Below are 52,954 nucleotides of genomic sequence, written 5' to 3'. Positions count from 1 at the left end.
GATATTCCCACCCGACGGTCGGCCACAGATGCGCCGCTACCCCTGAGAACTAAGCTGGAACGCCTCGGAAAAGTTTGTCTCCCTTACCACACCCTTCAAACCGGAACACAGCAGCGCCTAACACTGCTGTTATTAGGTAGAAATACCTATGAGGCGACCATCCTAGTCCTTAGGAGTGACAAGCAACGCATCTATTATCGGTTTCAGGTAATTCCACTTTTCTTTATCCACTTTGTCGCAGATGTCCGTGGATGGCAGTACTACTTACCATCAGATGAACTGTTTGCTTGTTTGCTTGCTTGCTACTTCAATATTATAGAATGTGAGTTATTTATTATTATTATTATTTATTGTTTTAACCTTCTTTTTTTTCCTCTCGAGGGGGAAACCTTCAAAAGGTACCCGGTGCCTTGGGAGCAACACGGGGTTAGTTACCGCACTAAAACCCCCCCGGTGGCCGTCCTCGGCGCTGCGTAAAGGACTCCGAGATCTCCAAAGGAACGCGACCGGAGTCCTCTCAGCGCACTGCCCCGTCGGGCTCCGCCCAGGTGAGTTTGTATCACCACACCGTCTGGTGTATACGACGGAATGCGACCACACATACCGCCGTCCTTCCCGGGGTCGCTAGCCGGGCGGTTCGAGCTCCCACTCTTGCCGCCCGCAACCCCGAAAGCCCCTTTTAATCGCTTCTTACGACAGGCAGGGGATACCGTAGCCCTACTCTGGTCCCGGAACTACAGGGACAATTTATTGTTTAACCTAACGATTAGGCAAATGTGCTACCTGATGGAAAGAAGTCAACGCCGCCTATGGAAATTTGCAACACCAGAGAAGTCGCCAATGCATTGCCAATGCATGCAGGCTTTGAAGGAGAGAGACGGCATTTTTTAAGAGCACTTATATCGTATATTTTGTATACATATTTATGTACATTTAGGTAAATGTTGTACTAACACCGGAATAAATGGTATTTCTCTTCTTTCAAATATTCAAGGGTTTGTCTTAGTTTAATCAGTGTATAATAAGCAATAACAAACAAGTATGGCAACTCAGGTAATGGAAAGCGGTTAGCGCAGCGCAGACAATTACAGGTCACCTCGAACGAAAACATTTTCCGTCAGAGATTGATTACGGGTGCGTAACCACCCCTGAGGGCATGTTGTGCTGTTTCTAATTACACTGGTTCGTATTGCCTTTCAATTCGTAAGATTTCATGTTTAGCTGTTGACAGTATTTATGAAATTTAAGTGGCTATCTGTAAATTCAAAATGTTCAATAACAGAATGCTTCTATAAAAAAGGGCATACATTTAATAGAAAATAAACAAAAATCACATGCAAATGGCAATTTTTTTAAAGGGTTTTCGAACTTCTCGAAGATTTTTAATGACTTTAAAAAATATGTTCAAAGATTGTGCACTTATAAATTCGTGATAAATGTATTAATAGTACCTATACAGTGTGACCCAAGATGGGGGTGGAAAAAATAAGGACAACATTAAGATGAAAGAGCTTAAAGCAATAAATGAGAATTATTTTGAATAGGATAATTCTAATTAATTAAATTTAATTCGAAGCGGAAACTATACAATGATGCGCGCAGGTGGCATCGCGCGAGGATTCTTGTTTCCATATAAACTAGCATTTCCCCCGCGAATCTGCGTGGGAATTGGACGCCTATTGAAATGGTGGCGGCAACAAAAAGTTTATATCTTAAACATTCATCTACAGGCACTGAATATATTAGCGAATGAAAACGTCTTCTCAGACTCGTGAAGCTGAATACTAGAACTATATTATTTACCGCTTCTTCTAGGGTGCTGAACCCTTATTATATAAAAAAATATGCGAAAGATTAAATATAATCTTTTTTGCGAATTATAGTATTGTACGAAGCAATATACTTAAGGGTTTTAAGATGATGAAATATCTGCCAATTTTTTAAACTGATATGGAGCTGTTTCCTACAATAGATATCACTGTAAGGTCAGTAAATTGGTTTATTTTAAGAAGGCATGTATACCTGCTGCAAATAGAACTGTTCTATATGGAGTTCATCCCTGATGTTCATGTGATGCAATGACCTTACTATCAGGTGGGTTGGAGGCTCTTTTCCAGGTCGCAATATCTCAATTAATTACTAAATAACCTAATTTGTTTACTATATGTAGAGTATCAATTTAAATAGTTTTAGTTAACCACATAGGCCAGATATCGAGACTAATCTGTTAGCAGAATAACTCGTATAGAGAAATTCCATACATACGGCTCAACCGATGCATCTGAGGAATTTTTATTACCCATATTACTTGGAATTTCATGTCCTTTACTAAACCTATCATCGTACGTTAAGAACATTAAGTCATTATGTTATCGAGTTTGTAAAGATTATTAAACTGGTTGCCAAGTCGACTGTTGAAATAGTTCATTAAAACTTTTACTAGCAGAACTCCTTACAAAGTTATCAAGTGTTAGCAAGTTAGAGTTAAGAATACTGCTTCGTTTGAATGCGTGAAATAAATTTCAATTGTGGAAAACCTAACGGACACTAAATGGGCCACTTCAGTGCTCAGTTCAATATTTTATGCAAAAGTAATAAAGTAATGTAAAGAAAAAACCAGTTTAATTTGTGCATGCTTGGAATATTTTGAGAGAACCGCGGTCGATGCCCGCCGCGCGCGCGTCCCTGCGCAGGCTAATGCTACACATATTATGCGAGTAACACTTAATTATTCATTACATACAACCTTATCAGCTTATCTGATAGAACATGGATGCTTTTACGAGATTTGTCTTTCGGTACTCTCAACAGGTGCTTGGACAAAACATCTTATTTGGTATTATAGTAAACAGTTATCATATTGTTAACCACCTAATTATGCTTCAAAGAACTTTTAGACAATCGATTTCATATACCTTCCATTAAAATTTTCGTGTCAAAAGCGATGGAAATCCGAAGAAAATTCATAAAGAATCAATTCTACCTCTACACCGGCAGCGATTAGGTCGGTATCGAAAGCTCACCTACCTACTCTGATTCATTCGTAGCTTTTTGTCTCAAGGGAATGCGAGTCGTCAGACTTTGGTCTGGCTGTAGGACCAACAGCGCGGGGGGCCCGTACCTCGCCCTTTTGTTTTTATACCCGTGCAAGAATGCAAAACAATTATAATTCCCTCAGGGATAAGTCGCCGCGCGCTCGGGAATCGAGCGCACGTAATCGCAAACGATTCTCGTTCTTCTCGTATCTTATTCGAATTGCGGTTTGGAAAAATTTATGCTTAATTGGATTAAGCTGGATCTGTACGGGGAGCGCGCAGCAATATCTTGTTTAGTGGATGAGGGTCGGTTTTAGTGAAACAGGGAGTGGTCGAAGCGGCAGACGGCTGAGAGGGACGCGGCGGGCGAACACTCAGAGGCACCGACTCTGGCCAATCCATTTACGTTAATTACGCTGAGATGGGGATAAATCGGCGTCCAGCCGTCCACCGCCGAGTTACGAGCGAACCGACTATAAAATAAATTATACCCACTTCGTTCGCCTCCACTCAGTTTTTTGTTGCCTTCCACGACGAAAAAAAGACAAAAGCAAAACCTCGAGAGGACGAAATACGAGGCAAAGACAAAGCTTAAATTTATCTACTGATAATATAGACGTAGGGCGGCGGGCACGGCAGACGCGCAGTTGCCGGGTGGCCGCCAAATTATACAGGCGGGCATTCCTGCGTCCGAGCAAAAACATGATATATCGCCGCCTTGTGACGAAATATTTGAAATTTGGAGACCCGACACACTCTAAATGGAATTTACTTGAAATATTATCTCTGACATTCCTGGTGAACGACTTTATAAGAGCGCGTATGAAACATGCAACGAAATACCTATCTACCTTAAGAAATTCCAATATTTTATTGGCATTAAGAACTAAAAAATATTTGCAATAGTACGAGTATAGTATTAACTATGTTTATTTTCAGGAATAAAATCTTCCCATCCCATCTACCTAAAATATTTTATAATAAAGCCCAAAAGTAAATAAGTTTCAATTTATGTAATGTAGAGTCAACACATTGTCTTAAAACATTATACAATATTAATTAGGGTACTCATACTGAATTATGAAGGCAAAACGAGTAACTCCAAATATAGGGAAAAGACAAAAGCTAATAAATATAGAATTCCAGCTACACATTAAGGCAACATAACGTAAAAAGTAGAGAAATATATGCTTTTTCAATTTGGTTTTCAATCAGCTGAAACAAATTACAGAGAACTGAAAAATGTGTAATAGGTATATTTTGCTGGATAAGAAACTACCTAAGACCCTTATGGGTATAAGTCGTACGTCCATTCATCTAGGTAGTATATGATGTAGAGATGTTCTTACGATGGGTCTATGTGATTCATATGTATACAAATATTTTGTTCAATTTAACTTTGATATATAAAATGAGTTCATTTTAGTTTTAAGACCCACGTTGATGCATTCAGTCTTTAATTTTAAAACAACTATAATATACATTGCTTATGTTTATTATGTTTATGTTAATTTATACGATCAAGAAACATGCAGTCAACTATTTTGTCTTTTTTCCATTTATTTGAAATAAGTTCACTGATTTTGTGGGTATTTTATGCCACAATAGAGACCTTTGGCTAAGCTATTTTCAATCCAAAAAATATTCTGAATATCAGAAACATTGATGGGAATATAAGATATATGGTCAATTGGTCATCGCCACCCGCTGACATCGTCACTGACTCCAAATAAGATATAAGTCCTACATTGACTTGTGTCTTGAATAGGAAAGAGATAATCACTAGTTCCACACGCCTTTCAAACCAAAACACATTTCTTAACACTTTTAGTAGTAATAGATGTGGCGTGGTGGTAAATTAATATTATTTTTGTAAAATAGATACTTATCAAATGCACAATTACGTAGTGATTCCTATCTGAGGATAGTTTGTAGGAAATGAAGGCGGCTGTTCGCCTTTGCTTACCCTAGAAGGTTATAGACTTGAATACCTAATATGACTTGTAAATGATGATGATTACATTTTCATTCACTTTTATTCGTTACGAAATAGGACAATAGTATTGCATCTAGTCGTATAATGTATTCTGATAGTTACTTTAAAACAAATTATATTTTTTAAGGAATTTAAAAGGTAAAGATATCTGCTAACCGATATATATTCATATTTTTTCTTCGTCCATCATAAATAAACGATATGTAATTATAATTTAATAATATTGCGACAAGCCAGTATAATTTTAACAATTATAAAACATTTTTTTTTATGATGTGGAATTCTTTTCTTAAACCCAATTTGATTTGTACGTGTAAAAACAGCTGCAAATAAGCCTATTCATAAAATATTTTTTCGTCCTTAAACTTCCTTAATATTTATTTGTGTAATAAGAAAAAAGGTATTTAAACGCACGACAGTGCGTTGGACAAATTTTAGCCGTTCCAATCAAACGCACTATGTGTACAATAAAGTGATTTGGCTGTCTATATATGGTATTTAAATATTTAGTTCCACCCTATTTGTGGGTTATATTTAAGTAAGAAAATGAGTATTACAAATTTAAGAGGGAAATGAATTATAAGCAATTTTGTTTAATTAAATCTTTTATTATATCATTATCGTTTCAATAAAATAATAATTACACGAGTATATACACAGATAGATTATGTACAATTTTCGAGGCCACTACTATATGTACATTGGGTCCACGATTTAACACTAAGTCCGCACCAGGCTGGAAATGCCTTCGTCATCGGCAACCACAGCCTACCACCATCATATCTTGATAGTTTTTAAGCACCACATTGTTCACTTCATCCATATACAACATCGATATGGAAGACAGTTGCGTGGGAACACAACACGCTTTAGGCACTGCCGCGGGATTCACTGAGTTTACTAAAGTCTGCACAATTGCATGGTTCGTACCATTGAGATGGTCTGCGAGGGGAAAAGGGCAGTCACCTTGACAATAGTACGCGTCATAACCGTGAGGAGCGACGATCCAATCGCTCCAGCCGACATCAGCGAAGTCGACGAACAGAGGTCGGCGCTGGCAAATTTCTCGCGCCTCCTTGCGACGATGATGCGCTCTGTGACCTTTCCTCGTTGTCGCCCGCTTGTTACGTGTCAATAAGGTCTCACCACGTTCTCGGGCGGCTCTGGCCCGCGAATCTTCGCTGTACAGCATAAGCAACGGTTGCGCCGCATGCCATTCCTCATCATTTTCTGTCACACGTCTTCGCACTCTAACATGTGGTAGGCGTGCATCGGAGCTATTGGCACCTTCCTCTAAGACTCGGACCAGGAGTCCATGATTATTTTTTGGTTCTTGCAGCCACCTACGGGCCGCACCTAATGCGTCAGCGGACACCGTATTCTCGGCGGGTCGTAATGGCACAGAATCGAGTAACCTCAATATGGGCTCGGTGCGTCCTCGTCGACCGGGCTGAACTACGTCGTACAGAAGCAGTCTCTGGAAACCCGTGGCTCCCTTGGAGCGTTGGAACGTTATGTCGGCTCCTCGGGCGATTTCGTCGCCGGGTATGCCGCTTATATTGAAGAAGAGTCGGAAGCGGTGTTCTCCGGGAAAGCGATCATCGAGTTCGGTGGGTGTGTGGTGGAAGGAGCGGGCCGTGTTGGCCGCAGCCGCGGGGAAGGCGGCCCGCGCGTCGTACAGCACTCGCATGGCGCGGGGCACGGGCGGCGGCGGCCGGGAGCGCGGCGGGGGCCGGCGCGGCAGGCCCAGCAGCGCCAGCAGCTGTTTCTCGGCGGCGACGCGCGTGGCCTCGTCCAGCCCCGCGGCCGCACAGAGCGCCACCAACGCGCACACCACCGCGCACGCGCACGCCCCACGCATAATTCTCCTCGACCCACCTGTAACCATGGAAAAAATACGTTAAAAATGAAACTTCTTTTAGCTACTAGTATAATAATACACGTTGGGATCTTTGGACTTTAACAACCTTTGGAACCAACGGGATTGTATTTCCAGAATAATAAGTACGATTCAAATTACCAGTTATTCAACAAAGGTTAACATTGTGTGAGACCGGTAGTCGGTTTATCTTGCCATTTCTAATAAATGCAACGTAATATAATGTACGCGTGGGCCATTAATGCAAATGCATATTGTATAATCATGTTTAATGACTATAACGGCCATTTATACCAGGATAATAAAAAAGCATTACTACTTTGATTGAGTTAATCATTTTATCATTATATATAAACAATAAAATCTCGTTTTACCATATAGTGTTATAATTGTGGCGCTTGAGTACAACAATATATCAAATGGGTACATAACAATATAATTGTTAATCGTTAAATCATCACGACGCCTAATACAGAGCTTACTGATTGTCTCTCGAACTTAACAAGAATGTTGATGCCGTTGAAATACGGATTTCACAGAAAATAAGTAGAATGTAAAATACATTTTAAAGACATCTTAATTAATTAGAATGAAAAAATATGGAATTACAAAACATTACTAATAAAATTAAAATATAATTTATTATCTTACATTCCTACTAATAATACTTTTGGGACTTGCATTGTAATTTCTTGGTAATATTTGTCACTCTCGAATAAGCTCTAACACAACATTCAGAAATATGCATTCAGCTTGGGTATGTACAGAAATATTAAGATTCTTCACATAATCGTTATAAACTGATACCACTGGAGATAAAAATAGTATTTATGTCAATCACCGCCGTATACTTAATGTTACTAAATAATGTAATAAACGCTAAGTGCCTTGATGGTATAGGAAATTTTTAATATGCTATATAAATATATATTTGTACTATTAAAGGGACTGTCCCCTTAAATTATTTTTTTATAATACGAATATTTATATTCAGAATTTTTAAGTATTAAGATATTAATACCTATTAGACATCCCCAATAATCTATATAACAGCTCTACTTGAAATTGATCACGGATTTGAGGCTCCAAGAATTAAATTTAGCACCTAATGTACGAGTAATTAAGTATATGCATTAGTCTGCGGTTTAGATCAAAATTAGATCATTGGTGTTGCCGCAGTAAACCACAAGAAACAATAAGATCTAAATTTAAATTAGATAAATATAATAAATACTAAGGAAAAAAAGTACTTTTTAATACCCTGGTGTACTAGTACATAGTCAGTAACAATTAAGTTCGTAAACAGAATATGTAACTCAGACATTAGCCTCAAACACACATACAATCACACAACTTGTCATCAATCATTATTTAAACTTTAAAATATTGTGATATAAAGTAGAAAAGTGGTCGGTGATGGTAAGTGGTCGTTGCCACCCATGAACATCTGTAAGCAACGTGTCACTCATGCGATGCGTCGTCACTCTTCAACACTAAGATGCCTCATATATAGAGTGTCGTTGTTATTGTTTAGAACTTGTTAAACATTAAAAATATAATTGCTACGCGAACAAAATACTCGTAAAATAGACAAGTGCATTTAGGCGTGACTAAAAAGTAACTTATACCTAGATATAAGGTATTGTATCTATGTAAATCCTTAGATAGAGCACCATATCAGACACCAACTTCAGGTAAAACGTTATTCAATTTGGAGATAGAATCACTTGTCCACAGGCGGCACTGACCACAAATCCGATTAAATTCTGTCCCTTATGATACATGTATTGCATAAAAAGTATATTTTTATTAACCAATAACATATTCTTGTTTATTCGTCTCTACATACAAATACGTTATTTGTATTCATCTATCAATTCGTATTCATAGTATATCTACGTATAATAATATGCAAATTATATTATTTTATTTACAAAATATAAGGCTAGAGCTCAAAAAGCGAATGACATAAGCATTTTAATAATTAATTACTAAGCCCTAATTTGTTACTTAACAGTTAGCTAAACTTTATAAAAAACAAAGTTTTCAAAAATTATAAAATAGTCGTTAAGGTTCCTAATCAGTTAACAGAGTAACTTTTTGTAATCAAATTTGATTTATAGTTGCCGCAAGTTAGAGATACAAGCATAAAAAACTAAGTCATTAAGCTTTATATGTATTACAGAGCCTTGACCTAAATACATGGACCTAATTTCAAATTACAGATCACTTTAATGCTCGCTTGAAATTCAAACTTATACGAGTTCTAAATGGATACAAAGTTCCAACTTGTATGTATATGATATTGAACAAGATATATGAAAGTGGAATACTTTGCACGGGTAAACATACATTACGTTTCGAATCGAACACAAACACTCACAATCAACCGCACATTTAACTAAAAGTACTTTCCAAATGCCTTAAGTAAAAGACATCAACGAGATGCGTTTGACGTTGCTCCCATGACAGCAGTTACGTCTCTATCTTGTAACCTATCAACTACGAGTGCTACAAATACTGTTTACGTTCAGGAAAAGATTACTACTTGTCCTGACTGAAATTGCCTGCTTTCAAACGGATGATGGATACTTGAAAAACATTCCGTCCCAATTACGAGTTAGGTAGAGTCGGTAGAGTATTTGTTGTTATTACACTCGCAATGTTTTGATCGCTCTAGCACGGACGACCGGATCATGGCGTACGTATTTCAAAAATAATGCGGTCAAACCAGCCGCAGGCGCACGACCGCTCGACTCTCTCACTCACCCGAAATTTTAACGCATCCAACGTCGATAGTTACACAAAATCCGCAATCCGTGATATCTCCGCGAGTACGAAGCGCACAGAGTCAACGCTTCGGGAATAAATGGAATCGCACTCGTTCACGATCGAACCGATGGCACATAACAACAGAGCGGGCCGGTAACATCACTGGCGCGTGTTTGCGCGCGGGAGCGATAGCGCGCGCGGCGTGCGTGTGCGGCGAGTGCGGCGAGTGCGGCGTGCGGAGCGGCGGGGGCGCGCATGACGTGCTCGCGGCGCTGCGCTCGCGGCCGGAATGAGCGCCGGCTCCAGACGCGGCGGCGTCGCTGCGGGCGTGCCGGCCCCGCCCCGCCCCGCCCTGCGCCCTCCTGCCGCACCCACACCCACCACCGACCAGCCCTTCCTACCCCTCACACGATTTCCCTCCGGTTGCACCACCCGAAAATCTCTAACCGCACTGCTCTATATCTCTACACTGTTTATTCTCTATTTCATACTACTTATATGCCAGATGCTAATTTTTTTCGTTTAAAGTTATGGTAATACCTAACTTCCGAGGTACAAGTAACTAAACGTATACAAACAATGACCATTTTCATGTAAGAATAAACCGCTATGTACTTACTCTACATATTGTTTAGAATTTTTATTTTAATGATTAAGGTGAATCTTCAAAATGAAATATTTATAAAGTAAAAAAATATTGAATATGCAACATTTTTTTTGTATGATACAAGTGCTCTACATTGTTTTTTTTTATAATTACGACGACTCTATATTCTATAAGTTACCATTTTGATGAGCTATGAAACGTTGTTAGCGGTTAATAAAACAATTTTTAAATAAGGGAATGCGGTATTTATCTATTATGTGAAAAATAAAAGCAAATGAAGTGAAATACTAAACGAAATATAAGAGCATATGAGAGAAAATAAAAAAATAAATTTGCTTAATGGCTAGATACATTTAGAGCCTTATAGATTCCAAAAAAATATATATATAAAATCAATAAGAAATACATAAACCACCGCTATCATTTCAACCAACTAGAGTAACCTACTGTATCTATCAATAAAATTTGTCGAAATATAATTCATTTTATCACATCGGTGATATTTCTCTTTCTTTGCACTTCAATCGTCAATGAAATATTAGATAACTTAAAATTGTTTGTTTTATTATAATGTTTATAATACAAAGTACTATATATTTTCGGAAATCTGCTGCCTGCTTAAGATGGCTTTAAAATTTACCATTACCAAGTCAACGTTTCTATGTTGATTATGTAATGATGTAATTTGATAGATTGTATGTTATTTTTGGTAAAATTATGACATAATATGCATATTAAATAATAAATAATAGCTTTCAATAATATTATAGAGCAGAAACATATTACAACATATTTGAAAACCTTTTGAAGAGTATGTGGAAAAAATATTTAACGTTACATTTTCTTTTAATTGATTTCTAAAAAGGAGCACTAAGTATATGTATTATAACAAAAATCTAAAGCAATATCTAAAATAAAAAAAATGCGCAATAGTATTTTTTTTAATTAACCTTAACGTTTGAAATTTTGACCTTAACGTTTGAATAATTTTTGTACTTGAAAAATGATGGTAAAAAAATAATTTGCATCTAAAATATTAATGCAGCAAAATCTTTTTTATAGTGGTAAGGTTTTTTACATTAAATTAAATAAAAACACATATTTGCACTTAGGGTAATTATGCTTTTTGCCTATTGGAGTATGAAAAGAAAATATTCTTACCGTTCGTATTTAAAAAAATATACAGCTAGCCACTGTTAGATGATCCACCGCACAATTTCTAAGTTTTATAACTTTTTACGCTTGTTTAAATTTTTATAAGTCCTCTAAAAATGGAACATAAATAATAAATGTCAATTTTCTTGAACGCACTTGTGACGCACCTGTCTCAAGAACTACTGAACGCACTTTAAGAAAATATTTCGGTCGTGTTTCTACTAGCTAGACAATACGGCCCCACGTAAAAATCATCTCGATCAAAAGGAGTGGGGGCAGGGTGTCGTACGGTGGAATAATAAGTTGATTTTCAATCCTCGTCGCCTCCGACTACTGTCCTTTTCTATTTTCCTCGCCTCAGATTTTCTCTCTATTGTTCCTCCCCACTCCACCGGTTCATTGAAGCTCGTATGACGTAGGTATTATATTTATTTGTTCGTACGTTTATTATTTGCATAATAATAAAGAGAACGCGCGAGTATATTTATTATCATAGATAGATAGATAGATTAGCATAGAAGAATAAGTTTTTTCAATTGATATAAAATATCATAATAAAATTATTTATAGGTAATTAGAAATTAAATAAAATATCTGAACCCAAACAATATATTACGTTAGTTATAAGATAATGAGTAATTACTACATTTCCACAGATTATTTTTATTTTAATGGAATTACCTATTTTTAAACATTCTTATAAAAAATAATTTATAAATTTCTAGCTTTATATAAGGATGCTATTTAAATAGATTTATTAGATTTTTGGTAAAGTTGTTAAATGCTTATTTAGTGAATTAAATCTATATTACTGTTATTTTTATTCTTCATTTTAACACATATTGAGAAGATATATCTCATGAAAGGTAAATCTATATCTTGGACTGTATTAAACTGTCTTTATCGAAATTTATTTCAGTAAGTAAACCGCTGTACATATTTAAACTATCTACCATAGTTTAAATATGTTTAAGTACATAGTATACCTATAAATTTAGTATAACTTATTTGACGTCCGAAAAAAGTAAAAAAATGCACTCGGCATTACCGTTATATAAATAAATAGCAATAGTACCTAGAAGTTAGCTTTTGTTTATATTGATAAAAAGTCTTTGTTTTATTCAACTATTACGAAATGCCCAACTTTTTAAATTCTATTAAGAATACAAAGTAGCTAAATCTATTCACAGGGTCGCCTTTTGTGATACATGTGTTTTGTTATCCAAATCCAGAAGTTACCGTGTGACTTACTGTAAACAAACATATTCAAGGAACTAGTTAGTTAAAGGTAGCGGCCATTAACACTAAAATTTAAATCTACATAATACTGTTACTTGTCGGCATTTTTGTTTTCGTACCACAAAAGTATTAGTCATACGTCCATTCCGTCAATGCTTAAGATAAAGGGGTCTTAAAGCCATCTTTTTCGGAAACATAGCTCTTAATACCCTTGTAGTTACTCTTTTCACGTACGACAGATAAGTGCAGTAGCGATTTGTTATCATATCCCTCACCTGTGCTCATCAGATCAAAAGTTTTGACAATAGAGAGATGAATAAAATAAATACCACAGAGAAAAATGTTACCTACATACGCATCGAGCGCTCGCACGATGAGTGTATCCGTTAACAATGATTGAAAGTTTCGATCAGGTGCTACGAGATTTTATTTTGATTACATCGGACGCACGTGCCAGAAACAGCTGTGCGTTAAAAATGTGCCGTGTTTCTACTGGTAGAGAAAAGTGCCGGATAGAAATGAATTCTATCTTACCTCTTAAAACTTAAAAATAACGTAGAATTTAACATTTTCTTTCTCTAAATTGGTAGAAATTTAAAATTACATACGTAGAGAACATAGTTTTGAGAATCCAGTAGAAATTTGGAAACTATAGTCGTTCCATGCTCTCCACTTGTTGATTATTTTTCTTTAGTTTATTAATGTCATCACGTATCACATTTAACATTTACATCACATTTGACCAAATTTTGATATCTACAAAATAACTATTCTCACTCTCAACTTGATTTTTGAGAATGATTGAATAAAGCCCTCTTAAAATCTGGGCTCTACACAATCACTAGAATTTTAAATAAAGTTGTTACTAGTTTACAGATGTTACTAAAATGATATAAGTAGGGGCACAATATTTATTTGAACGTATTATATGAAACTTTATATTAAAACAGTAGGTACAGTAATAACTACGACACTTCTACTCTATTAAATACAATATTATGAAAATTAATAATATCTAACTAAATAAAACACAAATTAATCGTAATAATTGCACAATTATGAAGGGTTATGTTTTTTATCAAAGTAAATAGGGAGTCTAAAATATATTTTTTTCATGTAAGAAAAATATTGGCATTATGGCAAATTAAGCAATGGAGTTATTAAATATCGTTCTAAAAATCCTAAAAAGTCCTTAAATTAAGTAACAAACATACCTAATTTTTAAATATGGTTATCACATTTTATAATATTGCTTTCTTAACGTATAAAGTATATTTTATCAATATATATGCAGATTATTAGGTAATCACACATCAGAATAATAACGTAATGTAACATAATTAAGTAAAATAAAAAAGTATCACTTCGTACATGACTATTTTAGATAACCATTCAATCACTTAATATTCATGAGTTCTTTGTAGTCGTTGTAAATGGTGATTTTCATTTAATTATAATGAAGACGGGTCTGAACACAATATTGATTACTTAGTATTAATAACTCGAATAGGTTGAATAAATTATTATACGAGTTATATATATAACTTTAAACGACCAATTCTTTTATATATGGCCTCTTAGCCTGTAGTTATACGTTTAAGTCAACGTGGTTACTTTATTTTTATTTTTATTTTAGAAAAAAATATACCCTCAGCTTGCTTTGACGGTAATGCAAAGCATTGTGGAGGACTTTCATGTACATAATATAAAGCGTAGGTACATAATTATGTTACATAATACTCTCAAGGGTATGTGAACAATTTCAACTACGTTTCAACAATGTTTCGAGAAGAAAATCCACATTGAGCAATTGGGATAATACGTGATAGTATGTCGATGGTGAATTATGTTTTTTACATAGGTATTATCAAAAATAATTTAGTTCATTTATTTTATCTACTTTTTGGCATGTAGAATAGACCCATAGGTTTAGTACACAGTATTGTATTAACAATAAAATTGATTAATTATTAAACTACTCATTATTGTCGTGTAGAGGGCAGCTTTGTAACAATTTATCCTAGTAAGTCAAAAGTAAGTGAGTAGTAAGTAAAATATCTCAGTATAACAATCTATGTTATAGACAACATATTCTGGTATTCAATATTTATATTTTACCATGCCATTTAATATACTATCATATGAAACATTTGAAGTCTTCAATATGTGTAGCCAGTAGCAGTTGACTACATATATTTTACTGACTCTAACAATGACATCGTTGCGAGTAAGTTTATTTACTACATATTACTATATCTGCGCCAGTATTCATTATGATAATAATCATAATATTAACTTATCCATATGCTCAGGTTATTATTATTTCTTTTGACACGGCAGTACCTTTAGGTATGACAAAAAATATTCTTTAATTTCATAAACAATTTGTAACTGTTTTTTAACGAATTCCTACTTGTACTTAATTGATTTATTGCGTAGCCAATATATTTGTTATTAACGAACCTTTAACCATTCAAAATATCTTACATCAATCGATGCATTATTAGAGATTTAATGGAGTTTCGCTTTGGGTATTCTAAATTTAGTCTTCATCATTTTAAGTGGTCCTCTAATGCGACACCTAGATGTCTTATACCTACAAGAAATATATAACTCTACATAAATTAAGGAATTACTGAGACGTCAAATTCTGTGTTGAAAACATAGTGCATAATGACTACTTGGTTTTATAAAGGTTGATCTGTCCAGTTTTGTTCCAGAAAACACACCTCAATTCAAACAAAATATATAGCCCTAATAAGTAGAAGTGTGCTGAATGCTATTATAATTAAACTTATCAAGTACTAAAACATAATTAAATTAACAGCAACCATCTAAATATTAGATGTAATCATTAAAGCATAGATATCAAAAATAGTCACTTACAAGGGAAATATGCAAAGGCACTAGTAAAGTACAGTATGTTTACTTTCAACACCTATAAAACTATATGCAAGTGTAATAAACCCTATTTTACATTTGAGCTCATAAATTGCCTCAATCTTACAACGCTTCAAAATTATCCCAATATTGTATCCGGCTCAAAAGACAAATTGCATATATGTACAGTACACAAAAAAGTCATATCAACTTGTCATGAAACTGCATCCGTCAAATTGAAATTTCTGAGATGGCTTATCGTTCTTATAGCCGGCTACCGGAGCCGTTACGCGCCAATAACAAACTGTTGTTCTTGTTTTTTTATACTTTTTTTGGCGCGTGTCTCTCGCGATCCGTTATACGCGAGGTGCTGGCAGCGAAAGTTAGAAGTCGCTCGGAATTTTATACCAGTTTTTCTTGAGGATACAATTCTGTTGGGCACGTATACACAATGTGTGCTTACTTACTTAATGTTACATACATTATCCTCGGTGAATAAACAAAATAATTGCTATGCGATAGGTATGTAGCAGCAGGTGCAATGTAATGTGAGCTAATTTGCCTATTACGTACAAGTGTCTTCTGTTTACTTACATTTACGTATTCTGAACGACGTCTGGTTCTAAAGAATCTTATTACAGGAAAACAAATTCCAATTAGCTACGAGTATGTATGCCTAAAATGATGTCAGTGAAGCGAGTAGGTATTAGCACTCAGGCGCGTATTCATAAACTGGGAGTTGCGCGGATAAATCACAATACAAACTATGGCAGAGCTCCTCGGAGCCATGCCGTCTGACACCCACGGCCGCCGCGTCCTGCTACATTGACTCACCAATTCACGTCTCATGTACGTAATTAGCCCATTAGCACGCACGCACCACTCAAATGCTCAATTAGATCAACGACCGTCGGGAATAGCGGAGCACATTACGTCCCCCCGGTCCGACTCAATGAAACTCAGGATAACGTACAAGTACTTGTAATTGACATATTTCATATTGTCTAGTTTCGTAAAACATCACCGAATACTGTTTATTTCACCCGTATTCATACATCTTATTCGTATTCATACTTGAATGGTAAGATCATAAATGGTAGAGTAAGAGAGTATACATATTCATTCGCGTATTTATTTAGTTACACGCTCTACTTGTATACATTATAGGTCAAGTGTTAATGTGTCATTATTAATACTCGTAGTTGATAAGTTGAAAATACGATAGCAAACTGTTTTATGACCGAAGAGACAGTGTGCCGGGAATTTCTGCACTCTACATTACATACATATGTAATAGCATGCATAACATGAAATAAGTAAAATAAAAAAAAATATGTCACCTGTACATACATTCTTTTAATTAACTTTATAATTGGTCATTAGAATTTGTATGAGTTCTGACATAGGTACATACACAAATCTATATTTTTGGATACCTACATTGTAGTTCGTTTAACAAGATACGCTCTAAGAATGACATTTGATACTTACTACATATCAAATTATTCCTATTATGGTAAATCACGGTACGATTATTATGCAAAAACCTAGCTTATGTTAGTTAATTTACAAAACTATCTCTTCTACGCAATGATTACATTCGTTTTATTATAACTTACAACTGTCATATCTGTACTATTTAATAAAAATATTTACAATAACGTTACTCTACTCGACTCTAGCTGCTAACTATTGTCTACACAAAGATCACCTGGATAAGACCTAACAAATCTAGTATTTTCCAGCAATATATTGTAAAAAAGTCTGTAGATATGTCTTCTTAAGTCTTTTGTCTTACAAGCAAAGAGATTTATTATTTGATACTGATCGATATTTGATGATTGTACTTAATAGAAAAGTAATATAGTTATTAAAACTTGATAATATAATAAGTTGTGATGTATTTGCCTTATAGTAGCATTGCGGCGTAGCTACGTTCTGTACCCTTAGTATGAGTTTTTACAAAAATGTCTGTTTTTGTATTTGTTTACATATTTGCCCATACATTTTCAGTCAACCCCTAGCGGACCTTATCAGACCTGATTGGAAATGTATGGGAAATATGTAAACAAATACAAAAACAGTAATTTTCGTAAAAACGTAAAAACTCATACTAAGGGTAGGTACTGGTTTGATAGGTGCCTTATGGTAGAATCCATTTTTAAAGACGTTCTATATTAATCTTCATTGACAGTGCCCACACCTACGTGAAGCATTATCAATCGAACTCCAGATCTATATTTACTAGAGATGTGATGGTGGCAGTATCATTATATCTATATGTTCCACTTCAAAATAAATGCCTACTCATGAAACATTCTGACAAAGCATAAAAATAAATTTAAACTTGTGTGACAGTAGCCTTAATGTTAGCTACATAGTTGGTTCCGACTCATGTTGGATACAAAATCGTTTACTATAAATTCACAAATAGTTTTAACAGCGTCAAATGTTTGTCTAGTGCGAAGAAATTTCGTCGCTTTTGTTAACAGTTATAGTTTGATACGCTATTTTAATCTAGGAACTGTTCAAATTGCACACACAAACTTCTTGCAATCGAATTTCCACCAATTAGTATACAATTTCTCTTCCTTATAACAAGGTGGAAGAAAGATGAGTCATGTCTTTACGCAGTCGGTGCAAAGTCCAATTCAGTGCGCTTGCATTAAGTGCATGTAAAGGTTCCGATTGCAGAAGCCTACAAATGCGCTGATTGTAATCATAATGCGATTGTGTGAACTCGGCGTGTCAAATTGAAGGTCGTGAACGCATTCCGGAAGATCTAGTACGAGGTATCTGGTAATTTATCTCAGTGCTCAGTTCAATTCGTTGTTGCACTTTGTCATCTACTCGTACAGAAAATTTGTTGTTTTTATGTCTGTCAATTTGTTTTAGCTAAGGTTAAGTCAAAGCTAATCTTATGAACAGCTCAATCAATGTACAGCAATGCTTACATAATATGTACCTTTGCCGATTTTGTAATATCGTAATATACCTAATTACAAGCATCGTATTTGTGAAGATTGTCACAGGTAAGCTTTGCGTGCGGAACTGTACCGCCTTTGAACGAAATCTTTTTAAGTTAGTTACGATAAGTAAGGCGTTTCAATTTAGTCCTTTGTTAAATCCATATATTAAGCAGGTTTCCAATTTTCGTGTCCTTTATTCTTGGTGTTAGTTACAGGATTAAGTTATCTATGGTGCTATAATGCGAGAGTGATCACTTAAGATAATTTAATTGCAGATCAACCGATAAGATCATGTGTCCCTTCTGCCTGCTTATAGAGGATATCCACAAGACCCTAATCATCTTTTCACATTATGTTACTGTCCATGAGAACTATGACAGACTTATTGTAGCAGAATTCAAATTGTTGTATTCTTGTTTAAATAATGTGGTAGGGTAATATCCTTACATTAAGTGTCTTCAGATAGTTCTCAGAGGTCAATGAATCTATAACCGATCTCAGATAAGATCCAGTTCAATTTTAGCTAGGTTGTAGACAATGGGCAGCATCGGCCATCAAATAATGCTTTAGCCCTCTGAGTCCTTTTATTCTTATGCCATCATCTTTTACATCCTTAGAGGTAACCCGTGCCTAGTGGTAGGATAGTACTGAATAATAACGATACATCTCATTTAAAAATAAATTCATGTTCCACATTTCGAAACCATGAAGTAATCCTGGCAAAGCACCTATTTTAGGTATAACACCGATCTGCCAGTACCTTATACGGAACTCTATCTAGTAAGAATGTAGAGTTGTTGATTTAAGTTTAAAAAAAATATACTGCCTCAGCAACAGTTTTAACGCGTATCTACTTCTGAATGATAGGGAGGGAGACAACCATATTGTACAAATAATAACGCCATTTAACCTTGAAGAACTTGTTATGCTAAAACAGTCAAGAATCACTGGAAAATAATATCACGAACTACAAATAAAATTTAATTCCAGTATACTATCTGCCACGCTGGAAGCTGGAAACAAAGATTTGATAGAATCGTTCACGCTTGTATTGTGTAATGATATAATGTCATACAATTACATCTGCATGCATCGCCGTGCATACTTTAAAGCTCTTACCTTTGTATCATTTCTGTTAAATCAGTTCAGCAATAACCCTTCTTTGGCAGTTGGGTAGAAAGATGGCAAAATCTTTTATGAATGCCATCATACATATTTGTAGCGGATTGTTGAAAAGTAGTTTTAATTTTAACTTAATAGCATGGATTTCCGCAAAGTAACGCCTGATACATTTAACTATCTTTTATGGTCTCATCTTGGCTCTACCACTACACCTGTTTCTAACTAACAACAGTTTTAAGCGACTCTGTTCTTCATTGAGGGATGTGGTAAGGCAGAAACACTTGTATAAAGCGATACAACTTAGTCTTTAAGGGTACTAATACGACTGTAGGATTCAATGCTATGTGGGGTTGACTATAAATGTCATTTAGCTGAACATGGAGTGCATGCTTGCCTGCTACTTTAATTTCATAAAATTGTATACTGTCTAATTTTGTATATTTAAAAAAGCGATGTAGGTATGGATTTGGATATTTAGCGTTTCATAAATTTGATCTTAGCAATTGACAAGCATTTTTATTGATGTGTCTGTTTGTACACTATTATATGTAGGTACTTAGGTATACTTGTATCCGCTTTGCTTGCCATATACCTAATAAATACTTCACGTTTTATAGCCCCGCTATGGTAAAAAAAACATAGCGCAAATATTAATGACCTCTCGTAGTGTTTTAGTCACAAATGGAGTAGAAGCTCTACATTAAGTCATTCATTGGCACATATGCCTCACTGTTGTGTTACTGTTATGTAACTTAATATACTCTTCAAACTAAAACCCACAAACTTTCGCAAAAGTTATTCTATCTATCCATCAGCCTTTGAAAGTCCACTGCCGGACATAGGCCTCACCTAATGTGCGTAACTCCGACCGGTCATGAACCCTCTGAATCCAGCAATTTCCCACCGTCCTCTTCAGGTCCGCACCTGATCGGGGGCGCCCTATACTGCTTTTGCCTATACGTAGTCTCTATTCGAAGAAGTTTCTACCCCATCGTTTTTCTATCGTACAAATATGACCATTGCCACTTCTGCTTGCAAATTTTGAGAGATATGTCGGTAATTTTCGGACTCCTACGGATTTCATCGTTACGAACACTATTAATGTTATAACGTTGTCACTACCACCTCAGATCACAAAAACATCCACCGTCTATACATTCAGGATGTAATTTCTAAGGCAAAATGTTTTTAGTGAAGGAACTGTAGGTAATCGTTAAGAATAGTAATGTATTCGAAAATAATTTCAGAGTTCATGCTGGTGTTTTCTCTTTCGCTCTGTCTTGATAAGTTATCACTGAACTTATATTATAACTATATTTAAAATATCCCTGCATTTATAGCAGTTACGTTGGAATTTGAAATCATCTCATGTTTTTCAATTCTACAGGTTGTCAGTCACATATAATTAGTAGTGATTCTAACTGCTTATCAAATTTATTTGGTTCATACTCCTGTTTCACTGATTTGTTGCTTTCTAATTATGTAACGGGTAGACGAAATCGTACTATTCTGTCGGCCTTAACAGTTTTAATTGTGAAACACAGCACGAGACTTAATCATTTATTTAAATTATGTGGTTATATCGAACGGTGGCTCGCATCTATAAGACCGGTTCACACACATCCATAGGTGTCACACACTACAACAGGTTACATTGTTGCTACACTCTCGAGGTCCAACCATATCAGCAATTCGTGGACGTATCTTGCTGTTTATGAGTCTTCTTAACACGTCTATGGTCTACACATAATAATAAAATTAAACTATTTCTTCGATTTCATATAATTGACACTTTTCAAAGCTCTACGCTTATTTGAAAAACTCAAAAATCTATTTTTATTATTTTCACCGATTTTTTATGTTTTTTAGTCACAAAGTTTTATTACATAAAAGTTGTACGTTAATACCACGTTAACGTGGTTTTAGGAAACAATAATATAGGTAAACTATCATCAATCTTCGACTAATTAATAACCTTTATACCTTAACAACGTGTATAACTTAATGTAACAATGACTTTCGATGTTCACAATAATAGCTTCTAAGATATAGGACATACAGGTACGTATTTAAACGGTATAAAATGTCTGCAATTTTCTAGATCAGTGTATTTCAACCTTTTATAGCCTGGACCCCCTTGTAACAAATGAAAAATATTTGGCAACCTGTCACAATCACAATTATATAATTTTATATTTTTTACTGATGAGTCGCGACCCCCTTACAGATGTTTGCGACTCTGGGGATCACGGCCCATACTTGAAAAACATTTTTCTGTTATTTATTAGTGTCACTAGTAGGCAGTGGAAGTGGAAAGAGGCGTTAGCTTGAGTAGCAGAGCGTAAACATAGAAGGCCTTCTTAAACTTCATGCTCCGACGATCACCAATCCTGTTTTGATAAGTTCGTTTTATGTAAATACCTATATTCTAAATAACATATATTCGTTTATTTACTCACTACAAGAACATAATATGCTATGATCCGACGTAATAATAATTTCACGTATACTTCACGTGCCATTGAGATCTGATCTTAGGTTTTATTTTTGTTCTTGGAAAATAAGTAGATATTTATATTAGGAATTTAAATTACATTGCCAATATTTTAAAAACGTCATGTTGGTCTGTATCTATAGAAGTAAAATAAAATTCGTATAGTGCGCATTATTAACTGGTTCAACTTAGGCTCCTATTGTTTTTTATTACTCAGTATGGCGTTATTATGTAAATAAATTATTAAATAAGGGAATTTTACAAACCTATAGTCGCTACATATTTTTTCTATAAGATATTGCGATAGGGAACTTCATTAATATAGATCAACGGAGCTTTTAGACCTTAAATAGCATTTAAGTTCTGAGAGAAAATATCTAGGTAAATCATACGTGGTAATTTTTAGTTCTTAGAGAAGATCAGATATTTTTACTAAAAATATATTTTCACTACCAATCTTCCGATTCACAGAATCTTTCTAGCATCTCTAGCACTAATAAACACACCCCTAGCCGAATTTTCAATTGCCCAATACCGACTACAGGAGTCTGCCGTCTTCTCGATCAAAGTAGGAAAAATAGTAGACCTGAAAAATGGGTTCAACTTTTTCGTGTACTTATATGATTGTCTTATAATGTGTCAAAAATCCGTTAAACGTCCGTAGGCAATGATAACCTTTTTACTGTAATCTTGGGAGGAGAAAAGAATTACAGTATCCACTGCCTGTTGTAAGAGGTAACTAAAAGGGGCTTCTGGGCTTCCAAGAGTGCAAGCTTCAACCATCCAACCATCCAACCTGGGAATGACAGCGGTTTGCGTGACCACTTACCGTCGTAAACATCTGAAGGTGTGGCAAGCGTATATGCTTATTTGGGGAGAGCGCGATAGAGTCACAGCGCTCGTAGGACTCTGCTTGATTAATTGGATCCTGAAATCCTCCACTTAGCAGTAAGAACGGTCACCAGGGAGATTTTAGTGAGGAAGAATATCATAAAACCAGGTATCTCTTCCACGCTACTCGGTGTCTTTTAAAGGTTTTCCCTCGTGCAAACAATAAAGGCAAGATACTGATATCGTACTTGTTGAAATTCGATCTCATATTCAGGGGATTTGACATGAAAATTCTAAATTACCACTCATTTTTTTTATTATGTGTATGCAGGCTCTACAATGGGACAATAATGTGTTGAAGACGGCATCAGTCTGTCAAATCAGGACAAGCCATCGCTTAACACTGGTCGAAAATAGTAAGAATAAAAGTTTTGGTGGTGTTCTCATAATTGAACCACTGAGGGATCAACTTTCAACATTTGTTTGTGACGCGTTACAGCGTCTTTAGGAGTACCTGTATGTGTGGTAGATTACAATAAGAATGTGGTCACAACTTCATCACAAAAATATTAACATTAACATAAAAGTCTTAGGGAAATACTACTTTAGAACTTTATTTGATTGGCCTTTCAAAGTACCTCTGAGTAGGTACTTCAAGACTAATACGAGTACAACCGAATAGGAAGAAAGTTTATCATATTGTCCGTACATTAACCTGTATAGTTTCTACAGCTATAAAACGACATTATACTTTATAAATTGAGATAAATACATTAAATATGTAAATACCTATTTCGTTAGATCTTTTGGGTGTATGCCTTCTTAACGTGTCTTGATGGCTTTTACCTATGTAATTAAATTTGTGCTTTGCTCCAATAAGTTGTACATGCGAATAAACAATTATGAGATAACATAGATTACCTTAACATATTACGAGGTCGTATATAAGTCGAGGTCGTTTATAAAGCAGCTTAGAGCTTAGCTTTTATGTAGAGCTTTTTTTAAATGTACCTAGATCATCATTTCTTATTGGAGACATATTAAAGAGATTGATTAAGAAATACCTTTAATTCAATCTCTTTAATATGTCTCTTATTTATAGTTGTTACATAAGACGAAGATCCAGGTGTTTATTTAGGTAACAGACAAACACGGCTACAGAAAGACTGATAGAGCAGTTATAGCAATTTATTGTTGCTACATAAACGGCTTAAGTATGTTGTATGGGTTGGTAACGGTTTTATCTACTCGTATACTTGTTTTCTCGTATATATTTATCCTTTTTATCAGTAGCTACATCATGGCCCATAGTTTGGTAGATATGGGCACCTACTGGTCAATATGGAATAATTAATTACAAAGATACAAAAGCTGTTGAATATACGCACCACTAAATATTTATATGTAACTACTATGCAGTGTGCATAGAAAACAGAATAGATGCATAATCTTGACTAATTGAACATTAAGTATCAATCCATATAAAAATAACGAAGCTCGGTATGGCTCTCACCGACAGGTGTCGCCGTAGCCATAAAGTGTGTTTATGGAGATATTGGCTATGTAGAAGGTAAATAAGGTAACGTACGTGGATCATCGCACGATGTGCAGGAGGTGAGCGCGCTGGGGCGGCGGCGACAGTGCGGGCGCGCCGGCGGCCTGCTCGCGGGGCACACCAGTTAAGCTACAGGCGCAGATCGAAAGTTCGACGCGAGATCGAGCGCGCATATGTAAATATCGGCACATTTACAAGCGAAAGGGTTCACCAGAGCGGCGCACTAACGCAGCGTTGCGCGGGAACCAGTTCGGCGAGATTCCTTCGACGTCCGATAGAAAAATGTCGAACGAGCTTCAGGTACATCACTTGCCGCGAGTGTCTGGTACGCGACGCGGCCGCCACTCGACTGCCGCCCTCCGCTCGCCGCCACACTGTTGGTATATTTATCTCTTAATTATTGAACTCGTCTGTATAACAATTATGAGGCAGGTCGGCAAGTCGCAGGCGCTGGCGGAGGGCGTGCGGCGCTACTGCGTCTGCGCTCGAACGTTGCGTCACAAACCGTACGGCCACCTTACACGTAGCCTTCAGATTTTATCTCAACCAATCTACTACTCACCTGTTATTCATTTAAAACGTTAAACGTTAACCTCCAACACATATCGTTTAGCATTATCTTCCTGCCTTCCATTTCCGTAATAAAACTATCAGCATTTACATTACTTACATCCATCAACGCAGAGTGATATTAGTCATCCAGTCATTGGCAACGACCTATTTGGATCAATCAATAATATAATTTCAAGAAATTTGCTCTCCGAATCTTCCTCGGACCACATCTATTTATGTCCTCCAATGATATTATTGGAATCATTGATTTCTTTAAGATAGAAGCTATCTCTCTCTTTGTTACCAAAATTAAATTAAAAGCTAGACAAGTGTTTCCCCGTTAGTACATAGATGTAGTAATAAATGGTAGAGAATTCCATTGTGCGTAAAGTGCATAAGTATGCCACTGTAATCAATATTTACAATAAAGTGTAAATGAATAAATATTAATGGCCATAAGTACTTTTTCTTAGAATAGGTATCTATTATAGATAAGTGCGCACAATTTGTTTAGGTGTAACACTCGCTTATAGGTCCTTGTATTCCTTAATTTTAGGTCTCCGGCAAATTAGGTATTTAATAAGAGTGTTAATTACAGACACCGACACTTCTATTATAGGCTGGGACTATATAACAACTACCCCAGCAGTAGCACCTCTGCCAATAAATTGAGAATTTATTTCATTGCTTCATTCAGCATAAATGTTAAAACTAAATTAATTATCGTGGCTAAATTTTAAATGGCTGAACATAAAATATTATTACATTAGGCGATCAAACATTTCTGTGATTAATCCATGTATAGGTAAGTATTATTCCTCATAAGTTATCAATTATTATTTTTTCTTGTAGAAGTGTTTAACGTGCGTGTTTCAGAAGTACCCGACTCATGATATGCATGAAAGAGTGATGTTATAAGCATGTGAAAGATCTAAAGTTTGACTTAAATAAGTAGATATAATATCTTAGTTAAAATAGTTATATCTACTACATAATTATAACGAAGTTTCATTCTCAGAGTACAACTGCATATCTTAAACAGAACCATTTCTGGTAGTACTTTGCTGCATTTCTTATTGTTTATAGATGCCCATAGATTTTTGTTACATTACATTCAATTTTTGGTACACATTACACATCAAGCGTCAGTATTATAATAATATTAGCTATTGGTTTAAAACAAGAAATATAAAGTATTTTATTGGGCGGATAAAGCTTAAGCCTTTGCATTCACTGTTTTTTTTAATAAAAAAATATAAACATATGACAATGACAGTGATAGTCAATCACGATGACAAAACAGATATGTCAAAATTGCAAACATCTCATAAATCCCACTATTTCTCACATAGGTAGATAATGTTCAAATATGTTTTTGGCCATATTAAAATAGTGCGCAAAAATAACCTACCCATTATTCAAAAAACACGTTGAGAACAAAATTCTCCAAAAATGTACTGCAGACTCAGAGTAAGGTATGTTCATAGAAAATAAAATTAGTATAGCAGTATATTTATATATTTACAATAATTTATGTGATTGTTCTCAGATGCGAGTGCCTCACTGGTATACTCAGCAGATCCTTGAGTTCTGCAGAAATATCCACAGCCCTCCGACCTTTTTATTTCAGTGTCCACCCAGATTTATTTGGTAAATATCCTGAACAAAGGGTAAGCATTTTGCGGTTATACCTATATAAATAAGTAAAACCTAACCTATGTGTAGGCAAATACATAATAGACAATTTTCATGGTTGTGTACTATATAGTGTTGTAGCCAAGATAAGCACCACTGCCTCTTCCAGTCAATATCTAATAAGCTTTAAGAGATTAAATCCAGAATTCTTGTTACATTGTGTACAGCAGTGACAAACATATACAGCCAAGTTGGTGGCTATTTCAAAATTCGGATTTTGTGATGAGGCATAAAATGCAATTTAGAAATCTCTATCTCATTGTGGACAGTAAAAAAAACTGACCTGGAAAAACTATTGAACATAGGAAAAGTTTATAGCATAGAAATAAGTGAAGGTCCATGTGAAAATCAAAAACGATATTCTAATATTAGCTGGCCATTGTCCTGCCCTTTCTAATGTAAACATCATTAGTGTAAACTATTTCTTACAAAATTAGAAAACTGTTTATTAGATTTTATCAAAACTTAGTCAGTATTAAATAATACATTTTAAATTATATATTAGAAATTTGTATTTGCAAATAATATTATTTCGATCTTATAAGTAATTTTTGCCTCTAAATATATAGTTTTTTGATTAATTGTGTATATAGCAGATAGGGGCTTAATATACAAACTCTACCTATTTTTTTGTAGTCTCTCTCGACACCATCTCATGAGTTTTCTTACTTTACAGAAAATCAATGAGCATTCCCTTCAGCAACTCAGTGCCTTATTGGAAGCCCAGCAATCTAGTAAATCTGTAGCCATACCAGCTCTGTCTTTTTACTTAAGACAAAAGGACATGCCTGAAGGTGAGAAAAAATTATACTTATTATGCATAATGCTGACCAAATATTTTTTATTATTGCAGTATATGTTCAGCATCTGTATATTCAAATGGGGGAGTTATTAAGTATACATGCAGACTAAGTTTAGCTTAAGTCTTCCTTGAGTTGTAAGAGAGCACTCATGTCCATATACTTTCATATAAAAAAAAAGTTGCATCCAATGCTGATATAAGAGTTATTATTACAGAACAGAGCAGATATACATATAAAACATTACTCCTGTATAATTATGTTGTTTGCTATAAGAGATATTTGACAAGCCTTAATCAATAATTTACATTTTATTGTGAATCCTGTTATAATAATTATGTTTCATGTTTGCAGGTGAATTTAAATATGTAAAAATTCAATTGAATGGAAGGAATGTTAGAGAAACTGTAGTTAAAGTGTTAAATGCATGTGATTTATCCACTAATTATGTTGACAAAATACCAACGAGTTACCCAAAACATGAATTCAGGTAATTTTCTAAATTTATTACATACAGGAGTCATGACTCTGTTTTTTTATGATCCTGCTTAATTTTTCTCACATTTAAATTCTGCCATGTAAATCCTTCAATGATATAAAATGTCTTTCATAAATTTTTCAGCAAACAAGAATTTGCTAAGGCTTATGAAAAATATTCCACTGAATTTGATAAGGCTACCCACATGAAAAGAAAAGTAGAAGAAAAAAAGGCTATCCATAACATCATGTAAGTGAAATATTTATCTTTTATATTACGGAAATAAGAGGAGAGATGGATTATTATACCATCATAGAATATAATAAGCAATTAGTTATTTTTGTAGGCAATTAATAATGGAGAAGGAAATGATGTAAGCTGTTTGGAATAATTATTTTATACTGTATTCTATTTCTATTTTCAGTGATTGGATATATGAAAACAGTGCAACTGCCAAAGAGAAATACGAATCAACAAAGGCAACAAGAGACCAAGTGAAATCTTTGATTGACCACCTGTGCAAAACATATGGTATAAAAGAAGTTGGTAAAGCCTGAAACTGAAACAATTTTTTACTTATGTATTTAATTAATTCACTATTTCATAACTCTTTACTGTAATGTATGATAATTTTGAATATGAAGTTAAAGGATATTAAGATGAAAAAAAAAAGCATTTTAGAAATGATGTATTGAACACACATTATATTTTTAGGTTAAATATGACAGTGGCTGGAATATTAGCCACATAAGAGGAGCATTACAGAGTCTAGCCTCTATGGCATCACAACACCCACAACATATGGATAACTTGAAAGGCAAGTGTTATTTCGCCCATAAAGTAATAACTAACAGCATTACTTGCAATATGGTTTCTTGATTTTATTCGTTATATTTTTGCGAATCTGAATCAATGCCATCGAAATAATATGTCATATAATATTTAAGCAATCGCTTTCAAAATTGTATTAAGGGTCAAAATTTGTTCTTAGAGAAAATTGCATTGACGTCATCTGGCTGCAAAAGTACCAAATGCCCTTATGACAAGTCTGTAATTATTATCAATATTTATCATATTTAGTTTTGGCACACCTAACATACAAATTGGCAATACTCTTCATTGCTATAAATAAACATTTTTTAAGATATTGAAATAGCAAACAGGTAATTAATCCAGTGGATATTGAGTAATCACTGAAACCCAAGGACATTATTATATGACTGTACTAGTGGTGCCCGCGGCTTCGCCTGCATTTTAAAGAAATAATATGACATACATAAAACGGAAAATTTGTACCTACATTGGAATGACAGTGGTGCCATCTGTCGAAAATTGGTCTTACCAACTCCCAAACCCTCTTGGACAACAACTTTGCTAAAAATCATCACTTGATCAAATGCATAGTTTCCGATTCTATAACTACTTACGAATTAAAAATTAATTAAAAAAATATTTTCCCATGGACTAAATTGTGAATCTAAACCATTCTCAAGTCCCCTTGAACACACAACAAATTTCATTAAAATCAGTCCAGTTGTTAAGGAGGAGTTCAGTGACATACACACGCACATATGAAATATATATATAAAGATGTATGTATGTCTATCTGACCAAATTCTTCTGTAACACACAGGTCCCTGAATACAGCTGCTTTAAGGAACTTTGTAGATGGAAGAGGATTAATGAATATAATAGATTGAGTATGTAAGACCCATGTAATTTTTATTCTTGTTTCTTTCAGGCAGGACCATAGCGCTGGGTCAGTTCACTGGTGTCAGCTTAGACGGTGATGTGTATCTCAACATTATTGACGTCAGACATGAGTGGTTATCGGTGAGCATAATGTAATTTTCTTTTAGGTGTGTATTGTGTGACTATAAAAACTTTAAAACTAAAATATACTAAAGTAACATGAATTGATATTTAAGAAACTATTATAGACATTCTATTAATAATGTATTTTGACATTTTTACATGACTTTGTATGTTACAGTTGATAAAGAAAGTTAGTCAAGAAGATAGTGCCTTAACAGAAATACCTCAATATGAGAAAGCTTTATCTAGTATTTTAAGAAATATACACATATGCAGAAGGTTAGTATATTTGCGTAATTATGATTTGATTGAATAGTGATCTTTACCTTTATCTTTTGATGTACTTAAACTAGTATCAGGCGCGGTCCTAGGGGGAGGGGGTTTCGTGGGAAAGTCCTGCATGGATTCCTCTCCGTCGCGGGTGTAGCGAAGAGGATATTCCGGACTTTACTATAAATCTCTAGCGGCTTAATTGGCGGAAGGGGCGGTCCGCCCCGGGCCTCCGATCCTGGGGGGCCTCCAAACACAGTTGCAAAAAAAAGGTCGTCAGACCCAAATAATCTATGAAATATGTATCCCTCAGCGAAAAAAAGGTCACCGAATCAGTCAATCAATCTAGTATCCGACCTAGTGGTAAAACAAGTTCGCTATAATTAAAGTCGTACTATACTGAAATGACTCTACCATAAATATGAACTCAAGACATTTCATTCTTCATAGAGAAATATTTATCATAGTATAGATATAACAGATATTGTATTTTAAAGAATGTTTTATTTTTTTCTCTCTTCAGCCCTATATCAGCGCGCCATTCATCTCAAATGTTAGCTATTAGCATCAATTTTCTGGCTTACAGTTACTTTAAAATATTTAATAATGAAACCCTTTTTATTAAGAATTCTTATTATTCTCATATTGCAGAAAGTTTATGCCAAAGGTGTCAGCTGCCCAGTATTGTAGTCATCTTAGGCAACTCATCACTTCCATAGGAGACTTCTATGGACGCGGGAAAAAGTTTCATTCGTCAGTGCCAGAATCTCTAAGCAAATATGAAATAGTCGTGGAGCCGTAAGTAAAATAGTATGGCACATTCTAAAAATACTTTAAATTTGGATAAAAAATTAAATAACTTTCGGTTTAAGTCCATTGTAAGGCGATTGTGCGTACCTCACATATTAAACGTTACAAAGACCATTTATATGGTTGGTCACAGATATGTCGGTATCCCTTAGGGCTAAATTGGTACAAATTGTATAATAAACACAGCTACTGGAACAGCAACAAAAACATCTGCTATTAATACAAAACCCAGTGCCATTGGAGTCAATCCACAAAAATATGTGACACAATGTAAATCAATCCACCAGAGTGTGACACAATGTAATTAAGTAATGCTCATATAACATGAAAGGAATTGCATAAATGAAACAATCAGTTACTTCTATTTCTAGTGAGGCAGGACCATTGATGTTGTCGCCCACAGGACAGTTTATCACCCCCTCGTCGTGTCCTGCTGACGAACTTATTGCATACATCACCAACCACCTTGATGAAGCCACCTTACTCTTGACAGAATATAGCATGTAAGTTTTTATATGTTATCTAAATAAGTTCATAACTATATACATACACCTTACAATTCCATTAATTCTTAATATTATTTGTGACAATGAATAGACAAATATATTTTTGTTTCTATTTAACGCAAGAACTATTAATCTAATTCACATGAAATTTGGCATGCATATAGTTCATGATCAGGATTAAGACAGAAACATTATAGAGGTTAACTAAAGGCCCACGTGAGCGAAGCCGCGACAAAACCAAGTGCTAACATTAATATTGTCCATAAAACATTACAACAAATCTTAATAATTTAATCTTTCAGAAACAAGCATGTAGAGAGGGCACTTTATGCGGAGGTCAAGGAACGGTTTGGTTTATTGGCACTACATAAAGACGACAGTATAACTCCGGGCTTGATGATCTCTTGCTGCGAAAGGCTTCTTACTAGGGTTGATAAACTTAATATGGTAAGTATACATTTTTTAAAATATGGTTTTACTTATATAAGTAACACAAAATATGATGAGAAATCCTTGTCCCATTGGGATTTTTTTAAACCATTTCTGTCTGTTAATTAATGTCACTTTTTTATTAATTAATTTTGATCGAATTCTAAATTGTTTTCAGAAATTACGAGGGAACATACTGTATGTAACTCACTATTACTCTGTGCTGTCTGAAGGTGTCTTGTGTATACCATGGAATTTCAAGTAGCCAAATAATTATAGACGAATCACAAGATGGTCTATGCTAATACTCACTTTTCAAAGTTACTTTGTATCGAATATTTCTAGTTTAGTAAATATAGAAGAATATTAATTTATTTTTCAATTTATGAACTTCTATTAGTATCACGATCGTCTTTTCTGTTTTCCACTCGAATTTATTCGAATATTACCTATTTTATAATAAGTAACAAAGTCCTCCATTGTAGTTGGTATGAGTATAATATATATTGTCAGTTTTTATGTTATTCTTGTATGATATGAAATAGGTAATGAATAAAAATCCAAAATTAACAACCGAGTTCCTTTTTATTAATATCATAAAATCTAAGTTTATAGAATTTAAGGCAGGATTAATACGAGTACATTTCTATTGACGGAACAAATTCACAATAGTACTATATATTTTGCTTAATATTCACGCTAAAATTTAAGAAAAAATGCATAATATGTTACAAATATAAAAATATGTTATCAATTTATTTACATTTATTTAAATTGTCATGTTACGTAAAATCAAACTCGAATGTGTATTTAGATAATTAGTGCAATAATTTGATTATTATCATAAGAAATATATATTACACAATTAGGTCTACCATACTTAAAAAATGTAAAAATAACGAATTTAACATTTCATTAATTGTGATGTAATGTATAGTACACTAGTATTAAAATAGCTACTGTACAAATTATTTTATTATTTTGTGACAATAGTTTTTTACATTCCTGTTAAATAATATATGAGTTGTACTTATAATTATGAGTTTTATTCTTATTTTATTTATTTTAATATAAGCTGCTTATTTTTAAGGTACTGAGAACTATTACGACTTTATGTGGGCAAACTACATAAGAAAAGCTACTTGTAATCTACATTAAATTGAGTCGACGAAAAAAGATTAAGATTTTCAAAATTGATTATGATATTTCTTGAAAGTCTCGGGGGCACATCTTCAAATTTTGCCGGGAGTACAAATTTTATTTAAGCCAGGGCCACTAGTTATCCTCAATATGACTCTGTCTTCCCTTCAAACTACATACGTAGAAAATGGACATAATGTGAGAAGATCCTAAAACACTATCACATATTTTTAATTTGAGAATTTGATTATAATTTTAAATATATAATAAATAACAAGTATTAAGAAAATATTAAGAGGTAAGAGCATGAATATGAGTAAATATCAGTTTTTCTTATTTTGCTGTACAATAACAAGTTTGTTCTTTTCCTTCGTCACTTTAGCTACGGGTATGTTTGTGGCTGGCATTAGTTGTCGCAAGTTCTGGCTCGGGATAACAGGCGCCTGAAAATTATAAAATCAGCTATACTGTAACTATATTGCAAGTAATTAAACATTACGTGAATTATATATTTTTGTGACCAACATACATCTTTCATATGGGAACTTTGTAATGTAAAAAAGTCAAGTTTTGTATCTCTCAAGTTTTGTAGATAAACATAAGGAATGTGAATTTTTATGTTTATACTATAGATATAGATATAATTTACAGCTTGTCATATTTAGTCAACAGTCCTAAAAAAATGCAATTGAAAATTAAAACCATATATTTAAGGTATGTAGTGTTAAACTTACCGGTGGACACCTGGCGAGTTGACGCATGCGATCGACCAATCTCATTGCGTCATCGGAAGTCTCTGAATCCGTGGTCATTCCTAACGAGAGGACTCTGTCCCCATGGCCTCCATCTAAGCACCTGTAATTTATATTTAAACATCTATTGAGACAGGTAACAAATGGTTATACAGCTAAGGAATCATAACAGTAAAGGATAAATGGTATTTTGCAGAAATTTTAGAATTTTAGAAACTCTATTGAGGGGTTAGAGTTTCGAAACCCCAGCACGCACATCGGATTTTTTAAATATGTGTTTATTGAAAATTAATAATCACTTCCTGAATTAGTGAAGGATTATAATGTGAGTTCTAAATAAAATAATAATTTTCAAAGCTGTATGAAGTCTACCAATGTGCACTTGCGCGGCGCGGTTTACTCTGAGATGAGGCCCGTGCCCAGCATTCAAAATCAAAAATCTTTTTTGTTAAATTCTAAATAGGTTCTTTACAAAGCTCTTTTTGAATATTATTACATCAACCTACATCATAGATAAATATAGATATTTCACCCCCTTTATTTGAACGAAGTCATTAAATGGCTTAAACGGCTGACATTTCTGTCAGCCATTTACTGGCTGTCATGGTGTAATTTACGCGGAATAATGCCGACATGCGCAGTTAAGTGTTGCAAAAACACGAAATCGAAGTAAAAGTGCGGAGAAATATCGTTTCATTCGTGAATTATCTAAAAACTATTTTTTTTTATATCTTTCAAGTACGAAAATAGATGACAGTGATAATTTCAATTGTCAAAACTGGTAACATTTTCTGGTTAGGAGTGAGTAATCTTTACTAATCTATGACCTACATAGGAATAGTGATAGGTCGATGAACTGGAGGTGTACCTGGCGTGCGTGAAGGGCCGCGAGCGCTGCGCGTGTCGCCAGGCGGCGGCGGCGCGCGCGCGCCAGGCCGCGGCCTCCTCCGCCGCCGCCGCCGCGCCCGCCTCCAGCGCCGCGCACGCGCCGCGCAGGTCCACCACCTACACACGTAAACCGTTCCTATTTACGACTTATCCGCCCGGTGGTCGAAGATCGACTATAACCAGGTCGTCAGACACCCGGGGCGGAAAGTGGAATGGAGGCCCCCAAAAGCGTAAAAAGTTTATATCATTTTACAAAATGACCACTGAGTGATACACATTTAATAGATCTTAGGTTCTGACAACCTTTTTTTAGCAACTGTGTTTGTAGGCCACTTCCAACCAAAAAAGCCGCTAGAAACCATAATAGCAAGTTTTTGTTACTTTTATTGATAAAATTGAATCGTATTGATACAACTAAATTTACTGATAAAGCTCGTCAAAAGTGCTGAGAAGAAAGCGTTTTGAAAAAGTAAAACACCTTGTAGGTTTAAATTCTATGAAAATAACAAAATAAAGAAAAATACTCATTTAAATTATTTATACTTTTAACTTCCCATTAAGGAAGGATGCTTCAATCAAGAATAGAGAAGTTCTAAAAGTCTCCTTAGAGTCCCAGTAACTCCTTAGGAGCATTACAAGGTTATAAATTATTAATAAAATATTATGTGCAGTTTATAGTACAAATTATGTGGCGCAATAATAGCTTGATGATAATAATAAATATACATGTAATTATAACAGTACAAATACTACTTTCTATTTACATACCTTTTGAAAATATCTGTATAATAGTGTCTTCATTTCATCATGTGAGAGCTTGTCTAGTCTAGCCATCAGCATCTGCTCACCCCTGCTTCTTGAGTCCTTGTTATCAGCAGAATCAGACAGTGAAGCAGATGGGGACTTCCCACATATTAAATTGTTCTTATACTCTATTGCTGTATCAATAGCCTCAATTGCTTCTTCACATTCGAGAAGTTTGCGCTCCTAAATATAACACAAACACGATTAAAACTTATATTAAAAATATATTGATAAAATGTATACATATTCTCATCTAGGTATAAGACTTCATTCTAGAAAAACTTATGTGTGTACATAAATGAACGTAATTTAGAGATTTTGGTGCCTACAAATACAAATTTACAATACAAATTTGGTGGATACACATTATACTTGTATTTTTTGTATTTTCGAATATATTATATTGTAAAAATGTAATTTAACTTACTTCAGAATCAGATAAAGATTTGTACATTTTTCTCTTATGACCTAAACTGCATCTTTGCTCATGCAGGCATTCTCTTGCCTTTCTCAGATTTTTGATTTCTTTTCTTAACATAAGTTCCTTTTCTTTTGACAATTCTAAATTTGCCAAATCATTGGTTTTCTCTTTTAATATACTGTCTAAATGAGTTATTCTATGAGTGAAGTGCTTTAACGAATTTGTTTTGCGATCTTTTATGTCAACAGATGACTCTGAAAGTTCATCTAACTTTAGCTTATCCTTAAGAAGTTCTATATCTAATGTATTTTTACGTTTCTCATCTTTTTTGATTTGTCTTTTTATTTGATCTATTTGTTTCTTGTAGGTCTTCAAATTTGTTTCATGCCTCTTAATCTCCTTGATAGTGTCTTGATCTCCAATAGAAGAATCTAATCTCTCTGAGTAAATCTTATTTTGAGTACTATAATAAATTGTTCTTGAAAGATCATCAATCAGTCTTTGCTTGGCTATACATAAATTAATCAGTTCTTTCAGTTGAGTCTGACTGCTGGTTATTTCTTTTGATAACTTCCTAGCCAGTACTTGCTTTTGTGTGTACTTTTCCTTAGTCATCTTGTACTTCTTACATATTTCTGCTGTTTTTGGAGAGTCAATCATTTTCAACAATTCTCTTTCTATTAACTTTGGCTCAGGATCAACTTCCTTTTTGTGAGATTCTATCAATATTTTCTGAGATTCAGGTGATATTGCTTTAGCAGCTACTTTTCTTAAGAGTTCTAATTGTGCACCAGACAGGCTCTCACCTGGTTGAAGTGTTCTTCTTCTACCAGAGTTAGACTGAGAAGTCATAACAGGCAATGACTGAGATCCACTTGTTTCTGATATAGTTATATCATCTGAATCTATATGATTAAGATATTCTTCACACCTCTCTGTGAAAAGCTGATCATTCTTTTCCCTAAAATATTCCATGAATTTTTCAAGTTTATCCTGAAATAAAGTTTCAGAGTCACTATCATCTGAATCTGATTCTACATCCGACTCACTGGGTTCGCTAGGTTCCGTGTCTTCAGCTATTCTTGGCAAGCCCTGTTTTGTATTGGTATCCTTGTTGTCAGCAGTCATATCACTATTTAAACATTCATCACATTCGGCCTTTAAAAACAACCATTCACTGACTTGGTTCATATCAGCCTCTGACAAAGATTTAGACTGAAGTATCTTATTGAAAAGTCCCTCTGCATTTGACACTAATTTTATCCATTGTGATGTAGCAAACTGTAAATTGAATGCATTGTCTGTCGGCATAACACCCTTATCAGCATATACAGGAGTATTGTTATCTGCAAAGAGATTTACTGTAACAAAGTTCTTTATACCACGGCAACACAGACACAAGTTTAATATCTTCAATGTATCTTGATAAACATCAGGTTCTGTGCTTATGCACCCTATGACCCAAGTAAAGGCTCTGCCCCCGAAGGAATCACGTAACATTGCAGTAAGTATGCACTGGTCATAATTGATTTGTTTAGGAGGATTTCCTGCAATCAATTCTTTAATAATATTCTCAAGGGCAAAAAGACCAGGTTCTGGATAAGCGGCAAGATCACAAAAGCTTGCAGTAGACATTCTGTGGTTGAGCACTCCATTAGTTCCCACCCACTTCTGTTCCATGCTCACAGTGAAAACAGTATGATTATTTCCTTGGCATCTTTGTCTCCATCCCAATTGTAAATACTGGAAAGCCTCTTCAATATTGCAACACCGTACTAAACCTGCTCCAAGGACATCAAATATATTATTGTTCACAACTTGCATCCATGTTATATGTAATATAAATTCCCTCTCTGGCATTTGACTCAGTCTGTGAAATATTTCGGTAACAAACCGTGGAACAATTCCTTGATCACATTCACTGTGTATGCATTCAAAGCCTAAAAAAATAACAGTTCTCATTAGATGTACATCAAACATTATAAAAATACTTTATGCATGTAAATTTTAATTGCGTCTAATTAATGGCGAAAAGGATAGAATAAGTTACCTGGTCCAAATAATGTGTAAGTCTTCCCTGATTTTTGTTGTCCAAATACCACAACTGAAGTGTCGCATCCATCAAGAAAACAATTAATTTGCGGTATCATAAAGGAATTGAAGAGATGGGCTTGAGTACAGTCCACAGGCAACGCTCTGTTTACATGGAACGTCTGCCCACTTTCCGTAATAACTATTTGAGTGACTGGATTGCTAAATATACATTGTAGAGAATCTTCAATACTAGGAGGCTTCAGCCGTATGGCTATTTGAACTGGTATTTCCATTGCTTTAAGCTAATTTCTAATCTTTTAAACCACAAAACAATTGTTGTCGTTAACGAAATTGTTAGAGTGTACTACTACTTTACACCATGTTTGTTTTCCGTAAACTTACGGTTACCGATACACCAAGTTCTATTAATACAATCCTTATGAAATGACACAGTACATCGTATTTACTTCCTTGATTTATTAACAAATGTATACACAATGTGTTGTATTATAAAATCACGACCTATTTTGTATTATTTTGTGATTCCAAGCTGACATTTGACATGACACTTTTGACAGTTTTGTACTTTTTATTTTTTACTTCATTTCTCAAGCTTAGATTCTTTTCATAGCCAATAATATATTTTTTTTGTGCATTTCCAATTTTTTCAAACATCGAAGATAAAATAATATCTTCAATTATTAATATTTTTAATTGGCTACTTGACACTTTTTGGGAAAGTGTTTTAATGAATTAGTATACGTATTATATATGCCTTTCATTGATCACTTTTTCGAAAAAAGGGCTATTTATTAATAAAAAACAAAGTTTCTTTACGGTGAACGGAACGTCGCGTTAAATCAGGCGGTCAAGTGTCATTTTGTGGCGAAACGTCATTATACTGTAAACAAACAACGCTCGGAAGAAAATAGGGAGTTATTTAGCTTTTATAACTAAGATTGAAATAAATGACAAGTTATAAGACGTGTGCAGTGACGATGTGTACAAGTACGACCGCTAAATATCCTAACAAATTTGCTTATACACGTTCCTAAACCGAAATCTCATAAACGTTAAAAGAACTTGCAGACAGAGGATTCAAACATATAATAGAAGTATGATAATATAATAGAAGAATGAGAAAAAACAATAAGGAGTGATTCCTCTACTCTAAATCATCAAACCCGGATGTAATCAGAACAAAACAGCAAGTTAAAGTATTCATATATTTTAAAGATGTCTACGATAAGAATAGAGTTAGAATAGTATTAGTTAAGAATAGAATAAATGAATTAAAAGACGTCTACGAGAATTCTCTATTTTAAGGCCTCATTCTGTAATTAATAAGAAACAAACTATTTCGATGACCGAGTTATTATTACTTTTGCACGGATTAACTTACAGGACTGTATAATTAAAAATACATGATTTGCTAATTTTAATCTTTTATTAACCGACTGCTTTGTTTGTTAGGTTTATATGGGTCTATTATTGAGTACACACCGTAGAACTTTTGTAGATATTTATCATTATATGTAACATTTACAATATTTACTACAGATAACCTCGAAGCATTTTGAAGCTGTTATTTTCTTGTATATTCAAGCTCTTGCTATGCTGAATTTTTGTGCTGCTTGAGTGTGTACTTTCTTAATTTTTAAAATTATTTTCTGTAACAACTATATATATAATTTTTATCATTGTCATTTTGAGAAATCTGTAGTGCAATAACAGCAACTGTATGGTCATTTTCCTTCCTTCATCTTGTTGGGTAGGTTACTCAAGTAAAGAACTACTATTTCCCATTTCCTTTACTTTATGTACTTCAGAGTGCTGACCACCTTAGAAACTTTTAGTTCCTCACTTTCTATGACTCCGCATTAAAAATGCTACTGCATGTTTGCTGCATCCTTGGGAGGCAGGACAGTCATCACATTTAATAATACTTTGTTTTTCATATACAGTCATGGACACTGAGCATGACTTTTGATGTACCTTGTATTCAGGACAACTTTTACTTTTCATGAAACACAAACTTGCCTGCCTCTTAAACTGCACATACCCTATAGCGTCGTCACTATACGACTGTCGCGAAGATCTGAAAATATAAATATAACCAATAAATAACCTTAAAGCAGTTCACATAAGAATATAAGTATAGTTTAAAAAGCTTGATAATCACTTAAAGACAACCTTTCTTCTATCGGAAATCGGTTAAGAAATGTTTTAACTGTCCGAAATGATTAAATGTAAATATAAAGAATATTTTACTTACGTTGTTTATTTGTGATTTCCATAGGTTATTTCACGGAAGTTTTTGTATTCATTTTTATTTATTGCATTGTATATCTTCTTTAAGCAAATTCACGCTATCAGCTTTAATACACTGTGGATTCATTTCGGTTCACAACATAAATTCAACCAACTCTAACAGCAAACGATATCATTTTTATTTGTCTTGTTTATTATGCGTGTGGTGACGTCACATGACATTTAAGGCAGCACTGTCGCCGTTTTGGGATTTAAAATCCACAGATAAAAAATCGCAAATTTCTTTTAAAAAATTAAAATACTTAGAACGTATTAAAAATTAAACTAAATACTGCATAATTTATGTTTACTTATAAGCTATCATATTGGATATATTTCATATTTTATTGTTATAACTGTCAAGTACCCAATTGAAATAATTTATTTAAACTAATCTGTAAATAATATAAGATCTGTCACCTAAGCAAGCTTTGTACTCTCTGAATTTGTGTTTGAGTGATTGTGACAGCTGTATCTATGGTAATTGTCATTCCTGAATTCCTGATCCTACTCACTACTGTGAACCTTATCAATTTTAATATTTCTTCAAATACCGATATAGAATTGCAGCAAACGGTCTCTCTTACCAGTTCAATAAGAATATTTATTTCTAAACAACAAGTTGTGTAGCGTGAGATATTTCTGAGTACTAATAATTTCAAATCAATTGAGACTTTCAGCGACCAAGACATGGAACTAGACGAGCCATCAAAATATGGGCTAAAACTTCTCCTAAACCATGAATTCCCATTGCAAAGCAAGCAGATTATTATTCCGAGGGCAAAGCAAATTTTTGACATGATGCCTCTTACAGCAAGGTATAAAATATCACAACCAACGTAATAATTAACTTGTGTGTAAATTAGTGGTTTAAAAACGTTAATTTCACTTAAAACTTTTAGATACCTTAAATATTATCTTGGGAAAAAAATGCAGAAAAAACGTCCCATCATGGATTACATAAATATGATATCAGCGCAAAGGATGTATGGTAAGTAAAATAAATAAAATATATATTTTTTTCCTTTTCCTATTCGTATTCGTAGTTATTTTTTCAGTAAATGTTATCACAGTCGTAAAGCTGTTTTATTTCTTGCGGTAAAATATTTTATGTGTATTGCCCAGGATGCCCTATTGGTGGAATTGGAGGTGGTACTATAGGTAGAGGCTTCAAAGGAGAATTCTGCCGCTTCCAACTCTATCCGGGGATTTACGAATATGTCACAGTTCCAGAATGCCAATTCATTGTTAATATTCGGAATGCCAAAAAGGAAACCATCTTTCAGTCTGTTCTGTCCACTTATAGGTAAGGATATGAATATTAAAAAACATATACATAAATATATCCGTACCATGCGTGAATATGTTAATATGTAGATCTACTGTAAATATATTTATATACATTATTTTGTTTTAGTCATAATAAACATTAGGATTGTTTAATAATTTTAATTTATAGGTTGAATAAGTAAGTTAATTAACTGTACATACATAGGTCTTAATTAACTGTACATACACAACTTGTCAAATTTTTAAATAACCCTCTCACCAAAGAGTACAAATAGCTGCAATGAACCTTGTGCATTTTCAACTTATTAACTTATTCACGCGTGGTACGGATATGTAATATGTATATTGTACAGTAACTAGGCAAATTATACTATATTGACATATTAAGCACTACTCTCAAAAATGCACTCGAAAATATTACACTCAAAAATGTCCAAATTAAAGTGCTACAATATATGAAGTGTTACAAATAGACAAGTTATTATTTGTCCTAACTGTGGATCAAATATTGTTCAATTTACTAAATACATGCTTCAAATTCTCCTGTGAATTTTTGTATTTTAGCAAACCCAAAAAGGCACCAGCTTCCTGGGAGTGGAATCTGAATGGTGCAGATTGTGAATATACAGCTTTATACCCTCGAGCATGGACGACATACGACTTGTCTAAGTATGGAATCAAACTGGTGTGTCGACAAATATCTCCCGTGATACCACATAATTATAAAGTTAGTGATCAATATTTTCATATAGAGGGTGAATTTTTCAAACAGGCCTTCAGGGCCAAATCCGAAACTATAAAAATTAGCGAAAACATATGACTTATGTATAATCCTTAAGGACTATAAATAAGTTATAACATTGAAGAATTTGTTGGTTAATCGACTAATTCTTCGATGTTATGACCATGTCATACAGCTTAGTATGAGATAGTTAAAGGTTGGCAACTAAGTTCCCACCGTTTTCAGGATTTATCTTTTCATATTTTTAACGTTAAACATAATTTTCTATATCTCTTTGTTTAGTAATCACTCGGTTTTGACTCGAATAAGTCATTCTCGCAAATTGTCAACTTTACATCTGTATTCAATGAAACTCCGCACATAGCATTTTGAGACAAATTTCAATAGTATTTACAAAGATAATAGTAATCGATTTTCAAGGTAAATAAGTTATGTTTCATTTAGTACATAACAATAATTAATCTATTTTTATTCAATAGGATTCTAGCTTGCCCTGTGCTGTGTTTGTGTTCTCTGCAAAGAATGTAAGCAATGAACATCGTGATGTCAATATTGCCTTCACTTGGACTGAAGTGCTTGGTGCTCCAAATAAGAAAAAGTCAGCAAAATGTATGTATTTCATAAACAAAAAATGGGATAATTGGTTTATCAGTTTTTGTGTACTGCAAATAATATAATATAATAACTTGTTATTAAAACGGACAACTAAAATATGTGTCCTTGAATATTAATATGTAGCAACATCCTGTTTCTTATCACTTTATGATTTAGAACAAACTAAAATAAACTAAAAATTTATGTGCTACAGGAAATAACATATTATTTATGTCCTTTTAGGTAAGGTAGAATTAGAGAAGTATTGTGTCGCAGATACATGTGGTGTGTCCTTAGACCAAACAATAGCAGACATACCATGTACATTTACAATAGCTAAGAAAATTAACAACAATGAAGACATAAATGATGGGTATTGCTACTGGAACTCAAAAACGTCTAATTATGTTTGGGAATGTCTCAAAAACAACGGAAAATTGAAACCAGATGACAATCAAAATTCTGATGCAGGAAAAAATCGAAAAGATAAACCAAAAAAAATAAACAAGTGTGAGTAAGCAGTGCTCATATAATTTATAAAAAATTGTTATAAAATAATCCTATTAAGTTGAAAACCTTATAAATATTTATAATTGCATTTTGACTGAATAGAAAAAGGCTCTTAAGGATTAGCAGTCCTTTACTTATTGACATAATTTTTTACAGACGATTCTATAGCCTTATCAACTGGTATATCTTTAGACCCTGGAGGTTGTGGCTCTACTGAGTTTTGCCTTGTCTGGGACATGCCCGTAATAAAATACAAGACGGATAAGATTCACAAAAGGTTAGTTACATTTACCACATAAAAAAAACAAAAGGAATAATATTTATCCTCTTTATTTTTCTGCATATAATTATAACCATTCTGAAAATGTGTTTATTCATCAGAGAGGTTTAATTGCGACTTATAAATTCTAGTAAACTTCCGATCGGATTTTATAACAAGGTTATCTACAAACAGCATACAGGAAAATTCGCAAATACAGATCTAACTTTACCTTAGTAGATTACCAAATTTAATATTCTGTTTGCCATACACTTATGGAATTGTTACAGATTTACATATAATGGTGTTAATAAAACTGTATTATTATATTTTATCATAATCGTGATTAAGTGTATAAAGGCATTATTGACTCTTATCATTAATTTATCAGCATTATATCAGAACACCTGAAAGTAATTATTTGTTTCTATATTCATTAGATTAGGATTGTATGTATATTTTAACAAAACAAATGTTGGAGTAGCAAACGAATTTACGGTCCATCTGATGGGGAATGTTCACTGCCACACATGGACCTGTGTGTTAAACTCCATATCGACCTTGTTCTAACAGATGCATTGTCATTCCCGAGGACTAAGATGCACCCATGCATCGAAACGCGGAACTACTTCATGCTAGAAATGGAAGTGGCGGGGTTATCTACTTAATCAGAATAGAAAACCATTATTATATACACAAAATAACAAAATTAAACAAAAATAGAAGATGTTTCCAGTTCCACTTATTTTATCCACATTTTATTGTAGGTATTATACAAAGTTTTTCGGCTACGAAAACGATGCAGCCAATAGTATCGCTGCCTATGGGCTGAAGAACTATAAAAATTGGGAGCAGCAGCTTGCTGAATGGCAAGAACCTATTTTAAATAACAGGTAAGATTAGTTTGTAAGTAAACAGATATTGTAGGAGCCCTTGCGCCTCGTAGTTTCCATGGACGCACGTGAGAACAAGTACAAATTACGCCCTACAGGACCATTGCATGTCAAAGACATCAAACTAAGCGGGGGGAATTCCCCTGGAGTACATTTTACATCGCTTGGCAGGAATGCCGCAATATCCGTTTAACCTTTGACTTCGTATAGAATTGCTATATGCCGTTTGCTATAGGTCTCTTCATTAAAAGATGCAAAAATAATGTTTCAAATACATTGAGAGCTTTAATAATATCGCATCCCTCTTGCGCCGCCGCTTCACGGTCCGCCTTATCAGTAAACATGTAAGAAGTTATGATTATTTTCCATACTAAATAAAAAAAGTATGTGTATCAATATGTTATCGCGACGCATAGCGTTGTTTGCAAAACTTGTGACATTTGCTAGCAAACTTGAAATTGACTATTAAACTTTTCTCACATTTTTCGTTGATTTATTCTAAAGTAAACCTTATTTGGTGACAAAAATGGGTAGGTATAGGAAAATTCGAAGTGTTAATCCTTCAACGATTAATTTCTGTGGTATGTTGTAAAATCTTTATGAGTAATTATTTTCACAATGAAGCATCAATGATATCATAGACAATTGCTGTTAATTATTAGTAAGCAAAACCATTGTATGCTGTTCTCTAAAAAGAGTTAAATTGATTTACACCAAATGGTGTTAATAAATAGAACAATATAACCATTCATTATTATCCTATTGAGTATTTCCGTAACTATGTTTATCTAAAATACTAAGTAACGTATATTTTATCTCAGACTATTTAATTCAACCACTCTCAGACATAATCTGTATCTACCCAAAGACCCGAAACATGTATTTGTTTAAAAATGCTTATAACAATTCGTCAAAGCTTTTCTTTTCAATGAAAGTTACAAGTTTCATATTTATTTAAAACGGTTTGATAACGTAAACATATTATCTATTTCCTTATTCTGTGTGTTCATGGCAGCCATGACCTTGTGTTATCTTCAGGTAGGGTGGATGGTATATTATTTATTTACCCTGTCAGTTAAAGGTTTTTATATAAAAGTAATAGGGCCCGCGGATTTGCCCCCGTTTTAATGAAAATAACATGACATACATACAACTGAAAATTTGTACTTTCATTGGAATGACAGTGGCGCCACCTGTCGAAAATTAATCGTACCAACTCAAAAACCTTCGTGGGCTCATGCACAACAACTTTCCTGAAGATCAAATGCATAGTTTACGATTCTATAAAGGACATACAGACAAAAAAACATTTCTATATAATACATAGATTAATGTCATGTTCAATATGTCTATTGCAGCAACATACCAGACTGGTTAAAAAGTGCCTTAATGAATGAGCTTTACTTCATCGCTGATGGAGGAACAATTTGGTATGACGTTGGAGATGAATATCCTGACTCGGATCCCAGGTAATTGCTGTGATGAAATACGTCACTAATCACTATAATTAAAAAAATATATTAATCATGTTGAAATTTCCATGATTATTCAATTCATTTAAGTTTAAGTTAATCTTGATTTTAGATATATCTTCAAAATAGTTAATAGTATTTTTTTCTTTTATTGAAGATGTTTTGTTTTCTGGTACATTGTTAAGTAAACTCTAAGATTTTCTTTAGTAAAAATATTTCATGTTGATATAGCAATATTGTCTTTAGAAGAATTTTAAATGTGCGTCTTTAAATCTCTTGAATATAGAATATGTAAGGTTCGTTTTGACTTGTTTTTTTATTGCCTTTAAAGCCTTATAATTATTATGTCTAACATTACCTTTATTATTGCAGACACGAATTCGGTTTATTTGGATATTTAGAAGGTCATGAATATAGAATGTACAATACGTATGACGTGCATTTCTATGCTTCCTTTGCCTTAGCACAGCTTTGGCCAAATCTACAAGTAAGTTTAGTTTCAAACACTGTATGCAAAGTAACCTCTAACTCGGGATCGACTTTGTGAATTTTTTGTGTGTGTACTTGTCTGGTTTGGTATATATATTTTTTTACTATATTAAAAATACTTAAGTTTAGTTATCAGGTTGACTATCGGGAAGCTCTTAAGCCTAGCATTTAAAAATATAATTATAATTATATACTACTCTTATGTTACAAATTTAGTAGTAAAATAATTATTTTATTCTTACAAAAGTTCTCTTTATGAAATTTGTTATTTCATTCTGAATTATATAATTCAATAGAATATGTTGGTTCTAAAAACTAAGAAGTCCCATCCTAAGAAAATCAATACCTGCGTGCAAATCCGCGAGCAAAACTAGTATCTCATATAGTAATAGAGTTCATTTCGTTACATCACTATGCTAGGAATTAGACCGTGACCTAAACTCGCCAAAGACGTGTTGTTGATCCGCTTATATAAAAGCAATGAAAGTCTAATTATACATTTCGTTCATATAATGTACTACAGCAATTAAATGTAACTTAAAAATACTATACATATATTATCTTTATACAATAATTATGTTTCTATCATAATAATATTGATAACAATTCTTTCTCTTGAAGATTCTTTCTTAAGCTATAGTTGTCTTGTGAAGAATATCTATAATTAAGATATATAGTGAGCCAATTAAAAACATTTTTAAAATTATGTAATGTGACTAAATATATGTATATTACTTTATTTATAGATAACAAGTGTGTCTAACGAGATTTTATGTGTATTGACATAATCTTATTTTATTTACGTCTAATTTTTATTTTAAACTTAATGTACTTTATTCTTTAGTAATTAAATGTGATTTTGAAAATAGGCTTATAATTTCTTTTTATTAGTTATTTTTGATTTTATTTGTTTTTATTTCATTAGGTGGTGCTACAATATATGTATCGAGATACCATCGAAATGGAAACGACAAAGTACAGACAATCTCTGTATGACGGGAAGTCCGTGAAATTTAAAATTAAGGACTCTATTCCCCACGACCTCGGCGATCCCGGTACGATAACTATATTCCATATAATTTAATCACGTCGAGGCGTTTAAAGTTAAGCAATATTACATAGGCTTAAAATCGTATAGTCATCGCCAAACTGCTAGTCCCCTCTGAAGTTGTTGCGAGCAGGTGTAGTCATACAATTTGCTATGGCGACGTGATACATTTCTATTTTCAGAGCGGACTAGCAGTTTTACGCGGACTATACATAAAATTAAATTGCGCTTCATTAACATGGGATATCGTATGACTTCGCAGAGGACGTGCCGTTCACGAACATAAACGCGTACAACATCCACGACGTGTCGGAGTGGCGCGACCTGAACCTGAAGTTCATCCTGCAAGTGATGCGCGACTACCGCGTGCTGCGCGGCCACCGCGCGCCGTTCGCCGACGAGAGGTATCGGTCGATGGCGTTCATAGACGACGTGCGGGACGGCACCGAGGACGACCTGTACTCGCGGGCGACGGGGCAGGGCGGCGCGGCGGGGGGCGTCATACTGGATCTGTTGTACAGGGAGGCGGCGGGCGAGGCGGCGGCGCTGGCGCCGGGCGAGGCGCGCGTGGCGGCCTGGCCCGCGCGCGGCTACCTCGCGCGCCTCTACCCCGCCTGCGCCGCGCTGCTGCGCCGCGCCGCCGCCTGGGACCGCGACGGCGACGGGCTCGTCGAGAACGGCGGCTTCCCCGACCAGACCTACGACGCCTGGGTCATGACCGGCCCCAGGTGAGACCGATCGATAACATTGTCTTATGAGGTGTAGATTCACAAATAAAGAGAGATATACTTTTCGATAGCAATTTATTTGAATATCAATCTTCTTCTTCTCAAAGTGCTTTTCTGACTAGCAAAGGTTGGCCGTCAATTCTGCTAACTTCCATCGATCTGTAGCGAGGTGAAATAGATGAATATCAATCAATCAAATCAATTAAGTTATGAATGCATTGTATAGCGTTCAACATTTCTAATTTAAATACACATACATACGTTCATAAGCACTTCATTAAATATGTTGTTTAATTATTTCAGTGCGTACTGCGGAGGTCTATGGGTGGCAGCTATAAGTTGTGTGCAAGAAATGGCCCGCATTATGGAGCAAGAGGAAGATGAGAAGGAGTTCGCTAAAATGTTAGAATTAGCGCGACACTCATACGAGGAGAAATTGTGGACGGGCTCCTACTACAAATTTGACACTAAGCCTTCGAACTCTGACGTCATAATGGCCGATCAATTAGCTGGTCATTGGTGTGTATGATAGACATACATTTACATACATACTCACCTTCAAACGTTTCTCCCGAAATTTTTAGCAAATCGTCTATAATTATTAGAGACAAAGGTCTGAATTTTCTTGTGTTTATTTCATTTAATTTGCAGTGGTGTAGTGTTAGTTAGTGGCCTCTACAGGATCAGGTTAACAAAATGAAAGTCGAATCTGTAAATAAATTACCAAAATTATATAATCTCATGGTGTTTGAAGTTTGCGAAAAGATTTTTAAATCTCCCTTTTTCCATTTCAAGAATCGATTCTGTGTGGCGCAGGTTCCTCCGGTCGTGCGGCTGGACGCACGAGGTGTTCCCCTTGGCGCACGTGCGGCGCGCGCTGCGCACGGTGTACGAGCACAACGTGGTGCGCTTCGCGGCCGGCCGCCTCGGCGCCGTCAACGGGTACCTGGCCGCGCCGCGCGCCCGCGTCGACACCTCCGCGCTGCAGAGCGAGGAGGTCTGGGTCGGCGTCACGTACGGGCTGGCCGCGCTCATGATATACGAGGGTGAGGTCATTGCATGGGAGCGTGTGTGTTATACTACGACGTGGTGCGCCTCGCGGGCAGCCGCTTCGACGCGTACGACGAGTACGTGGCGGCGAGGCTCTGTGAGAGGTGTGATAACGGTTTCGTATGAAGTCGTTCTTGGTTCATCACGATGGGACACGGCAAGGTCTTAAAAAGAATATTGCATATGACGTAATTTACTGAAGCTCGTTATCCGTCTTCATAAATAAGCTGTCTAGAACTTATGTACAAACGCATATATCGTATAACAAGGTATGCCGTTGTAATTATATGTTACGGGCGTTTATATAGAGATTTAGATAAAAGTACCACACCGCTATAAGTATAAGAGACACATATGTCTTTTTTTTAACGATATCGTATGTACGATTTCGTTCAAAGAATGCAATGGTATACAAGGGTATCATTTAACATTACCGCAAGGGCAATTTCGTACCTTCGTGACAAAGTCATGTAAGGGTTTAAATATAATGTAATTATGAAGACATTTCCGCGAGTAAATGTAGATAATGCACATTTTTTATTAAATTAAATCAACATATATGCGAATGAAGTCAATTATGTACATTTCAGGTATGCACGAGCAGGCGTTCGTGACGGCAGGCGGCTTGTACAACACGTTAGTCAAAATGGGCCTCTCGTTTGAAACTCCAGAGGCTTTGTATGAGAATGGAAACCATCGCTCCGTGGGCTATATGCGGCCGCTGGCTATCTGGTCGATGTACCAGGCGATATTGGCAACACCACCCAAGCCTTCGACTGTTACCAATGGACAAATACACCCATTGAAAGAAAATACTGCTTTATAGTCATCTCTCTTATAATTTACATATTGTCCGATACAACATAATTTATATATATGAATTTCCTTTATATATAAAGGACAATAATAAATGTGTCTACTCAGTTATCTCGTATGTAAAAATATAAGTTCAAATTTGTAATATTATGTAATCATTTTGACAATGACTTTATTGTTCATACATTTTCAATAAAAGACAATATGCATATTCACCATACAGTATGTTAATACCAAATATGCTTTTAACCAAATGATAACATATATACTTTATTAAATGTAATTTCCAGTTTGTGCCAAAATTGCTTTTGAAATAATAATTTATTTATTGTTATTATTTGTTATTTTATATGAAGTGATGAGTATGTTTAAAATGTTTATGATTGTTATTAATTTACAACCAAGGTATTGTATACGTCTAGGATTTTAAACGAAAATACTTATAAATATGTGCGTAACCTAATATCTAATAACATTGACAAATAAGCAATATACCAGTATTTTCACATGCATTTTTTCACGTTTTATCAATCTTCACTAGACTTATAAAATATCTTTGCTATGAGCATGGACTGGAAAACAATATCATAATTATGAAATATTCGATGTCTTAACACCTCATATATGGATCTTATAGACGCATTTCACACTATAATTGAAACTAAGATTATGTTTCGCTAAGTAATGGTGACAGTACTTCGGCTACTGAAAATGTGATGCTCTGATAACATGCTTAGCTGGACAGTCAGTTTAGGTTATAATTTGTTAAAAGGTCAACTTGTTAGTTAGGAACTGGGAAACAAAAGTATACGTAAATTGGGGATAATACATCACCAATTATTATTATTATTATATAGTAATTTTTAAATGATATCCATTAAAATGTTCATGACTTTGCGGAAAAATGTTATGCAAATTTTATAAATACCTATGAGGATTATGACTGGATGTTTAAAGACTATTTATAGAGGCTGATGATGATCTCTAACTTGTGTTGTGTTAATTGAATTTGAGGATAACTGTCTGTTCCTAGACAGGTTCGTAAACTGATTCCAATATGTCGCCTTAATGTGTGTATTAAACATGTGTTCTTGACTTAATGTATATTTGCTTATACTACTTAAATTGACTTACATATTCAGTCATATTACTTGTATCTTGAGTCATTTAAGGGCAAATGGATTAAAAAATTTGAGTAAAAAATTAAAAATATATATACTTCATCGAAGTATCGGATGTTTCAAACAACTTTTTGCTCTTTTCACTTCTATTAATGAACTATTAAGAAAGCGACTCAAAAAAAACTTCTGATGCTTTACTATATATTACTTTGATGAATTTTATGCCCGTCAGATAATAAAACGGTAAAACAGGCTACTCTTTGAAATTGCTTGTTTCAACGTTTCTTAGAAAAACAAACTTACGGGCATAACTTAAACGTGCTACAAGTTACAAAAAAATATTTCTCAATTAGGGCTCGAACACAAAACTGCGATGCGACGCGATGCGAATTCGCAACGCAGAAAATTGCGACACGAATTGCTGCGATTCGATATCGTGCGGCATAGCGTCTCCCAGGGTGACCATTCTTTCGACAACCGTCAACCGTACGGAACGTATTTTGAAAATTAGGTCGTGACATGGATCGTAAAAAGAAGTGTGCACTTTTTTTATTGTTTTTTTACAGGAAAGAGTATTAAGAAAATTTTTGGGTTCATCTATTTATCATATATCATTTATTTTATATTTAGTTTCCCAAAGAACAGGGCGCTCCTGAATCAGTAATATAAAAAGTCAACGACGTACTTTGTTTTTGTACATACGTCTTCCCACCCAACAAATACAGGTCTTTACGTCTTTCCCACACGCTGTCTCAGAATGAACTAAAAATGGCGTCAACGAGTGTGACGAAACATCGCAGGAATGTGCGATGCGAATTAATTCGCAAGTTCTTGCGATGCGTCGAGGGAGTTCGCAGATTTTTACGATGCGACGTCGCATCGCAGTTTTGTGTACGAGTCCTTAGATGGCATTTTCCTATCTTCTTTATTAGTACACATTTGTCAAAAAAAATAAATTAAGATGGATGTGATGCGATCGGATTTGAAATTCGATTTATTTTTGCATGTAATTAAATTAAGATACAATACTAGAATACATTATTTCGAGAACTAGGTTGACAGATTAAAGGGTTGCCAGATATAGCGCAGTTGTGATATCAAATTATTTTATAATACCAACTTTAAATTATTGTAACCAAAAGGATAATAGCGGCATTTGAAGCCGTTAACTTTCAGAGAATTAATCTGTCCTCTTAGAATAAAAAGGAAAGAAGACAATGTTAATATGTTACAGCCAAAGTATAATATCTAGCATTATGTACAATATCTACTCAATTTGGTCAAAGTGATAAATAACACGGAATTAATCATATAAACCAGCCTATATATAATATCATCAAAGACTTGGATAAAGTAATAAAACAAGTACAGGTAAAGTTCATATATCAATTTTCCTTAAGCATAATTATACTTTTTGAAATTTTTATATTGATCCACACGGCAAAAAATGGACATGGCCAGATGTTTTACGCCCAGTCTCTATACGACTTACGTAAATCAGCTATGGTGTGGATTAATAAAAATACAAGCCGTACTATTATCTCTGATCGCCTATTTATATTTTGAGTACGTACTGAATTTACGTGATTTGGACCCACTCGCATATAACAGCCTGATAAAGTGATTAATTTATCACATTGTCTGGACAAATTACTTATTATACATAATAAACAGGCATTATGTATAATAGCTATTTGATCACTT

General features: G+C 34.4%; 4 protein-coding genes and 1 long non-coding RNA gene across 7 annotated transcripts; 2 read left to right on the top strand and 3 right to left on the bottom strand.

Annotated features, from left to right (window-relative positions):
• Window positions 1-5,618: 5,618 nt before the first annotated feature.
• Window positions 5,619-24,917, bottom strand: dpp (decapentaplegic morphogen). Of its 2 annotated transcripts, none has more exons than XM_073083040.1 (2): window positions 24,568-24,917; window positions 5,619-6,909 (listed from the first exon to the last, which is right to left on the bottom strand). In XM_073083040.1, the coding sequence occupies exon 2, from the start codon at window positions 6,890-6,892 to the stop codon at window positions 5,783-5,785; it is 1,110 nt and encodes a 369-aa protein (XP_072939141.1). In that variant the 5' UTR covers window positions 6,893-6,909; window positions 24,568-24,917; the 3' UTR covers window positions 5,619-5,782. The 2 variants fall into 2 exon arrangements, with proteins under 2 accessions (XP_072939141.1, XP_072939140.1); XM_073083039.1 differs by lacking the exon at window positions 24,568-24,917 and adding an exon at window positions 9,680-9,972.
• A 1,462-nt stretch (window positions 24,918-26,379) lies between these two features.
• Window positions 26,380-32,259, top strand: LOC140749828 (T-cell activation inhibitor, mitochondrial). 2 transcript variants are annotated; one of them, XM_073083037.1, is made up of 13 exons: window positions 26,380-26,561; window positions 26,636-26,756; window positions 27,458-27,575; window positions 27,936-28,071; window positions 28,204-28,308; window positions 28,484-28,601; window positions 28,774-28,880; window positions 29,805-29,892; window positions 30,053-30,153; window positions 30,796-30,942; window positions 31,326-31,457; window positions 31,763-31,907; window positions 32,068-32,259. In XM_073083037.1, exons 1-13 carry the CDS (start codon window positions 26,539-26,541, stop codon window positions 32,152-32,154), a joined length of 1,428 nt encoding a protein of 475 aa, XP_072939138.1. In that variant the 5' UTR covers window positions 26,380-26,538; the 3' UTR covers window positions 32,155-32,259. The 2 variants fall into 2 exon arrangements, with proteins under 2 accessions (XP_072939138.1, XP_072939139.1); XM_073083038.1 differs by lacking the exon at window positions 26,636-26,756.
• A 196-nt stretch (window positions 32,260-32,455) lies between these two features.
• On the bottom strand, window positions 32,456-38,503 carry cos (kinesin-like protein costa). Its single transcript, XM_073083036.1, has 6 exons — window positions 37,945-38,503; window positions 35,901-37,834; window positions 35,438-35,656; window positions 34,650-34,786; window positions 33,764-33,884; window positions 32,456-33,472 (listed from the first exon to the last, which is right to left on the bottom strand). Exons 1-6 carry the CDS (start codon window positions 38,219-38,221, stop codon window positions 33,353-33,355), a joined length of 2,808 nt encoding a protein of 935 aa, XP_072939137.1. The 5' UTR covers window positions 38,222-38,503; the 3' UTR covers window positions 32,456-33,352.
• Window positions 38,504-39,356: 853 nt separating this feature from the next.
• Window positions 39,357-40,608, bottom strand: LOC140749820 (uncharacterized). Its single transcript, XR_012103129.1, has 2 exons — window positions 40,204-40,608; window positions 39,357-40,026 (listed from the first exon to the last, which is right to left on the bottom strand). It is a non-coding gene; the product is annotated as an uncharacterized LOC140749820 (long non-coding RNA).
• Window positions 40,609-40,741: 133 nt separating this feature from the next.
• On the top strand, window positions 40,742-50,560 carry LOC140749950 (non-lysosomal glucosylceramidase). The gene is made up of 15 exons (XM_073083216.1): window positions 40,742-41,056; window positions 41,141-41,229; window positions 41,364-41,544; window positions 42,093-42,255; window positions 42,750-42,879; window positions 43,108-43,374; window positions 43,531-43,651; window positions 44,401-44,526; window positions 45,885-45,995; window positions 46,371-46,485; window positions 47,413-47,542; window positions 47,798-48,263; window positions 48,567-48,782; window positions 49,080-49,309; window positions 49,904-50,560. The coding sequence occupies exons 1-15, from the start codon at window positions 40,929-40,931 to the stop codon at window positions 50,137-50,139; spliced, it is 2,709 nt and encodes a 902-aa protein (XP_072939317.1). The 5' UTR covers window positions 40,742-40,928; the 3' UTR covers window positions 50,140-50,560.
• Window positions 50,561-52,954: the final 2,394 nt, after the last annotated feature.

This window comes from Epargyreus clarus, unplaced genomic scaffold (assembly GCF_041222505.1).
Source record: "Epargyreus clarus isolate Ecla_fem2 unplaced genomic scaffold, WU_Ecla_fem_2.2 ptg000018l, whole genome shotgun sequence".
Classification (NCBI taxonomy): Eukaryota; Metazoa; Arthropoda; class Insecta; order Lepidoptera; family Hesperiidae; genus Epargyreus; species Epargyreus clarus.
This window is presented reverse-complemented; position numbering and strand designations above follow the sequence as displayed.

Coding starts and splice junctions, on each gene's coding strand:
- dpp (XM_073083040.1), bottom strand. CDS start 6,892: ATGCGTGGGGCGTGCGCGTGCGCGGTGGTGTGCGCGTTGGTGGCGCTC.
- cos (XM_073083036.1), bottom strand. CDS start 38,221: ATGGAAATACCAGTTCAAATAGCCATACGGCTGAAGCCTCCTAGTATT. Junction 34,787..35,437: donor TATACAGATATTTTCAAAAG/GTATGTAAATAG, acceptor TTACGTGTGTAG/GTGGTGGACCTGCGCGGCGC. Junction 33,473..33,763: donor AACTCGCCAGGTGTCCACCG/GTAAGTTTAACA, acceptor TATAATTTTCAG/GCGCCTGTTATCCCGAGCCA.
- LOC140749828 (XM_073083037.1), top strand. CDS start 26,539: ATGTACTGCAGACTCAGAGTAAG. Junction 28,602..28,773: donor AAACATATGGTATAAAAGAA/GTTGGTAAAGCC, acceptor TTATATTTTTAG/GTTAAATATGACAGTGGCTG. Junction 28,881..29,804: donor ATGGATAACTTGAAAGGCAA/GTGTTATTTCGC, acceptor TCTTTCAGGCAG/GACCATAGCGCTGGGTCAGT.
- LOC140749950 (XM_073083216.1), top strand. CDS start 40,929: ATGGAACTAGACGAGCCATCAAAATATGGGCTAAAACTTCTCCTAAAC. Junction 41,545..42,092: donor TCTGTTCTGTCCACTTATAG/GTAAGGATATGA, acceptor TTTGTATTTTAG/CAAACCCAAAAAGGCACCAG. Junction 49,310..49,903: donor CGCGCTCATGATATACGAGG/GTGAGGTCATTG, acceptor TGTACATTTCAG/GTATGCACGAGCAGGCGTTC.